At 42.4% G+C, this 60,948-nt stretch overlaps 2 pseudogenes; one reads left to right on the top strand and one right to left on the bottom strand.

The window, feature by feature from the left end:
• Nucleotides 1-8,347: 8,347 nt before the first annotated feature.
• Nucleotides 8,348-8,963, bottom strand: LOC133390986 (putative nuclease HARBI1; annotated as a pseudogene).
• Nucleotides 8,964-20,158: 11,195 nt separating this feature from the next.
• LOC133390985 (uncharacterized) lies at nt 20,159-28,691 on the top strand (annotated as a pseudogene).
• Nucleotides 28,692-60,948: the final 32,257 nt, after the last annotated feature.

Raw genomic sequence — 60,948 nt, 5'->3', positions numbered from 1 at the left:
TATAAACGCATTTTGACGCAATTGAACAAAAAAAATAATTTGAATTATCTAGCTAGCTCTCTTTAAAAAAATATATGTGGCAATTTTGTGGTTACGTACCTTGCTCTCGAAGGGTTAAGTGTGTGCAGCTTAGTATGATGTCTTCAGACCGCATGGTTTTGAGCAGCGCGATGGCGGGATATAGAAGTCTTCAGATCGCATAGTTTTGCTCAGCGCGATGGCGGGATATAGGTGTCTTCAGACCGCGTGGTTTTGCTCAGCGCGATGGCGGGATATAGATGTCTTCAGATAGACACTACGATGGCGGCTTGGATTGTCTTCACGTGGCGGCTTACGGTGTCTTTTTGCGGCGTTTTTTTTTGTAACTGCAGCTTTCCTCTCGGTCAGTTTTTTCGGCCTGTCGTCTCACGATGCGTGCGATAGAACGGTCACACGTCGTCTCACGATGCGTGCGATAGAACGGTCACACGTCGTCTCACGATGCGTGTGGTAGAACGGTGCACGAGTCGGCTCACGATGCGTGCGATGGAACGGTGTACGCGTCGGCTCACGATGTGTGCGATGGACGGTACGCTCGTGTAGCGCGTTCTGCAGTTAGGTGGCGTGTGCGCGTGGTTGTATGAGGGTTATTCGTCTCTCTTCGTCCTCGTTTTTGTTGGCTGTTGCGTCGATCCTCTTTTGTTAACACTGTCCAATACTTTGCGGCACTTACACTTTCACTTCACCACGTTGCACTGATTATTGTGTTATACGTAAACGGCTACCGGCACACAGTACTTTATTAACCATCCAAGCGAACAGCTCCTGGCAGGATCGCCATGTTTTGTGGGTTTACAGGGGTTACAAGTACTTTTTATTATCACCACTTAAGATAACAGGATGGGTGTGTGTGTCGAACCGATCGCTTCGGTGTCGAGCAAAAGAGAGAGCCTCGTTACCACATTGCCACTACTTATAAAGCCTAACTGAGTGCCTCTCGCAGGCACTCCCTAGCTTCGGGTTTGCTATAAACTAAAGCATGCGTTACACTGCGCTAACCTTAGCATGCAGATCCCATAACACTGCGGTACCGACATTACGATTTTCCACCACTTGACAGAATGCCACGGTTACACTCAACTTAGAAATACTTGCCATCTGGAGTTCAATATAAATTCAATATTATCAGCCAATCCACAGAAACAGGAAAATATTCTAAAATTTCTAAAGCTTTCAAATCTTTACCATCAAATGTAATAGTGTAATTATTTATCACAAAGTGGCGAAAGAACTCCGCAGGAGCCAAAGCCTCTCTAAACTGTTCAAATAAAGAAACTCTCTACCGTACGTTAGGCGTACTAAGGGTGACGCGTTACCATTACGCTTGCCGTAACATACCGAATACACCCCAAGTCACATTCTGCTGGATTCCTGGTCACACAGGCATTCAGGGAAACGAAATAGCAGACCGACTAGCCAACGCTGGACGTAATAACCTGGCCTGTTACCATAATACTCTTCCACGCCGTGACTTCATTGGCCTTTGCAAAAACATCATCGCCAATAGCTGGAATGCTTATTCGGTTAGCCGCGGTCGCTCTTTCCTGAGAACCATCAAGACCACAACACTACCATGGAAAGATCATCCATCATTCCAATACCAGAGAATCCTATCATGACCACGGATAGGACACACCCGGCTCACCCACACCTTTTTATTGCAAAAATCCAGTCCACAACTATGCACTTTCTGTGGCGTCGAAATCACCGTCCGTTACATCTTAACCGAATGCCATGGGTATATAGAGGAACACATCACCTGCGAATTGGACCACAGCATCGACACCATCCTCTCACCAGACAGCGATTGCCAGCAAAAAAATTGTTCAAATTCCTTCGTATAACTAGCCTTTATAAAGAACTCTAACCAAAACCACATTTGTAACAGACACTTTTTTTTAAATAAAATCAACATATAATAGCTTTAATTAAACCGAGACTACCCTGTATAAGGTAATTTGCAAGCCACACATAATGGCTTGCAAAGAAGAATGTTCGATTTTAAGTATAGAAAACAGGGCGTGGGCATTGTCTCCCCATAAAAAATCTACTTTTCTTGTACTATCTCAAGTACTGCTTAAATTACTATCTAACCGTGTTTATATACTTATCTAGCATCTCTCTCTTTCTTGTTGGCCTGCTCACGATAGAGTACGTCGATGTGACATGGCCAGGTCAACAATTATTCTCCAGGATGCTCGGTCCCTGGCTGCATTCTCCCATCCATGCAGACACCCGATCTCCGTCAGGTCTCGTTACACCTGGTCTAGCCATCGAGTTCGCTGTGCTCCCCTGCGTCTTATGCCGAACTGGGGATCGCTGTCGAACACCTTCTTGGAGGGGCATGAGTCCGGCATCCTCATGACATACCCCAGCCATCGTATCCTGCCAGCCTTTGCCACCGTCAGGATGCTCAGTTTGCACTACAGCGCAGCTTGCTCGTAGTTCATCCTTCTCCTCCACGCTCCATGCTCGAACACACCGCCAAAGAGTGTCAGGAGTGTCCGAAATCGCTCACGGTCTCGCGCCTTCGTCTGCCAGTCTGTTATCCCGGCCTTAATGGCGGACGCCTCCACGCCATCTTGCCACCTCAATTTGGGCCTACCACGCCTCCTCTGTCCTTGCGGGCGGCCTAAAAACACTTTACGAGCTGGGTCGTACGTTTCCATGCGTACAACATGTCCAACCCACCGGAGCCTGGCGAGATTAATACGCTGTACGACAGTGAGGTCGCCGTACATCTCGTATAGCTCGTCATTATATCGGCTCCTCCATTGTCCTTCCACACATACGGGGCCAAGTATCCTTCTGAGCATCTTCCTCTCGAACGCGGCTAAGAGGGTTTCGTCAGATTTGGACAGTGTCCATGTCTCAGAGGCGTATGTGAGTACTGGTACTATACAGGTACTATATAGTCCCAGCTTCGTCCGTCGCGACAGGTTCTTTGAGGTGAACTGCTTTTTCAGGCTGTAGAATGACCAGTTGGCAGCCAGCATCCTTGCACGCAACTCAGCTTCCATACTGTTGTCGTTGCTGACCTTTGATCCCAGATAGGTGAATTGTGGGACGACTTCAAAAGTGCGTTCACCTATCTGCACGTCACGCCTACGTAGATTCGGATTATTTATTGGTAGGCCCGCTGATGTTGCCACCATCAGTTTGGTCTTTGCAATCGTCGTTTATCTGCAATCCGAGGTTCTCTGCCGCCTGCTCGATTCCTTGGTAGGCTTCTGCTACATAGGAGAGCCGCAGACCAATGATGTCTATATCATCAGCGTATGCCAGGATCTGGGTTGACTTATAGAAGATGGTTCCCGTAGTCTCCACCCTCGAGTCGCGGATGGCCCTCTCTAGCGCCAGGTTGAATAAGAGACAAGCAAGCCCGTCTCCCTGGCGCAGACCTTTGGTGGTAGCAAAAGGTCCTGAGAGTTTTCCATCCACCTTCACCTGGCATGTGACGTTGGTCATAGTCATTCTAACTAGGCTTATCAGTTTGACCGAGATTCCAAATGAGATCATAGGGTCGTACAGTTTTACCCTGGCTATGCTATCATATGCGGCTTTAAAGTCTATAAAGAGATGGCTGAATACAGAAACGACACATACCATCTTCTCCATGATCTGCCGCATGGTGAAGATTTGATCAGTGATAGATTTTCCGTTTCGGAATCCTCTATGATAGTTTCCGACTATCTCTTCGACGTGCGGGACAAGGCGATCCTGAAGGATCAGGGAGAATATTTTATAGGCGGTATTCAACACCGTAATACCCCTGTAGTTGTTGCAGTCCAACCTGTCTCCCTTCTTGTATACGGGATAGATGATGCCGAGATTCCAATCACAAGGCATCGATTCGCTATCCCACACCTCAGTAACTATTTGATGAATATCGTTTTCTAGACGTGCACCTCCATTCTTGACCAGTTCAGCTGCAATTCCGTCGGTTCCGGGTGCCTTGTTATTTTTCAGCCGACGAATAGCCTTTCGTGTTTCTTCTATGCTAGGTGGCAGTAGCATGACACTATCTGCTAGTGGCGCTTCTAGCTGTTCGCTAAACTGGTCATTGAGTAATTCATCAAAGTACTGAGCCCACCGCCAAAGGACCTCTGGCTGGTTACTAACCAGATCTCCATCCTTGTTGCGACAGCAGGTTACCTTAGGTACAACGTTGTTTCGGTGACCTGCTATCGCATGGTAAAACTTTCGTGTCGGTCCGTACGCCTCTCTGGTTTGCTCGAGTTCCCGCATGTTTTGCTCTTCTAAAGCATGCTTCTAGGAGCGGTGAACTCGTTTCTCTTCGCGTCTGAGCCGTGAGTATTCCTCTGCGCATGCCCGCGTTCTATGCCGTTGCTGCATTGCTCGGTATGCAGTATTCTTACGTTCGGTCACTTGTCTGCATTCATCGTCGAACCAGCCAGATTTGGTGTTGCCACGACGTGGTAAGAGTATATTTCTTGCACAGTTTATTATTTTTGTTTTTAGAGCGTTCCACCTCTCGCTCGTAGTTTCATATCTGTTTTCTGGCAGTAGAGACTTTTCTAAAGCGGCTTTGAATTCCATTTGGACAGTAATGTCCCTTAGAGAGTTCGTGTTGAGCCGAGGCTGCGTGTTTTCTCCGCCCCCATTGTCGCGGGGGCGGGCGATTCTACAACGTATCACTAAGCCACCCAAGTAGTGATCGGAATCGATATTGGCTCCTCGATATGTTCTGACATTTAACAGACTCGACTGTCGTCGGCGGCTTATTAACACGAGGTCGATCTGGTTGAAGGATTCGCCATCAGGGTGCGCCCATGTGACCTTATGGATTTTCTTGCGCGCAAATTTGGTACTTCCTACAACCAGATTGTTCGCTGCGGCGAACTGGACCAATCTACTACCATTATCGTTACTGTGCTCATGCAGACTGTGACAACCAGTGTATTGGCGGTACATTGGTTCCCTAACGACTTTTGCGTTGAAGTCCCCCAGGATGATTTTGAGGTCATGCCTGGGGCACGCATCTATAGTTCTAGCGAGGCGACCGTAAAAAAGGTCCTTCTCCTCTTCCTCTTTATCTTCGGTAGGGGCGTGAACGTTTATGAGGCTTATATTAAAAAATTTGCCTCGCATGCGCAGGGTGCATAGCCTATCGTTTATAGCCTTGAAATCTATGATTACGGATTTCAGCCGGGGACCTACGGCGAAACCCGTTCCGAGCACGTGGTGGCGGTCGTGGCAGCTGTAGTAAATGTCGTAGCATTGCTTACCACGCCTGTTGTGCACACCGTTCCCTAGCCACCGAATCTCTTGTAGAGCTACGAGGTCCATGCTCAGTGTGGCTAGGGCGTCATCAAGTTGTTTCAAAGATCCGGCTTTGCTAGCAGTGCGTACGTTCCATGAGCCCATTTTGATCGTTGTCCGGGGGCATTGCGTTGGGTCGGTATCGTTAGGTCCGTTTCGTAACTTCCTGTTGCTTTCCGTTGTCGATTGTTCCGTGAGACTGGGTGACTGGCCCTGCGCCCACGTGGCCGTTTTATTTAACGTCGGGTTGACCCCCCCCCCCCCCCCCCGACGTTCAGGCACCTGGTTTCCCGGGATACCCACCCCCCTCCTGGTTCGCCATATGCCACCATCCGCCCAAGGGGTTGGATCTAGCCCGTGTACCCAAGCTAGGATATATGGAGGCACATGATACCACTCTGCACGACGAGGACGTGTCGGAATAGGAGTTGGATGGGAGAGCCTATATTATCCCTCGGAGGGCTTCGGATCCCATCCCATTACAGAGCATTACTTTGGATAGTTTAGCGTATATGATGAGAGCAACACTTACCTTAATATTTTAAAACTGGAAAACAATTTCATTCCGTCACCCACTTTGAAGATTGTTGATGATGCCAACATGTAGGCGTTGATGTATGGCGCATGCACCTGTAACTTTGAAGACGATAAGCATTAGTTGAATTAGTACATTGACGCACATATGAGATCAAGAAACTTACCTCAACAAGTTAGCTAGGATAAATCATTCAACAATGGAAGAAGAAGCAACACTGCGCAAAACGTAAACAAGGAAAGTAGGGGACACAAGAAATCGCATATCACTCCCGCACATCCTTCCACAACGAAAGTTATGGACAGACTGAGGATGCCTAACAACCGGATGAGTGCGATAGCAGAAAAAAATCATGGTAGATCGAGAAAGATGGGTAGACACGGTGTAGCGTAATCCGCTGGTAGATGCATGTGTGTGTGACCAACGAAAGACTTCAGATCCCGCTCCTCGCGTTTTTCATCCATCATTTTTCGTCACACGCACACACCCCTACACGCGCGGCGGTTTGCTGTCCAAAATCTTGAGAGAGAAGACAGGGCATCTCGCTTTGGCACACAGAAAAATCTCTGAACAACTTCGGCTCTGCTACTTGGGCTGACAGTTGTCGCACGGTCACGACAACCCAGAACACCAATGTCGTGCGGCGCTGCTAGCGCTCGCAACAATTATTTTGTGCTATTTTTTATTTGCTTTATTTGTTTAGTTACGATTCAACAATATTCTGAAAGGCATCAGTATTCCAGTCAGACGTTAAATGTTTACTTATAGTTGAACAATCTTCAAAAGCAACTTGACATAATTTATTTGGGCTTGAAAACGGTGTAATACAGAGATCGATGCATAACTCGATTATGGTCCTCCATTTTCATATGTGTTTTTTGATAATTAGCTGAAAAAATGTTTACAAACATTTCCAAGCCTTATTATGAAACGCAAACATATTTCCAAACGTCGGACAAAGTTGCCTTTGGTATTATGATATTCCGTTTGTCTTTCCGCTTGGCTCAGAAAGACGTTTAAAAATCGATGTAGGCTTGTCGTGAAACGGAATGTCCAAAATTTGCATTACCTGAGCCAAACGGAAGCAAAAATAACTCAAGCGACTTTCCGTCATTTGATTGCAACGGAAATTACTAGCACCAGTAGAAAATCGCATAAAATGTAAGTATAGAACGAAACAAATAAATAGGAGTGTGTTCATAACAGACAAAACACCTTTTTAAGCAATATTTAATATTCGATTTTCAGGGAAAATGCTGAACGACGTACTACTAGAGTACAATATGAAAAAATGGTTGATATGATGGAAACTGCTCCAGACATCGCCAGAGCATTGTTTACAGGCGATAAAATCCGATTCTGGACTGACTTGTCGGAAAATCTAAATGCACTAGGGCCGCCAATCAGACCCTCAGCCACATGGAAACGTGTTTGGTTTGATTACAGGTGCGCTGTAAAGAAAAAAAATGCGACTTAACAACAATTCCATTCATGCTGTTGGTGGGCCGTGCCACCTTAAGCCTCTGAATGAGTTGGAAGAAAGAGTTTTAAACCTCACCAACTTAAATTTAACAATAGTGGGCAATACGGGCAAATCACATGGCTACCATCCACTGCCAGCAGAGATAAATAATAACCAGAGCACCGCCAATCATAACAATAACACAACAAGCAACAAGGAGCAAACAAATAACGATGGGGAGAATCAAGAGCCGATTCCCTCACGGATCGGTGAAAGTGCTACTCTTCCAAAAACATTCAGAAGAGGTCGGAAGCGAAAGAATACCGAAGAAGTCCTCAAAACAAGCAAAGAAAAGCTTCAGATGATGGAAAGAAGCATTCAAGTTCAAGAAATGGCTACAAAAGCTCAAGAAGAGTCTAACGAGCAATTGAAAAATGTGTCTATCGTACTAACAGAAATAGCTAAGTCGCTAGCAAATAAAAATTAATTTGATGTAAAGAAATGAATTCATATAGTAGATTTAAGTAGTTGTAGACCATTTAATAAGAACTGAAATAAAGAGCGCTGTGAATTTTTACTAAATTAATTTTCAAATTTATTTTCCATGGATCTAACCGTTTCCCGTGCATAACCGTTTCGCATTTTCACACCCATACATAAGTTCTAATGTTTTAAATAGGAAATAAATTAGAAAAATAACAAGACGGTTAAGCAGGTACCATTGATTCATATCAATTCACTTAAATTAACTGCAATAACATAGATAATTAATACCAATTTGGCATGGCTCATAAATTGGCAAATAGTGCACTCGATGTGTGTATTCTCTTACCGCAGCAAAAGATGGTAGGCTATTTTCATATACTTCTATAAATTTACGGTCTAGGCAAAAATGGTCATTGAACTAGACACATCCCACAAGCTTTCATTCATCTCACAATGAATGCTCAGGTACCATGTGTGTGTGAATGGTGTCAGAAAGTGTATGTAATTTGTAGTGTTAGAATGTTTGTAATTCATTTTAGTGGTTATCTTACCATTAATGCATTTATGCTGTTGAAGCCCTTTCTGTTGTAGTGTTGATCCCTATCATGGGTTGATGAAATTATTTTTATGTGCGTACCATCCACACACATCACTACTCCGGGAATACCACTTCTGGATATTTCCGCGCCTCCTGCTGCTTCTCATTACTCATTTCTACGCTTATCCATTTAGGGCACAAAGTGTCTTCTAATATTTTTAAAGTTTTTGTAAAAACGACTGAAAATGTCGGTTGGGCAGTTACCACGTAGAAGCTCTGTCCTGCGCCATTTTGGTAGCTTCCTACGGCTAAGAACCGCAACGTTGCCGCAAACATTTCCCTATGATTTAAGCCTTTTCCTTTTATTGGAGGAAACTTGGGAGCAATCTCAGCAAGAATGTCCTTAAACATCTCCTTACAAAATCTATCGTAAAACTAGAATGAAAAGAAAATAGTAAGGGTTATCTTATACCATTCCAATAAATTTCTAGTACTTACGCATGGTTCGGAAGTTCCAAGGGATCGGCCATGCTGCGTAGGAATCGTCGCTGCGGGACAAGATTATCCACTCTTTCGCTATCACTGCTATCACTATCACTAACTTAATATGTTGAAATCATGAGTATGCGTCTAAATAATTTATTTTGATCAATCCAAATTTGTGACCAAAACTACGCGAACACCAGTGTTTAGTTTTCAACGGTATGTTTTTTTTCATCAGTATGCTTTGATACGTCAAAATAAAATCGATGAAACTTTCGTCGACTCCAACGAGTAACCGTAATGCGAATTTGCTTTCCGTTTGAATTTTGACTTTCCACTTGTGAATATTTCGTTTGTGTTTCATAATAAGGCTTAATATCGACCAAAATCAGGAGACTAGCCTCTTAGCTTTGGTTCTCTTGAACTGCTTAGATTTCGTCCTAATTTTGAGCACTGATCTTGTTATAATCGATATTTGCCCCCTTTTGTATCGTTTCTTGTCGTCAACTATTTTAAGTACAATAATTGGACAAACGTTGTAAAAATTACCAAAAATGCATCCAGAACACTATAAACCTACTTGATATATACACTCACTTTGAATCAAATGTTCTGGATGAATTGCAGCGATTCCATCCTTAGTTCATAAAAATCCTCACACTATTCCTGAACATGAACATCAACGCATCAACGAACTTTATGAGAGTAATTATAGCAAAAGTGCTTCAAATTTTGACGATCATGAAGCAAGTGTATTAAGAAGTGATCAAGATAAAATTCAAAATCTTAAAGATGTGATAGCCAAATTGACAAAAAAGATTGGATTCTTTAGAAAACTAGCAAAGTTAAATTCATTCTTATAAAACAGAAAATAATAGTACTACAATAGAACAAAAAACTGAAACTTCTAATTACCGTTTTGAAAAAGAGGTTGAGATTATCTGAACAAAGTACAATCAAACGTTATGAAATAGTGCCGTTCATGAAATAAATCAAGTAAGGTGAGCAAAAAAATAGTTAGAAGCTGCTGAAAATTTACGGTATTTAGGAAAAAGGCCTTCGGCGAAAGATGGAGGGTATACAACAGACGACATGCGTTAGGGTTTAGGGGGTTAGATGTAATATGCACTGCATAAATTGTTCGGAACACTGTATATGTTTGTATGATTGTTAGTTAACGAGATTAATTTTCAGCTTGGGACAGATGGGTCAGGATGCGACTTTCTGGGTCAAAGTTAAACTCGCGCTTATCGCTATGGGTATCGGAATGCTACTGATCGGGTCAGAGTTCAGAAAGCGTCTTTTCGATAAGCTGAAAATAATCTAAGCTCTTAAACTCTTAAGCTCTTAACAAGATAAGCTCTTGCGTTCTCGTTTGAGCAGCGCACGGCGACAACGGTAAAGTTCTCTCTCTTTCTCTCTCTCTCTCTCTCTCTCGCTCCTTCTCTCTCTCTCTCTCGCTCTTTCTCTCTCTCTCTCTCTCTTGCTCCTTCTCTCTCTCTCTCTTGCTCCTTCTCTCTCTCTCTCTTTTTTCCTTTTCTCTCTTACTCGCGCGCACACATGTGCTAAACTGAGTTCAGTTTCCTCAACAGCATACATTTCAGCATGCAAGCAAGGAATTCTTGAAGATATTTTGAATTTGATGAAATCTCACGAATCCTTAAACATTCATTCAAAGAGATCGTGAATGCGTAATTATTATGCGTTTTAGAATACGATGTTGGTGCCGATGATGTATTGAGTCCTCATTATTATCTTCAGGTTGTAATGCCCCAAGGTACATTTAACAAACGGAAACAACCTGTTTTTATTGGGTTTGACTAAAAAATGACGAAAGACATTATTTTATCCTTAATTAAATAAATTAAGTGAACGCATGATAAACGTGGTTGCAAATGTTAGACAATTGTCGATTAAAAACATTTCATGCTGGAGAGATTTGGGAGCTCACGATATAACCAACCCATACTTTAATCATCCGGTAACCAATAGAAATGTGCGCGTATTTTCCGATGCACCGCATTTGGTAAAATTACTCCGAAATTGGTTAATTGATTCAGGATTTGATTATAAAGGAAGCATAATAACGGCAGATCCATTACGAAAGCTAATAGAAAAACGCAATGATGCTGAAATAGAACCTTTATTTAAATTAAATGAAAATCATTAAGCCATGTCACCACAAGAACGGCAAAACGTGCGATGAGCGGTCCAATAGATTATGACACTCGATGTCGCATTTTAGGCCTTATTTCTCTGGAAAATTGGCGGAATGCAGAACATGCTCGCCTTATTTCCAAAATTCTTGATGGCAGCAGTACTTTGATGCGTAATACTTTGATCGTGGTTTATCGTCATACTGTGTTCAGATTGAACAACTCCTTCCTTACTTTTATTAGTGCATTTAATCAAGCCTCTTACCCTTCCATCTCGTAAAATTCCTACTCTCCCATCAATTATAGCCACTCTCATCAATTATCAACTACCTCTCAATGCTAGTTATTTTCTATTTAGAATTCTTTACTCACTAATTTACACCTAGTATAAGATTAAGTAATAATAGGTATAGGTATTATTTATCCTCTCTAGGCTGACAGTCAAATAAATTGAAATTGAAATTGAAAATTCTTATTCTCCTTGGGCTTAAGTGAGTTTAATGCACTGGGCCCTCCCAGATAAGAAAAAACCGCATGGAAAAAAGTATGTTTTGTTATAAAAAGCAGTAGCGATTTATTGTTTTTGGCTAGTATTTTGAATTCTTTTTTTTATATGCATAGATTGAAAAAAGACGTTTGGGAAGAAAAAAGAGTCTCAAAGTTTTGAACCCCAGTAACCACAAGGATAATGGAAAACGTAAATGCAATGATAACACATAGCAACCATACGGTATAAAAGCAGCTCGACAGCTCATCACTCACACACTCTTTAGTTGACTTCCAAATACATATCTTAAAACTAGAACCTGTGTGCAATAGTCCGAGTAGTTCAGACATATCACAAAATAATTAGGAAATTAACAGAACTGGTATTGGAGTAGCAAAATTATGGAATTTAACAGATATGGAGGTAAAAATTGTACAAACCACAAACATGAGAAGAAGTGCTGCTAGAATCGTAGAGAGCAACTGGATAGGTATTAGAAAATCCGCCGGAAAAAAATATAGAAGTAACGAAACAAGTAGAATCGCTCATCCTTGAACATCCCGAAGTGCCGCCGTATACATCACAAGTTGCACACCAGCTTATATCTGCTGATTTTTTGATTCGACCGAACAAATGTCCTCGAATATACCTTAGGCTGGAAATAGACGAACCGAGATCGTCGCGGTACAACGAAATTCGCGCTTTGTTTATAACAGTTGTAGAACAGTAGAGTTGTCAAATCTTCCGCGCCTCCAATCGCGCCTGCTATTTCGCAGAGATACCCAACTTCGGTATTGCTGAGATTTTCGCGGTAGCGCGAACCGATTATTTTTACTTTTTCTGGCGGATTTGTGTGAAAACTCGTGTCGAGAAATGAGTTTTGTATTTAATTTTGCACAAACTATGTGAAATAAATAATTTGATTCGCAAATTGATAGAAAAATATTTCTTCTTGGCACATTCAATCGTCACCAGACCTCGGATGGTTCCATACATGAACCGCGATTATCTCGCCTATCTGTCAGATTTTATAACACAATTGACAGCTCAAGTCATACGCGATTTTCGCGGTACCGCGATGATCTCGGTTCGTCTATTTCCAGCCTTAGATGAAAGTATTAGTGTTATGGCCCAGCCTGCCCGCCAACAATGACACTCAAATTTTCTCATTTTCTCATGGTCTCTCTGTCACATTGGTAGCTCGATCTCCCTCTTCTGGGACTTAGCGTTCCGAATGTGCGGTTTTGCAACGTTCATTTCATACCATTCCGATTTCTTTCCCCTCCGGCCCCCTTTTGATCCCCGTTGCGGATCTTGCAAATTTTGACGTGTCAAGTGTGAATGTGATAGTGATATGTAAACAATTGTCAAATCGTGAAGCGTCGTGTAGTGATATTGTGAGCAGTAATTTTTTTTTCTTCACATTTTTAGAATTGTCTTTAACGCTCCATGTAAAATTTTAGCAATTTATATAACAACCATAGCTTTTATCTTGTCATCGAGCCAGGATACCAATATTTCGCCAAAACGCAAGTGTTATTCGGAGTAGTACGAGCGCCAAACGGCAGAATGGAAACAACCTAAACCTTCAACATTGTCCGAAATTAGCAGTATTCTATTTCCATCTACTTCATATGGTAAGTTAATTCAACAAATATAGTGTTTGTTATGTATTTTAGGTTATGCTTAATGCTACGCTACATATTGAAGGAATCCACACACGACCATGTTTTATTTGGCGTTAGAAAAAACAGTTTGTTAGTATACAAGCTTCTAGCGCAAGCATGTCATTGGTGGACTTGTGATTTGAAATATTCGTATTTGGAGCATGGGAAGAATATTTTTGAGGAAACATGGAGCGAAATTGTGTGAGGAAATCAGTCCGCGATGTCGCGTGCTATTTGTTTTAGTGACATCGATTTCCCTTAGTGACAATATTGTGGAAGATAAGCTTTTCGTGAAGGAGCACTACCTGACGCATAGTCATACACTAAGGAGTACCGCTTTCTCGCAAACGAAACAACAACACACTTCTCGACGCACAGTTCAAGACTATTCTAAAAGTATCAGGAATGGCAAGCGCTTAGAGTGGCCTGCGGACGGAGTTGATCTGACCGGTCGCGGATCGGAAGGAATAGCTTATTATCGTCCGCGTATAGAGGAGCATCTCATTTTAACGCGATCTTATGATAGGATCTCATTTTAACGCAATCACAAAATAGGAATGGGACCAAGTCAGCAGCCGCCCGGATAGTCGGAGCACCTAAAGCTCGGTAAGCAGCAAGACTTGCGTACCGATTTTATAGGCTGCTTTGATACACCGCGTCGATCTGGTCATGTGGCAGCGGCTGACAAACTCAAAAAGATTGGCGGTGGTTGAACGTTTCGATAAGTGGCTCGTAAACCTTAGCGCAGGCGCAGCATGCCTCAGTAATTACGAGCACTAAATCAGGCCTATAATTTTACTCGAATGACATTCGATTCCATCGGAAGCACTCGAGTCGAACGGGAGAAAAATTGGTATCGTTTTCGCCAATCGAATCGATGAAGGTTTCGTCGACATTTTAGTTCTAGCATCTGCGTGTTTGACAGTTGGTCGAAGCAAATGGCGGTCGGAGGGAGTGTAAACAAACGGATTTTCAGCACTTTTTTAAAATCATTTTTTTCCATAATTTTGTTGGAAATGAGGTAAATATGAGTAATTAGAGTGTTGATAAACTTATGTTAAACTTAATTACACACGTAGACAGTGGCTTAAATTCGTTGTAAGGTGAAATTAGCGCGTTTCCGACAGCTTGAGCTGTCGGCAGAAAATCTCTCGAATGCACCTTCCTGTTCGAGCAATACGGTACCGATTTTTACTTTGTCGACTCGAATCTGCCGATGAGTTACTCGAAGCGGAACGTCGCTAGCAAAACGATACGAAAATGAACATAATGAACGTGCGAGTGAATCTTCTCGAATGCCGAACGCAATATAATAGGCCTGAATGTGTCCCCCTTTTTGTGCACATCTAGCTACGAGGCATTCCAGCAGACATATCTCCAAACTTAGCGAGTCGCGAAAAATCTAATCCAGTATATGCGCGATCGAGGCAGCGCAGCACTTCAGCGTAGCAGTAGGCGGAATTCCAGCCGCTCCTGGGGCAACGATGGCTTAAGTTGGTCAATTGGATTCGAAAAGATGACTCTTTAATTATTGGCGAAGCGTGAGGAAAAAATTCACAAACTGTGGACGGAGTGTTACCGCTATGTCCATTGTAGCTGATAGAGCTGGGAAATCTGATGACTTTCGCCTAGCACCAGCAAAGAGTTTTGTTGGGTTTTTGGTCGTACACCAACTTTATTACTGCGCACTATAATCACGCACAGATAAACGGAACGGAAGAACCTCACGAGTGTACAGTTTGGCGGACGGAATGATAAGAGGAAGACGATCGCTCGGTGCGATCGTTTATCCCTGCTCTCCTATCGGTGCGATCGTTTATTCCTGCTCTCCTATCGGTGCGATCGTTTATTCCTGCTCTCCTATCGGTGCGATCGTTTATCCCTGCTCTCCTATGGTTCGTGGATGTTCGGTCCCTTCGTCTTACTACTCCCTATCATTTCTGGTGCCATCTAGCGAATGCTAGTACACCGTCGTGATTGCACTGCCGGCGCTGACAGTGCTGAACACAAAAACGTAGCGCTTTACGGGTCCGCGGTACGTGGTAGGATCACCACAGTTTCGGTGCGAAGCTTTGCGGCGTTCATATGCCCGGTAGCAGGATTTATTGCAGAGCAGATATTTTAAATGTTTCTAGAAGCGTGATCTGATATTTGTGATAAGCAGCAGATTAAGTGATGTTTGTATTGTGCCTTTGTGTTTTCCTTTCAACTCAAGGAGGGTCTCGTTTAGGGCGCCTGAACGGTTTGCAAGCATTCAATGTTTGCGACATGAACCGCGCAAAGTAGTGAACGGTGAAGTCAAGGCAGGTGTATCTTAGTTTAACAAACAGTTTGTTTGCTACTGCAAATTTTAATTTTTTCCAAATAGGAAAAGGCAGTACCATGGGAACAAATACAGTGGAGCGCCATTTATCCGGGCTTCTTGGGACTTGACCTCGACCGGATAAGCGAATAACACGGATAATGAGTCAAATGATATATTTGATCACCAATTTCTGATTAGTTCTTTAAAAAATTACTATTTTTTATAAAAATAACCCAGTTTTTATTAACTTCATGTTTCTTCCATGATAATATTTGTAATTTGCCATGAATTATAGTATTTTTTTGTTATTATAATGTGCTCTTATAACCGCTTTTTTAAATATCCTCCTCATAACGCAATGTCACCTTTGTATTGAACTGTCATTTCTCAACAGCACGGATAAACGGAAAGCCGGATAAAAGGAACCCGGATAAACGGCGCTCCACTGTAGTTCAACCTGGACGTTTAAACTTGAACTGACAGCGAGGGAAATGACAGTAGAGAACAATTAGGTGCCAGTTGTCTAAAGGAGGAAACGGTCTGCACGCGCTAAAGGAAAGAGGCAAGTAAAGCTAGCAGCAGGTGACACCGTTTAAAATTTACATTGAAGCTCGGTATTACGGAATTGAATTATGTGTACGTTTATTCGTGAAGGCCACCGCTCCAAGAAGCATGCTTTGGAAGAGCAAAACATGCGGAAACTCGAGCAAACTCGAGGCGTACGGACCGACACGAAAGTTTTACCAAGCGATAGCAGGTCACCGAAACAACGTTGTACCTAAGGTAACCTGCTGTCGCAACAAGGATGGAGATCTGGTTAGTAACCAGCCAGAGGTCCTTTGGCGGTGGGCTCAGTACTTTGATGAATTACTCAACGACCAGTTAAACGAACAGCTAGAAGCGCCACTAGCAGATAGTGTCATGCTACTGCCACCTAGCATAGAAGAAACACGAAAGGCTATCCGTCGGCTGCAAAATAACAAGGTACCCGGAACCGACGGAATTGCAGCTGAACTGGTCAAGAATGGAGGTGCACGTCTAGAAAACGAGATTCATCAAATAGTTACTGAGGTGTGGGATAGCGAATCGATGCCTTGTGATTGGAATCTCGGCATCATCTACCCCGTATACAAGAAGGGAGACAGGTTGGACTGCAACAACTACAGGGGTATTACGGTGTTGAATACCGCCTATAAAATATTCTCCCTGATCCTTCAGGATCGCCTTGTCCCGCACGTCGAAGAGATAGTCGGAAACTATCATAGAGGATTCCGAAACGGAAAATCAACCACTGATCAGATCTTTACCATGCGGCAGATCTTGGAGAAGATGGCTGAATACAGAAACGACACATACCATCTCTTTATAGACTTCAAAGCTGCATGTGATAGCATAGCCAGGGTAAAACTGTACGACGCCATGAGCTCATTTGGAATCCCGGCCAAACTGATAAGGCTAGTTAGAATGACTATGACCAACGTCACATGCTAGGTGAGGGTGGATGGAAAACTCTCAGGACCTTTTGCTTCCACCAAGGTGTAGAATCCTCCTCTTTTAAATAATAAACACGGTATCGTTGATGTTTCCTCGTCACCGTTTATTAACCATCTCCTCGATTCTCACCAACGTTCTCTTTATATATCTTCCAACAGTGACCAATGTTCTCTCCCACAATTCCCTCTCTTTTAGTCAACGTTCTCACACTTCCCCTCATTCTATGTTTGTTCTCTCTCTCTTGTATACAACACTGCTTGTACGCAACTCTACACAAGGGTCTGCGCCAGGGGGACGGGCTTGCCTGTCTCCTATTCAACTTGGCGCTAGAGAGGGCCATCCGCGACTCGAGGGTGGAGACTACGGGAACCATCTTCTATAAGTCAACCCAGATCCTGGCATACGCTGATGATATAGACATCATTGGTCTGCGGCTCTCCTATGTAGCAGAAGCCTACCAAGGGATCGAGCAGGCGGCAGAGAACCTCGGATTGCAGATAAACGAGGCAAAGACCAAACTGATGGTGGCAACATCAGCGGACCTACCAATAAATAATCCGAATCTACGTAGACGTTATGTACAGATAGGTGAACGCACTTTTGAAGTCGTCCCAGAATTCACCTATCTTGGGTCAAAGGTCAGCAACGACAACAGTATGGAAGTTGAGTTGCGCGCAAGGATGCTGGCTGCCAACCGGTCATTCTATAGCCTGAAAAAGCAGTTCACCTCAAAGAACCTGTCGCGACGGACGAAGCTGGGACCATATAGTACCTATATAGTACCAGTACTCACATACGCCTCTGAGACATGGACACTGTCCAAATCTGACGAAACCCTCTTAGCCGCGTTCGAGAGGAAGATGCTCAGAAGGATACTTGGCCCCGTATGTGTGGAAGGACAATGGAGGAGCCGCTATAATGACGAGCTATACGAGATGTACGGCGACCTCACTGTCATACAGCGTATTAAGCTCGCCAGGCTCCGGTGGGTTGGACATGTTGTACGCATGGAAACGTACGACCCAGCCCGTAAAGTCTTTTTAGGCCGTCCACAAGGACAGAGGAGGCGTGGTAGGCCCAAATTGAGGTGGCAAGATGGCGCGGAGGCGTCCGCCATTAAGGCCGGGATAACGGACTGGCAGACGAAGGCGCGAGACCGTGAGCGTTTTCGGACACTCCTGAGGCAGGCCAAGACCGCAAAGCGGTTGTAGCGCCGGATAAGTAAGTAAGTAAGTAAGTTATTCGTGAAGGCATGCATAAATAGCAGTACTAAAACTTACACCTTATTGCTGTTTTCGTGCTACTTAAACTGTGTTAACACTGTCCTTTTTCCTGTATTCTTCGAGGTTTCTAGAGAGAAAAACTGTTAGTGCTCGTTAGAGCGTATCCTTTTGAGTCTTTGTTCAATTGACATGCGGGAGGCCGCCTATTGAACATAACTTTTGTATTCAATAGGAACGGTTGAAAAGGCTGTATTGCCCGTAATTCCAAAATAACTTTAATTGCTTTTCGTGTTAATCTTCAAGTTCGTTTAAGGTGTTAATAAAGGATATTATTGGAATTATAGTAAGCCGCATTTGGGTTAGGAGTAATTTAATCATAGTAACCTATGAATTTGTGTAGTTATAAGTTTTTGTATGAAATACAATTCATTCTGTTTCTAACCGTACACCAAGCTGGTTGACTTCACTACTTCCAATAGATATAACCTATAGATAAATCACCTAAAGGTTCAATGGAGTCACCTTTTTTGTTAAATATGGTGTTGGTGTTTTCTATTATTTCTGAAAACGGGGCAATTATTAATTCATTTTATAAAAAGCATAGACCTAAAAATAGTTGTTCTTAAATATTTCCTAATTCCACAAAACTAATTATTTTGTGTTTTTGTCTCGCCTTTTCATGTGAAAACAATGTATAAAGTAGCAGTACTTCTGGTGATGGTTTTAACTTGCCTAGCATCTATCCAATTAACAACGATTTATTTGAAGATGACGGTGAGTTAGATAATACTAACCCTTTATCAGGTATTTTTCAGACACGGATAGTGATCACGAGGATACCGATCGCTGCAGTGATTATGAAGAAATAACAGCGTGTTGGGAGGATGCCTGAGCCTTCATGGATAAATTATCACCCATCGAAGGCATGAGAACATGGGTTATTGTGATAAACGTGCCGCGAACGACGCTCAATTTACTTTTAGCGGCCTGGTCGGTTTGAAAGTACAAACAATCTCATGTGGTGAATTTTGGTACCAGGGGATAGATAGAGACGGTCCTAAGCAACTATTTTCGGTAAGTGGTTATGGCTGTGGTAAGTGGCTTATAGCAATAAACTCTAAATTTGTATTTATTGGATTGTACAGTTTTATTCTTCTTCTTCTTCTTCTTCTTCTTCTTTGGCTCAATAACCGTTGTCGGTCAAGGCCTGCCTGTACCACTTGTGAGCTTGGCTTTCAGTGACTAATTGATTTCCCCCCATAGCAGGATAGTCAGTCCTACGTATGGCGGCACGGTCCATTTGGGGATTGAACCCATGACAGGCATGTTGTTAAGTCGTACGAGTTGACGACTGTACTACGAGACCGGCTCAAACAGTTGTCACAGTTTATTAGTTTATTTTAATTTATCTCTCTTACAGAAATGCCATTCCTGAGCACGATACTTTAGAAATACAAATGTCGATCGACGAGTTTTCCCCTATTTAAGAGCTCAACTAAGCAATTATGGCTAATTCTTATATGGGTGGAAAGTTTGCCCTAGGCTCTGGTAACGCTTGTCACGTTTTTTTTGCGGACAAACTAAACCGGGGCTGGAGGAAGAGTTCTTAGGGACACTAGTGGAGTAGTTTAATAGACTCCAAGAAACAGGCGGTTCGCCGACAAAGTGATACGCTTATTACCGAGCGTATTTGCAGCCGATTCTCCAGCGCGGGCATTTGCTAAAAGTAAGCAAAGCACTATCATTTATGAAATTCTGAATATCTATATGTTTTATGTAGTGTTTATTTCCAGGTACAGTATACTTCAATTCAGCACATGGGTGCTTCAAGTGTACCTGTACACCTCAACTCGGAGCACAAAAATATTTTTGAATTCGTTGACGCCGATTCGTGAATTCGTGGATCGCAACTGCGTACGGACGCCGGCTTTAAAGGACGAGTAGACAAAGAGCACCACAAACCATGGCGAACATCCTTAGAAAAATTGAATAGTTTTAATATGATCGACGGTGTTCCCTACGAAGGTCCGAATCAATTTGATCGCGGGGTGACCCTAAAGCTTGTTCTAGGGTTATATGAGGGAATTTTCGAAAATTTTGAAAAGTGGTCTTCCCGACAAAAGAAAGTCGTGAATAATGTTTTGATAAAGACACGGCTTCCTTCGGAAGTGAATCGCCTTGTGCGATCCTTCCGCTGTCGCCATTTTTGGAAGGCCACCGAATTTCGGTCCTTTCTTCTTCAAATTAGTATTGCGGTCTTGAAGGATTTTATGTCTTCTGATGCATTCAATCACTTCTTGTGCTACTTTTGCAGTGTGACGATTTTTAATTCAACGGAACATAAGCATCTTTGGCCTCTTACGGAAAAGTTCTTATACAACTTTGTAAATAACTTTCCGCAGTATTATGGTCGAGCCCATATGACCAGCAACGTCCACAATCTCCTGCACGTGGCAGGAGACGTTAACATGTTTGGAGCGGTTCCTGAATATTCCGCATATCGGTATGAGAATTATCTTCAAATTGTACGCCGATATTGTGAGATCGGGCACGCATGTAGTAACACAGGTAATCGGCCGTATGCAAGAAATTGCATCAGTGCAAGTGGCTACCAATCGTGTTACTCAAACATACCCCCGGTTGAAAGGTAATGGTGCCGGTATACACATAACCGCCGATTTTGTCCTACTGTCAAACTTTAAGGATTAATGGTTTTTAACCACCGAAAATGGCATTATAAAATTTTTAGAAGCGAAGAAGATTTCTCCGCTGCTGTACACCGCAATTGTAATCCAGTATGAAACCGGGACGAAACCGTTTAGAGTAATGATGGGAAAAGTTGGCAAAAATCCGGAGTCGACTCAGATCCGACTCCGATAAATTCGGAATCGACTCCGGAAGGTAGGTCCGCGCTGCAATATCCGGAGTCGTTCGGAATCGTCCGGAGCCGTACGGAGTCGCCCGGAGTCGAAGTCGTTCGGAGTTGTCGGAGTCGTTCGGAGTCGTCGCTGACCTTCACCACCGAGCATTGCCCTCCGATAATTCCGCCTACCATGTCCTCCTATCCCCCCTTCCAACCATCCCTCAGTAATTCTTGCCACGATTCCTCCCTGTGGGAATTTTCTTCATCTCATCCTATTACCTCTCCGAGAAATTTCCCCGCCTGCTCCTACCAATCCTCTGAGAACTCCTTCCTATCCCCGAGGAATTTTCCCTACCCCGTCTGACTCCCCTCTCCAGAAAGATTTCCCTATCTCCTTAGACCCCCTCCCCCTTCACTCGTATATTTTCCATCTAGTTTTTCCGTTGCTTCTTATGAGATATTCAACGAGTCCTAAGTGCTAGCCACTTCAAGTGCTTCAATAGACGCCCCTTTTAGTATGATATATTTCTCGTTTTCAATTAAAACTTTTTATTTCGTCTCCAACAGCTCCTCCATCTCTCTTTATCTCTCCGCTTTGGTAGCCGGTAGAGATTTCCGTTGCATGTACTGTGGGAAGGTCGAGGTCGCTACACTGTTTTATATTACACGAGCTGAGCAGTTCAGCGTGAGCCGTCGATATGAACTCCATCCGGCTGCGTTCGTTCGCGTCTATACTGTAAGGTGAACGTTTTCGCGTAACCGTGAACGAGGCTCGGGAATTAGTGGAAAAGCGGATTCATGTGGGTTTGGTGGACGTTTTTATCACGTAGGTACTGCAGCCTTCATCAGACCAAGTGCGGTGCTACCGCTGAATAGACAGAGGCCACACATCGGGAGACTGTTGGGGAATAGAACTCTCCCGATGTTGTTTCCAGTGCGGTGGCCAAGGGTCGCTTTGTGGAGACACGCAGTGATAACGCCGTCTTAACACTAGAACCGCCGATGGGACTTTTTTGTCCCATCGCATTCGAGAAAGGTGTGTTATTCCGCTTGCCATCGTAACAACTCATTGAAATTTTCTGACTTTTATTTATTTTTAACGATCTTTTGAATGCACATATAAACAAAATTGTATCTCATATGGTACAGTAGAGCGCCGTTTATCTGGGTACCTTTTATCCGGTTGTCCGTTTATCCGTGCTGTTGAAAAATGACAGTTCAATACATATATGACATTGCGTGCAGAGGAGGATATTTGAAATAACGGTTAAAAGAGCATTTTCTCATAACAAAATAAGTTATAATTCATGGCACATTTCAAATATTCTCATTGAAAAACATGAACCTTATAAAACTGGCTAGGTTTTACTGAAACATACTATTAATTTCTAAACCAAACCAGGATTTTGTGATAAAATAAATACTTTGACTCATTATCCGTGTTATTCGACTATCCGTGCGAGGTCGAGCCCCGAAGAGCCCGGATAATCGGCGCTCCACTGTAATTAAAAAAACTCATTTTCAACCTAAAACCGCCATATGGGACATTTTTGTCCCATAGGCAAAATTGATTGTGATGGCTGGCATCCCTGCTGTCAACGAGTGACGGGTGTGCTTCTGCAAGTCTGGCAGCACTGGCGTGTACGCGTTTTCGTGAGAAGGCATGTCAATACGAAAAGAACAATAAAAGTGCGCGAAAGTATTCAACTACATACGTGCTTTTACTCTTGCTTACTACGTGCTTATGTTTTCGCTTTATTCAATTGGCTAGTCTATAAAAGCATTCTACCGTACACTCTAGCGCAATTTTATTAGTAGCACTGGTTCGTCCGAAGCGTCCCTTATAAACATTTATTATACCTAATTATGAAGTTTATTAATTATTTTGCCGCATGAAACCCTTAGGAAATAATAAACATGTCTAAATATGTACACATACCGAATTGGACAAAATTGTCCCATATGGCAGTTTTAGTAAGGTTGAAAAGTCCGGCGGTTCTAGTGTTAAGAGGCTGGATCTGGGCTTTGCTGAGGTGTTGTGGTCTGTCGAAGTACCAGCAAGTACGTGAGTTTTATCGAAAAGCTGCCAGAGGGTGTCAGCACGCGGATATTCCCTCAGTGGAATATCCTGTGTCGGTTCGACCCTTCCGGTTAGAATGACAAAGAATGACCCCTGGACTCACCATGATAGTTGGGCTACCATCGGTCGATGTTCAGGGGTTGTTAGTGTCCTGGTGGAAGGTATGCGACGGCAGATTGGTGTCAAACCAGTTAGTTGGCTGGATGGCCTACTGTGAGAAAACCTCACGAATGTTCGTCTACGTGGTACAACTCGTTTTCTTTCCCGAAAATTAGAAAATTTTTGCTGGTTCAGGAAATAAATGCGACTCGTTCAAATGTGCGTTTGCTACTGTATATTCAATACGATGATCGCCGTCTTCACCGCTACGTTCGGGATTCCATCTAACTCTGGCGCCTTGCAGTTTGCCATCTGGCTTGCTTGGCATGACGACACGATATCCTGCCTCGAACGCATTCTATTCTGCAATGTCGATCGGCACCAGGAACATGTTTCGCTTGTCACCTGCTGCTGCTTGTTCCTGAGGCAAAGCAGGAGGGGAGACCACCAGAAGGTGTTGCGGGTCTTGATGCAAGTAGGTGACCCATTGCATCGTCTCGTCGCAGGCTTTGAGCATAGTCGCGATCATACCCGCCTGACTCGTAGCGCGTTGAACGAAGTTCACGGCGAACAAGCGTCTCCAGGAATGCACGGCGCAGAAAACTGCTGCTGGTGTTGTCTCCCGAACGTCGCTGCTGCTACTCCCACGGTGTATATGAATTAACTATGTAGCGCATTAATCTCGTGCAGTCCTAGCGGCTTCACCATTCCACAATGGGCATTTGCCGGGATGAAATTCAAAAAATCAACTTTCTAATAGCGCAATTCCAAATAAAAGGTTTTAATACTAAGGGTTAAACTAAGAAAAATACCAAATATGAGCTCTTTATCTTTTCTGGTTCTGTAGAAAAGTCCTCTCAAAGTCGAGACTTGTTAAAAAAACGCAGAAAAATTTTCACTTTTTTGGAAAACTTTGAACCTTTGTAACTTTTTCAAATATGAACTGATTTTGATAAATTTACGCTTTTAAAAAAGGATATTTAGTCAGCTTTATAAATACATAAAAAATTTTGAGTTAAATTAATTTTATGTAAAAATATACGATAATAACTGAAAAAACTTCCCGAAAATTTTCATCATTTTAATTTTTGACTTGATGCCATTATGGAAGTGGCGTAGAGTGGCGTTGTCTCATATATGTCACATAATAGTGTAATATATATACTATCAATCTTTGAAGAAATATTCTGCGAAAGTTTGCAAACGCGAATTTTATTGACGTTTTTTCACATCAACTTTTTCTAAAAACAGACACATGCGTAACTAGGCGGCTCCATAGGTGCCTAGTGTAGCGTATTTAGTGTATTCTACAATAATATATTCTACGTGCTTTTGATTACCTTTTATTTCCATTACGAAGCTGTGTATCTTAGTTTCAGCTCTTGTACTTATCTAATATGTAAATTTCTATTCTAACCTAACTTTATTATTAAATATAATGAAGCAAATAAGAACCGAATACCTTTTGGTCCTGCTCCAGATTATAGACGGATGTAAGGAAAATAATTCTAAAATTATACGCATAACGGGAAAATTTTATGAATGCAACAGCATCTATTGGCGTTTTGGGAGAAGAAACTCCCAAAAGTCATGACAAACTAAATATATAGGATAGAGCAGTAGCGGGTTTACAGTCTCGGGGGCCCTAAGCAGTAAGAGTTGTTGAGGCCCCTTTGTACATGATTACCGGGGGTACTCGACATCCGTCTTTGATTATGTAACATTTTAACTTAAATTTTGTTGCTTCCGGGGGGGGGGGGGGGTGCTTATGGTTCGTCTAGCGCGGGGCCCCAACGTCCATAACCCACGGGGCCCTCCTTGCTAATACAGTGCCATATTCTATCAACTGTTATGGAATATGTACTAAAGATTCCGGGGCCCCTCATTGACGGGGCCCCCCGCAATTGCTTACTTTGCTTACCGTTAAATACGCCACTGGGATAGAGGGGAGTATGCTAAAAAGAATATTTTGCAAGAAAGAAAATGCATCCAGAAGGACATTTTGTATAATGAGCTGTATTCCTCTGATTCGTTAACCAGTTCAATATCAGTAGCTACACGCACCAAAACAAAGAAAGAGTTTAACTTTACAAATGAAGTAAATACTTTGTTTATAGCTATCGTTGAATTTTGGAAAGTTGTAAAACCAAGAACATCGGATTTTTAGTTTTATTACCCCTTCTGAAGGCAGTACAGGACTTGGAAAAGTATTGGATGAATATTCATAGACAAACAATATGGGCTGCTTTTCATTACGAATTTAGTACCTGCTCTATCTAATTATTTAAATGCATTTATTCGTGTCTTTAGAAATGTGAAATATACATCAGAAGCTTGTAATAGCATCCACCTAAGTTGTGTATGTAAAATTTTAATATTCGCACTACCTGTGAGTAAAAGTGATGAGCATTAGCTACAAATGTCCTATACAAAGTAGAAAATATTATCTTATTCAAAATTATTATGTTTTGCTCATATATTATGGAACATTACAGTATATTTTAAAATGGTTTATACTATAAGAAACAACAATTACAAGAAAAAAAACACACAAAATTAAAATACAAAAGCAAAGATCCCTTAAAACACTATTTTATGAAGCGCCACCTGGTGGTATGGATGCGAACTACATATAAAATGTTATTTACTATCATCAACACTTTACTACAAACGATAAAAACTAACAATTTCTGCAAAAATAATTTTATCCCGAAATTTGTTCTAAACTGCCCATTGTGCATTCCGTGTATCTCGTTCCCACGGTTGCAAGTCCAGTAACTTCCCCACTTACCAAACCAAACCACTCACATCGCTGCACCACACACGCTGAAACGGCAACTCACCGGTAGCTACTACCGCTACCGTTTTGCAGCTGCTCCTTCACCGACGGGGACGGCCACCCCAGCTCTATAGTACCAACAGGGGCGCCGACTAGCACCATCACGGAGTAACGCTGATATCGGGCAAGACGGGTCGGAGCAATAATGCAATACTCCAGCAGCCGAGTATCCACCACCAAATCCATTGACCAGAAGCAGCAGCAGCAGTGTCAACGAACCGTGATCAGCAAAACATGACGGATGATCGGCAATCACCGAGCGCGGGTAGATAAGGGTAGCGATCACGCCTTCTCGCCAAAGGAAGTACAGGGCTTACGTGGATCGGATCTTCTTTGACCATCAGCTTCTTCGACCGGAGAGTGTCACCACACCGACATATTCCCCCCAGTGGAATATCCCGAGTCGTTTCGACCTCTCCGGAAATATAAAGGGACCCGGGACCCCTGAACTGTCCAAAGTTGGTGTCGCTCAGGCTTATCAGATGCGAGTACAAGCGAGCGAACGCGCTGTGTATGTGATGGTGGTAGTAGCGCGTACGATAGGCAGATAAGTAAATTAGAATAGAGCATTCTCTATGGTTCTAAGCGCCTAGTATCCGAGCGTACTAGGTAGTGCATGCAGCAGGAATGCGGTACACTATTAAAAAGGATCGCGTTCGATCCTCGAATAAATATTTTTCCCTTCGTCCTCATCAGGACATTTTTCGACTAAGGGTAGGAATTTCCTAATAAAAACCTAGTATGCACTACACAGAATTAGAAACATAATTTAGCGTTAGAGATAGGTGTCCAGGGCGCGGTAGTAGAGGATCGCGTTCGATCCTAATATATTTTTCGCCTCGCCTAAGGAAGAATATTTTTCCTAGAAAAGGATGTTATCCATCGCTAGAAAGACACGCTGTAAAATCATCCCTTTCCTAACTGAAAATAAACAAAATGAGCTAAGCAAGAGAAACGAAACGCAATATATTATTTCACTCCCGAAACGATATAATCTTCGAAAGCTTATTGATCCGCTATTGGACCCCTCCAGTGGTAATCCTCGGCGGACACCAGTAGGCAGAAAGGCGAAGTCGAATCCGATCTCTACTCGCTCACTCTCTACTCCTTGAGCTTCTCCTCTTGAGTGTTTCTGCGGTAAAGGTTCCCCTTCCATCTGCATAGCCCCCCGAAAGCCTGGGGAAACTAGCTGGAAGGCAGCCGCTGTGAGGCGCGAACTTTTGCCAAAGGGATGTCGAAGGCGGAGTTCCTGGCGATGTTAGTGAAGCGGGGCTTAGTTCGAATTGCTGTTCGTCTCCACGGCGGACCCAGGCACCAGCTACTTTCGCGGCTGGTCGGTGTGGCGGAGAGGTCGGGCAACAGTTGGGTTACCATCGGTTGGGTATTTGCAGCCCGAGTGGGGCACTTCGTTTGTTGTTGGTGCCACGGTACACTTGTGCTCATAGCCTATGTCCGTGGTGCGTGCGTTGTTATGTTGCATTTGCAGGGAGATAAAAGCTGGAAGGTGCCAAGCTGATGCTTTGTGAATTACCCTTTCCCCTCTTCCTAGTTCTCGTTTTCAGTCCTCCGACTATCCTATCCCGATTTTTCCTACCACCCCTCTGAGAATTCCCACCTATCCGCGAAGAAATTTTCCCATCCCGTCTGCCTCTCTTTCCTAGGGAATTTTCCCCATCTCCTCCTCACACCCCCCCCCCCTCTCCCAACCAGTTTTTCCGTTGCTTCTTCTGAGCTATTCAACAAGACCTTAGCGCTAGCCACTTCAAGTGCTTCAATAGACGCACCCCTGTAGTGCGATTTCTTTCTCGTTTTTAATTTAAAAAAATTATTTCGTCTTCAACAATTTTGGGTGAGTCGAATTTTTTAACGTTTATCGCGTCATTTATAACCTCAACCACTTAACGCTGTATTAATAGTGCAGCTCCTTCATCTCTGCTGTGGTAGCCGGTCGAGATTTCCATTCCATGTACCGGGGGGACGGTCGAGGTCGCTACACCGTTTTGGACGAGCTGACCTCCACCACCGAGCTTTGACCTCCGATAATTCCGCCTACGATCTCCTCTTATCCCCCCTTCCAACCATCCCTCAGTAATTCCTGCCACGATTCCTCCCTGTGGCAATTTTCTTCATCTCATCCTATTACCTCTCCGAGAAATTTCCCCGCCTGCTCCTACCAATCCTCTGAGAACTCCTTCCTATCCCCGAGGAATTTTCCCTACCCCGTCTGACTCCCCTCTCCAGAAAGATTTCCCTATCTCCTCAGACCACCTACCCCTTCACTCGTATATTTTCCATCTAGTCTTTTTTCGTTGCTTCTTATGAGCTATGCAACAAGTCCTTAGTGCTAGCGGAGTCTCCGGACTCCGGACGACTCCGGTCGACTCCGGACGACTCCGAACGACTCCGACTCCGGGCGGATCTAGTGGTTCCATTTTGCCGGAGTCGGCGCTCCATACAGCATATCACTAGTTTAGAGTGTCGGTAGACGACAAACTTTTATCGTCTACCGACCTACACATCTATGAAATAGAAGAAAATGGTCCGTTCAGGTCGGTGAAAATACCACATTATGCGATCAAGTGCAAATTTGTTGCACTTCGCCTACCCTTCAAACATCCCGATCAGCAAATATCCTCCAGTATAATCTCCTGAACCATACTTTTCAATAAAATAACTATATCATATTTCATGTAACCCTGAACTGTAACATATTTCATGTAACCCGTCGCTAACTGTCCCGTTTTCTGATTATATTTTTTATTAATTCATTGTTGCTTATATTTTAAGTTCTATTCCTTTTCTTTTTTAAATTATTTGATCGCATACGATGTTGTTAAGCGAAATAAGCGAAATGATACCAAATCTAACGCGGCACTGTTCGGTAGGTTTTTACTAAGTTTTATTTACGATTAAATTCCTTGCGTGTGCTCTGTTCTCGATCTCCCAGCGAACACACTCTCACACACCGTTTCGGCTTGTGGTTTTACAGTTAAAAACCGCGGTAATCTATCAGAGCGCAGATTGCGTCACTCGGTGGTTGTCAGCTGCCATGATGTTGTTGTTGTTGGAATAGTTTAGAGAGGCTTTGGCTCCAACGGAGTTCTTTTGCCTCTTTGTGAGAAAAAAAACTAGACTATTACATTTGATGGTAAAGATTTGGAAGCTTTAGAAATTTTAGAAGATGTTCCTGTTTCTGTGGATTGGCTGATAATATTGAGTCTATGTTAAAGTCAAGATTGCAAGTATTTCGAAGTTGTGTGTAGCCGTGGCATTCTGTTAAAAGGTGGAATATTGTTATGATGGTCCCGCAGAATTGGCAGAGAGGAGGGCTGGATCGTTCAATGAGATGGCTGTGGATCAGTCTAGTATGGCCTATTCTTACTCGAGTAAGGATCTTCTGGTCTCGATGTTTTACTACTGATGGCCATGGTGAAGTTGTTGTTTTCACTAGACAAAGGAAGTTGTTCTTGGTTTTAAACCATTCCTTTTCCCATGCTGCTCTTATTATTATGTTAATAAAAAATATTGCGTCTCTCTTAGGCAGTGAGGTGTTGAAGGTAGATGTTTTTCTTCTGCCTTTGATGGCGAGGCGGTCGGCGATCTCGTAGCCTTTGAGTTCGGTGTGGCCAAGTATCCAGCAGATTGTAAGTTGCTGGTCTTGATTGATGTGCGGACTAGTGAGCTGGTAGAGCTTTTGGATGTTTGGGTCTCTACAAGACCCATGCTCTAGTGCTGAGAGGACACTCACGCTGTCGGTGAAGATGACATTCTCCAGATCAGAGCGCAGGGAATCTTCTACTGCTTGGATAAGTGCAATTGTTTCAGCAGTACAGATGGAAGTGTGATCCGGTAGTTTTGATGCAATTTTGTCAATCGGTGAATAAATCCCGAAACCTGCCGCTGCTCCATCGACGGATCCATTGGTGTAAATGTGGTTGTGTTGAGAGTATTTGTTGTTGATATGTTTTTGGGCTATTGTGCTATTGCAACCTTCTTTTAGGATGTGCTTGAAATGCCAGTCTATGTTACGGGGGTTCATGGTACCACGGCCGCGTGCCGAGGTGTAAAAGTTTGGTGATATCCGGGATATTGCTTGGATGTTCTTTTCCTTTATTCGTGTTGCTGTTGCGGCTAATTTAGCTGTGATGATGTGGTGGCTAAGAGGAAGAAGTCCGCTCTCACTTAGCATAGAGACGATCGGACTGGTTCGGAAGGCGCCTATGGCATATCTGAGTACGGTATGGTAGATGGGGCTTATTTCTTTTTCAAACTGTTTCTTTTTCATTGATACTATTTCTACTCCGTGCAGTAGTTTTGGAAGCAATCAGTGATTTATTAGGAAAATAAGTGTATCTTTTGAAACTTTGTGAGTTCTGTGGTGAATATATAAAGGTACAAACGCTCAAAGGACATAATCCGGGCTCTGAGCTGACCACACAATCTCCCCACGATTATACGAATAAACGCTCTCTTCTATTTCACCAACCTTAGAGAACAGCCGGTCTCGTAGTACGGTCGTCAACTCGTACGACTTAACAACATGCCCGTCATGGGTTCAATCCCCAAATAGACCGCGTCACCATACGTAGGACTGACTATCCTGCTATGGGGGGAAATCAATTAGTCACTGAAAGCCAAGCCCACATGTGGTACAGGCAGGCCTTGACCGACAACGGTTGTTGAGCCAAAGAAGAAGAAGAAGAAGACAACAGATGTGATTAAAACCGCTACAAACTCATCATCCGAAACCCTACTTGGAAAACCCCCAAAGTTCCTATACTGAGCATTTTGAAGAGGTTTATTTTCTTAATGGCTGATTTTTTTACCTGTTTAATGTTGACTTGAAATTTGAGTTTTTGGTCTATTGTAATACCGAGTATCCTTGCTTTTTTGCAGTCTGGAATTTGTTTCTAATTCAAGCAAGGTGATGCGGTTTGTTGCAGATATGCAGTATGTTGCTTTTTTCAGCAGCGATGTCATAACCAATGTTCTTTGGCCATTCCCATAGGATGTGAGTCCCTGTTGCACATTGTATCGCTCAACTCCATTATCTGCATTGCTAGAGATCAGAACGATATCATCAGTAATAAATTCGACACAAGCCGGAATTTTGGTAGTTCTTGTTTAGTTCTATTTCGTCTCAAGCGTTGAACCCCAATCATCGTTCAGTGGCCAAACGTCACATGAATCGCGCCCCGCATTGGGGTGCCATAAGCCCCCTATACACTGTTGTGCATATCTGTCATAACCCTTGTGACAAGATGATGGAATGTGACATCTCCCTGGTTTAAGACAGCACGTAGGGCTGGAACCGCGCTGGTAGGCGAATTGTGCGACCATGTGATGACCGTTGTCGTACTGGAATCTGACTCGGTGCCGGTTGAGCTGCCGTAACCCCTGTTGCCGGTCGTTGGGAAGTAGCCTCCGAATCAGCTTGAGTGTCAGGGCCTCGATCCAGTTTGGGAAGGTTGAACTCATCGAGTAGTACATCCAGTGATAGTTGATCTTGACGTCCTTCATCGATATCACCTTCGTCTGATGTAGATTCGTGTCGAGCTCGAAGTTGGTTTAGGTGCGATCTGATGAGTATTCCTTTTTGATCTAAAAATACATTGTAATTAACTGTACCAACCCGTTCAATTACTCGATCCGATTCCCAATGCCAAGAGTTCCCCTTGTATACTTTTGCGTATACATTGTCGTTGGGACAAAATTGTCGCTTCTGCTTGTTGTGCTGCGGTTTGTCTGTTTCAGGACTCTTGTAAGGACGCAGTAGGTCGAGTGTAGTCCGCATGTTCCAAGAAAACATCATTTCTCTTGCTGTTCTTTGTCCTATTGTAGCGTTTGGTGTCGACCGATACGATGCCAAGAATGTGTCCAATGTTTCCTGCATAGGCTCTCCCTTGTTAATTTTCTTTAGGGCTCTCTTCATGGTGTCTACAAACCGTTCCACTTGTCCATTCGATTGTGGATGATAGGGAGCGGTTCGTATGTGAAGGATGCCGTTGGACTTGCAGAAATTATTGAATTCATCTCCCGTGAATGCCCTCGCATTGTCGGAGACAATCACATTCGGTAATCCAAACCGCGCAAAGCAACCTCTAAGGAATTGTATTGTGACCGTCGCTGTTGTGGTTGATGTTGTGTAGATTTCTGGCCAACGAGAATAAGCATCAACTACGAGGAAAAAGTATTGACCTTGAAATGGTCCAGCATAGTCTATATGGACCCTTTGCCACGGACCAGTTGGTGTTGGCCAAGACTCTGGTGGAGCGTGTGGTGGAGATTTAGATGCTGATGCACAACTCTTACACTGTTTTACTTCATCCTCAATCTGCTTGTCAATGTTGGGCCAGTAAACAATACTTCTTGCGAGACTTTTCATTCTGACAATGCCTGGATGCCCTTGATGTAGCATTTTCAGAACACGCTTTTGGAAGACTGATGGTATAACCACGCGTTCTCCAAACAGAATGCATCCTTGAGTTAGAGTCAGCCCTTCTTTGCGTTGATAGAAAGCTGAATCTCCTGGATGTTCGCATTCTTTTGCGCTAGTTGGCCAAGTTGAGCTAGTTGAGTATGTATTCAATGATACGGTTTAACATTTCATCGTGTTGTGTGGCTTTAGCGATCATATTTGATGTGATTGGCATTTTGTCGGCCGAATCTTGCAGAACAGCTGTCATCTCCTCTTCCAATTGCACTGATGCAATTATGTACTCCTCTTCTACCTTGTTTGCTGTATTGATGAGTCTGGAGAGGAAATCAGCATAGCCAAATTTTGTTGTTGAAATGTATCGCAGTTCGAAATCATAACACATTAGTGTTAATCCAAACCGCTGCTATCTGTTCGATGTGTGTGTTGGGATGCCTTTATGCGAGCCGAAAATGCGAAGTAGCGGTTGGTGATCTGTTTCCAACCCAAACCGTCTGCCAAGAATCATGCGGTGAAATTTAGTCACTGCATAAACCAGAGCCAATGCTTCTTTGTCAATTTGACCATATTTTTGTTCCGCTGGTGTTAATGATCGTGATGCGTGCTGAATTATCTTTTCACTGTTGTCAGGGAACCTGTGTCTAATTGTAGCACCGATACCACTGTTGGATGCGTCTGCGGCTACAATTATTTCTAGCTCTGGATTGAAGTGTGTAAGCATAAGGTCTGACTGTAGAAGCTCTTTGAATCGATCAAACGATTTTTGGCAGTTGTCGTTCCAGTTCCATGATACATTTTGTTTCAGCAGTTCATCTAGTGGTTTGCGCAATGTATGCATTTCCCGAATGAATCTTGCATAGTAATTCACTGCTCCTAGAAATGATCGTAGCTCTGATATGTTCTTCGGAACTGGCATCTTTGCTATGGCTGCTACTTTCTCCGGATCTGTAGACACACCTTTCCCGCTGATAATATGGCCTAGGTATTTGACTTGTGTCATTCGAAATTTGCATTTCTCTGCCTTCAATTTGAACCCGTACTCTTGGATTTTTGTTAGTGTTTGTTCCAAGTTTCTGTCATGCTCTATACGTGTTCGTCCAAATACCAAAATATCATCAAGGAAGGATTGGGCACCTTCTAAGTCGCTGAGCATGTTGTCAACTACCTTTTGGAAGGCCCCTGGAGCTGATTTTACGCCTGGTGGGAGACGCTTGTACTTGAACAGTCCTTTGTGTGTGTTTATTGTGAGGACTTTTTGTGATTGTTCTTCCACCTCGATCTGCAAATAGGCGTCGGATAAGTCAATTGTACTGAAATATTGACTTCCTGCTAGTTTAGCAATGATCTCATCTGGTGTGGGTAGCGGATATTTGTTTGCTTCTAGCCTTTCATTCAACCCTGTCGAATAGTCTGCACATATGCGTACTACAGGATCGCCGTCAGCATCTGTTTGCGCCTTTCGCACAACCACGATTGGTGCAGCCCAGTCTGAATATTCGATTGGCTCGATTACATTCAAACGTTGAAGTCTTAGCAACTCCTTCTCTACCAGTCTTTGTGAGTGATACGGAACTGGTCGCTTGGGTTTGAAAACAGGAGTCGCTCCGTCTACCAAAAACAGTTTTACCTTTGTTTTGATGCATCGTCCCAATCCATCTTCAAATAAAGTTGGAAATTTTCCTACCAGGTTGTTAATGGTGGTAGTTTCTGATGGTCCGGTAACTTGTTTACAATATTCATTGATTGGAATATCAAATAGACCGAACGCTTCCATTAGTTCGCTACCTAATACATTGAATCCAAGCACCGGCGTTACGTAACATGTACCGGTTACCGTTATGTCTCGAAAAGAGATATCGCAGGAAAATTCGGACACTAAGGGGAGAGGTTTACCTGAGGCGGTTTTGACTTGCAATGCCGTTGCATGTGTTTCGGGGTTGCCAAGAAGGGTTAGTGTGTCCTTTGATACAATTGTGTAATTTGAACCACAATCTAGCTGCAGTTCGATACTATTGTTGTTGATGTGAACTTCCACGTATTTGCGTCTAGCAACAACGCCTTCTTTGTTTACCACAAAAACTCCTCTCTGCTGTCCCTCTTTTTAGCTTTGTTTTTGTTGAAAGGTTTCTTACCGTTTTGTGTAGCTGACTGTGATGATGACGGTGTTGAATTTGTGTTGTCACCTGCGTTGGATTGTTTTGAAAAACAGGCACAATAGCCCTCCTTGTGGCCTACACGATTGCATTGTTGACACTGATGTTTTGAAAATGGACAATCGCGAACGTAGTGCATCTGACCGCATTGTCAGCAAGGAGTACGGGGTGTTTTCTGATCCGGCTTCGGAAAGTGTTGTTGACGATTGTTTACCTTAGCAGTAACTGCGTACACCGATGGTTTCGAGTTTGACTGGTGCTCGATTATGGAAGTGTCTGTTTTCAGATTAATGAGTCGCTGGTACTCATCAATCGGATTCTGCAAGGTGATGGGTGCGTCTGCTGATTCGTTCTCGATCCGGGAGAGCAGCCTAGCTCGAACATCCGCGTAGCTATGACCCTTGAGACCGCAAATAAAAACTAAGCATTTGAATTGGTCGATTTTCATGTTTTTAAAATCAAAATCTTCGCAAGCACGGTTTACTTTCCCTCCGTATGTGATGATATCCTCTGCGTCTGATTTGATAAGCTGCAAGCATTGGTATCTTTTGTTAAAGATGGAAGTCTGCTTTTTTTTTTATAAAAATATTTATTACATGTGTTTATTTACTTAACATTATTTACAATAGACAACAGGAAAGGACATCTAAATCAATCACAGGATCATTGTTTCCAATGATGTGGATAATATAGTTTGAAAATATGCGAAGTATTTCACTACAAGTTGCTGCACTTAAACCACTTAACTCAGGGACGTGTAGATCTTCGTAAGATAGTTGTCTGTTGGGACTGATATCGTTAAGACGTCTTTGTAAAACTGCCCATGCTGGTTTTGATCGGTGACACACCGAGAACTTATGTTTGATTGTTTCATCCATTGGGCAGTGTGGGCATGTTGGTGATGTAATGCGGTGATGACGAAAAAGATCGGCACAATTTTTTATTTTATTGTTCACCAGTAGATAAAGGTATGATCTTTGTTCGGAATTTAGCTTTCGACTGCTTATGTTATGCCAGACCCTGCGCCAATTTCTTGTTGGTGTCTCCGAACATACTTTGGGATTTGGTAGAGACTTTGTTATCTTTTTTGTCAGACTTTTTGTCGTTATTATGGTATCCAATCCAATTGGTATACCCACCATATGTTTTTTTACAGTTTTTAGGCATGGATAGCTGCTTGGGACATTTGCTTCATTTACGTTATTAATTATCTCGGAGCTTACGCAAAGGCTGTCTCTGTGTGTTATATATCGGTTACATAGCAGTGCTGGAACTTTTATGGCTGGAATGTGAAGGTTTAGTCCTCCACGCAGTTTTGGAAGAGCAAGTTGTTGTAGAGGAACTCTAGTACATCCACTTCCACTCCAGAGTAATAAGCCTATAAGTGACGTTATTTTTGCTATGTCCATTTCTCGAGCACCACACACCGAGGCTGTAAACCAAACCTTGGGCAATATGAATGTATTAAACAGCGTGATTTTTTGGCATAGATTAAGGTTTCTTCTTCTGTGGTACCACACCATCCACCTGAATTTTTCTATGACTATGTCCCAATTGTTGCTCATTGCTTCACGGATGTTATTGGTGAATAGAATGCCGAGAAGTCGTAGTCGTTCTACCGTACGAAGCCATGGTGTTTCTATTGTGTTATTGGTGGTGATGTGTCCTATGTCTAGTGCTGTTGTTTTTTCCATACTTAGCATTGCACCAGAATAGTACCCGAATGTTTCTATTGTTTGTCGCACTAGCTCGATTTTGTTAAGGGAGGTGGAAATTACCGATATATCGTCAGCATAAGCATTGATCAGGTCATTCTGATTGTTACAAAGGCCTTCGAGTGTGGTGAGGAGCGGGTGAAGATACAAAACAAACAACATCATTGACAAGGGATCACCCTGCCTTACGGATCGTTGGATAGGAAACGATGGGGAGAGGTGTCCATTTACTAGTAACCGTGATGAGGATTGATTTCCAATATACGTTAAAAGTTCTATTAATCTTGCGTTGAATCCCAAGGAGGCCATCGTTGTCCAAAGGAACCTCCTATCTACACGATCAAATGCTTGAGTGAGATCGAAAGAGACGAGTTTGCCCCTGATTCTCTTTCTCTTGAAGTCTATTATTTTCTCTTTGATAGCAAGAACAGCTTCGAAAATATTATGCGGTTTGTTACTACATTTTTGTGATGGTGAAATGATGTGCCATGTTTCAATTATTCCCTGCATACGTATTTTAAGCATTCTTGAGAGAAGTTTGTAGTCAAAATTTAATAAAGAAATTGGACGAAAATTTGAGAGGCCCGCTGTGCTTCCTTTCTTTTGCACCAACACAATAATTCCATCCACGAAGCAGCTAGGTATATTGCCTTCAAGAGCATCATTCAGCACGTATGTTAGTTCTCGAGATATTATATCGAAAGTGCGAATATAAAACTCCTTTGGAATCCCATCGGGACCAGGAGATTTACGTGAAGCAGATTTTTTTATTGCAAAGAGGACTTCTTGCCTGTTAAAATCATTCATGCAACTCCTGTTTTCAACACAATCGTCTGGTATTACTTGACTGCTGGAGAAATTGTTACTTGGTGTTTCCGTGTGTTGTACTGATTGGTTATTTTGAGTGTCAGGTGTCCTCTCAGCGTATAATTCAGAATATTTTCTGTACATGTAGATATTAATCTCCTCCACTGATTCTAAGCTTATGCCTTCGCCTGTTTGGAAACTGGTTATAATATTTTGTCTCTTCCTCCGCTCCTGCAGATGAAATGTGGAGACACTTTCTCCATCAATAAATGTTTCATTTATACGTGTAAAATGATGCGAAAAACGTCTTTGTAGAGCAAGCATTTTTCCTTTCAATAAATTTATATTCTTTAGTTCAGCTGGTTGTTGTAAATATTTTTCGTAGGATGAACTTAGCTGTTTTTGAAGAACATTTTGATGCAAGCGAAAGTCATTGTATTTTTCATTAGTTTTCCATCGAAAAAAAGATTTTATTTTGGGTTTGGCACATTCTACCCACCATTTTATCCATGTGTTGTAAAATCTCTTTTGCCTTGTCCATCTTTCCCATTGAATTTTAAATTCTTTTAGGACTTCGTTAGAAAGTATGTGAGCACGAAGTTGCCAATATCCGTTTCTGCGCAGAGCTGGAGGAATCGGGAGGGTGAGACGGATTGTTAGTGCCTTGTGATCTGAGAAGGAGACTACTTGCATATTTGTCGTTCTAAGTTTTGTGCTAAGAGTTTTGGTTACATAGCAACGATCGATGCGCGATCCCGATCCACGAGCTATAAAAGAGAACTCTACAGAGTTTCCTCTCAGCACCTCCCAGCTATCGCATAATCCTAGACTGTTAATGACGTTCCGGAGCGCAAGACTTACATCCCCTCCACTCGTAGCGTCCTTTGATTTTAATACGCAATTAAAATCACCCGCGAGAATTACAGGCTCTTGTGCGTTTCGCAGGTAGAACGGCAATGTGTGGCTGAAAAATGTTTCTCGCTCTGCTCTCCGTTGACTGCCTGACGGAGCGTAGATATTGCAGAGCGTACCAGTGTTCTCGAGTCGGATGGAGATTAGACGAGAATCTAAGCTGCGCTCTACGTGAGAGTATTTAAGCTGTTCGCGTAACGCAATTGCAGTGCCTCTCGTGGTATCGTTTACATTTGTCACGACATTATAGCCAGGGATTGTTAAGTTTGTTTGATATACTTCTTGCATGAATATAATGTCTAATTCATTGGTTCGTATAAATGTCTGCAAGGCGTCTATTTTTGTTTTGTTGGATATGGTATTCAAGTTTACTGAACCAATGTTATAACTACATTCATTAGCCATTTATAATTGAGTTTTTTTTAAACATATATATATATATTGTAAAACCTCGAATTGTACTAATTTGAACTAAACGTTGAACTTATAAAAGGCACAAAATAGCAAGGCAGAAGAATTAACAGAAGGCTGAAGGTGTTGTCAGTACAACGATCCGTAAACGAATGATCTTTATTTTGACATTCAGATTATCGCACAGTTGTCACGGAGATGGTCATATTCTGATCCGGCATATTGGGCACTATGGTCTTATCAGGGGTCAAATCTCCAGGATATTACAGCTCGGCTATCCTGACAAACAAATTGACCTCAATTTGAGCGGCTTACTGTAGAAATCTTCAATACTTATTGAACAGAGCTGGCATGAGAATAACTCACATACTTTCAATCACAACTGCTTTTCTGACCAACATCTCCTCCGGAAGTCTTGCTGAAGTTTACGGAAGTTACAGCCAAGCATAAGGACGATGATGATATCGAAAGGTGTTGATCCGGAATGATGTCGTCATATGATGCGTAAAGTTGGGTCAATTTCAAGGTGGGTGTCAATTTCAATCACAACTGCTTTTCTGACCAACATCTCCTCCGGAAGTCTTACTGAAGTTTACGGAAGTTACAGCCAAGCATGAGGACGATGCTGATATCGAAAAGAACTGATCCTGAATGATGTCGTCATGTGATGCGTGCGGTTGAATCAATCTCATAGTGGGTGTAAGTACTGCTGCCGCTGATCGGCATCTCCTCCAGAAGTCTTGCTGACGTTTACAGAAGTTACAGCCAAGTATAAGGACAATGACGATCAGAATGAACCTGAATACTGAACGACACCACGATGATTGTTGTTCAACAGCTCAGCATGCTACAACTGATGCCACAGCACTCGAACATGACGCGGCGGTAGAGGGTGGTAGCGGGGTCAATCCATAAAGTGGCGGAAGGCAATACACACGATAAATCGGAGGCGATGACAACACGGCATGCGGTGCACATGCAATAACAGAAGTGATGCGCGAAGTTTTTCCAGTATTCCAAGTATGAGCGATGATGAAAGAATAGCCAGCGGCCGTATTCATACTAAATGGCGGCGCCGCCATTGTCGTGCAACATGAACAAGATGGCGGCCACACAAAATGCAAATGCTGGATGGCTGGTGTTTATGCGGTTGCAGGGATCGAGATCGTTGCGGCTGGTGAATCTGGCGTAATCTGGTCTAGCCATGAGGCAAAGTTGCCTAAACATCGAATTTGCTGCCTATACCGGCAAGCACACACAGAAGCTTCTCGTTTTTGCGCATTGCAATGGCAGATGGTAGCGTCATCTCACACACAAACAAACAAACTCTTCGATACACAATCTTGTGCCGTGCTGGATTGGATAGAAAAACAGGTGCAGGCGATAAGACGTATCCCACTTCTGAGATGTAAAACCTCGAATTGTACTAATTTGAACTAAACGTTGAACTTATAAAAGGCACAAAATAGCAAGGCAGAAGAATTAACAGAAGGCTGAAGGTGTTGTCAGTACAACGATCCGTAAACGAATGATCTTTATTTTGACATTCAGATTATCGCACAGTTGTCACGGTGATGGTCATATTCTGATCCGGCATATTGAGCACTATGGTCTTATCAGGGGTCAAATCTCCAGGATATTACAATATATATATATATATCAGTGGATTTACATATGCAACTCCTGTTTTCAACACAATCGTCTGGTATTACTTGACTGCTGGAGAAATTGTTACTTGGTGTTTCCGTGTGTTGTACTGATTGGTTATTTTGAGTGTCAGGTGTCCTCTCAGCGTATAATTCAGAATATTTTCTGTACATGTAGATATTAATCTCCTCCACTGATTCTAAGCTTATGCCTTCGCCTGTTTGGAAACTGGTTATAATATTTTGTCTCTTCCTCCGCTCCTGCAGATGAAATGTGGAGACACTTTCTCCATCAATAAATGTTTCATTTATACGTGTAAAATGATGCGAAAAACGTCTTTGTAGAGCAAGCATTTTTCCTTTCAATAAATTTATATTCTTTAGTTCAGCTGGTTGTTGTAAATATTTTTCGTAGGATGAACTTAGCTGTTTTTGAAGAACATTTTGATGCAAGCGAAAGTCATTGTATTTTTCATTAGTTTTCCATCGAAAAAAAGATTTTATTTTGGGTTTGGCACATTCTACCCACCATTTTATCCATGTGTTGTAAAATCTCTTTTGCCTTGTCCATCTTTCCCATTGAATTTTAAATTCTTTTAGGACTTCGTTAGAAAGTATGTGAGCACGAAGTTGCCAATATCCGTTTCTGCGCAGAGCTGGAGGAATCGGGAGGGTGAGACGGATTGTTAGTGCCTTGTGATCTGAGAAGGAGACTACTTGCATATTTGTCGTTCTAAGTTTTGTGCTAAGAGTTTTGGTTACATAGCAACGATCGATGCGCGATCCCGATCCACGAGCTATAAAAGAGAACTCTACAGAGTTTCCTCTCAGCACCTCCCAGCTATCGCATAATCCTAGACTGTTAATGACGTTCTGGAGCGCAAGACTTACATCCCCTCCACTCGTAGCGTCCTTTGATTTTAATACGCAATTAAAATCACCCGCGAGAATTACAGGCTCTTGTGCGTTTCGCAGGTAGAACGGCAATGTGTGGCTGAAAAATGTTTCTCGCTCTGCTCTCCGTTGACTGCCTGACGGAGCGTAGATATTGCAGAGCGTACCAGTGTTCTCGAGTCGGATGGAGATTAGACGAGAATCTAAGCTGCGCTCTACGTGAGAGTATTTAAGCTGTTCGCGTAACGCAATTGCAGTGCCTCTCGTGGTATCGTTTACATTTGTCACGACATTATAGCCAGGGATTGTTAAGTTTGTTTGATATACTTCTTGCATGAATATAATGTCTAATTCATTGGTTCGTATAAATGTCTGCAAGGCGTCTATTTTTGTTTTGTTGGATATGGTATTCAAGTTTACTGAACCAATGTTATAACTACATTCATTAGCCATTTATAATTGAGTTTTTTTTAAACATATATATATATATATATAATTACAAGTCGTGGGTGTTGTGTTTGTGTCCTTTCTCTTTAACGATCGGAATAATAATGACTTTATTGAGGAGCCTGCGTTTATCATCAAACTGACAGCGCAACACGTCAGTTGAATAAGGTTTTTATATGATGGTGAGGTGTGATTGAACGTTTTATATGTAAACATATAATAATAAACACACTATCTATTACTTCTCCGGGGGGTAAAGCTCGGGCGTCCTCGTCCGATTAGGATAGGCAGTACAAAGATAATAGGACAGTATAAAAACGTTATAATAAAGTCAACTTAGTATTACCTAACCTTACGCAGCCTTACAACAGAATTTCATTCGCTTTTTATTAGTTTCAAGTGATTAAGTACCTTTAAATTACGTTCACTAGAAAAGTATGGTATGTTTATCAATATTCAAATTTTGTTCAAAAGAATTCGCTAATTGTACTTCTTCAACCTCTTGATTTTTTGCTTATGTCTTTTAACTCCTCTAGCATTTTCAAATGTTTTGTCCAGTACGTTTCTTACAATGAGTTTTGTTGCTCTTGGTTGCATCTTTGTTCTTATATTAGGCATGATGAACACTGCTTCCCTTTCCTCCAATGTTGGAGGAGCACATTTTGAATCATTATTATTGGTTTGGCGCTTGGCAGCTTTTGTCATATTCTTATATGCCGTAGCAAATAATATTTGTGCTTTTCCAGATATTTCTGGTGGATTCACACTATTAGAATTGTTAAACAACAATTCGTTGGGTGTAAATTTCGTTGCCGTATGCACGCTATTGTTGTAAAGGGTAACAGCAATCTTTGTTAAAGATCTTGTATCTGCTCCTTCATACTTATACTTATTTGTATTAATGATTTCTGTTATTGTGCAGTGTGTTTTTTCAATTTGCCCATTCGATTCTGAACAAGATGCATATTGTAACAAGACTCCTAACGACGACAAAAAACTTTTTAGTTGGACAGACATAAACGTGGTCTCATGGTCTGTTATGATTTCTTTAGGCAATCCTATGATTGAAAAATAAGTAGCTAACTTCTTTTGAACTTGTACTATGTTCTTGTTTTTAAGGTACATCATTTGTAGATGTTTTGTAAATGAATCAATTATTGATAAGAAACTACACTTATTAATGATATAAATATCCATATGAACGCGATCTAATGGTTTATGGGTAATCGGTCTGGGTGAAATTTTTATATTGTAAGGCTTGCGTTCGTACTTATGACTACTACAAATTTCACAGCTGTTAACATAACTTCTAATCATTTTTAGCATGCAGGGAAAGAAATATGATCGCCGTAACTGATATTCTACTTCACATATACCTCTATGGGCTCTGTCATGCTCCGATGTAACGAGAAAATTTTGTCTCTCAATGCTTGTTACATCTTCTACCATATTTGGTGTAACTACAAAATGACCTTTTGTGAAATTATGGCTACTAAATGTTTCCTGAATCGTTTGCATAAGATTTTCTGCAGCAAAAATAGCGGTCTGCTTTCCGTTGTGGTACATGCTTAAAAACCAACTGACATTACTTGAATCGAAATTGTTCTGAGTGATAACAGTTCTTTGAAAATTTACAAATGGTGTTTCTTTAACAATCGCATTTGTGTCTCCTAATTTGAATATAAGCTGATTGCGATACAAATTTACAGGTCTTGTTGTGTAGTGAACAAAGTAATCGCCGGATATATCCCCAGAATGAATCGTTTCGCTACTTCGGTTTGTTCCACTTCTTGGCGAGTCTGAAATGGAGGAAGCATTAATATCTCGTATAGATTTGTCAGGGTCAGTCCTCCTGCTCAACGCATCTGCTACCACATTAGTTTTTCCTTCTTTGTATTTAACTTCATAGTCGAAGTTTTCTAGCTCTAAACGCCAATTCAGTATTTTCGAATTTTTGAAAGATGTTTTTATAAACGTAAGAGGTTTATGGTCCGTGATTAACGTAAACTTTTTCCCGTAAAGGTAGGGCTTAAACTTTTTAACCGCCCAAATTATAGCTAGGGCCTCTTTCTCTGTTGCTGGATAGTTGGATTCTGTACTATTCAGTGTTCTACTAGAAAATGCTATAGGCCGTTCGCAATTATCTTGAACTTGAGACAAAACCGCTCCCAATGCAAAGTTGCTTGCGTCTGTAGTGAGAATGAAGGGCAGTTCAAAGTCCGGATAAGCAAGGACTTGATCAGAAGCAATAATATGTTTTAGCTCTTCAAATGCCTTTTTATAATCTTCCTCGTCATACGCTACTTTAGCACCTTGCTTTAAACATTTTGAAAGGGGTCTTGTTAATCTAGCATAGTCTTTCACAAACTTACGGTAATAACCAGTAAGCCCTAGGAATTGTTTGATTTCCTTTTGATTCATAGGTAGACTCCAATCGAGGATTTTTTTAATTTTATCGGGATTAGGTCTTATTCCATCTTGAGTTATTAAATGACCTAGGAACTCTGTTTCTCTTTTCAGAAATTCACATTTGTTTACTTGAATTTTTAAATTACAAGCTGCTAATCTTTTCAACACTTTATCCAGGTTTTCTAAATGTGATGTTAAATTATTACCAATTATAATAATATCGTCTAAGTAGACAAAACAAATCGATCCTATGTATCCTCTTAGTACATGGTTCATTGCACGTTGAAACGTCGCTGGGGCATTTTTTAACCCGAACGGCATCCTCGTGAACTCGAAGTGTCCCTGAGATGTCGAGAAGGCCGTTTTTTCGCGATGTGCAGGGTCCATTTCTATCTGGTGGAAGCCAGATTTCAGATCTAATGTCGAGAAGTATGTAGATTTTCCCAAACTGTCCAAGATTTCCTCTATCTGGGGAATAGGGTATTTATCATTAATAGTTTTTTCATTCAGTTTGCGAAAATCTATTACGACTCTTATTTTCCTTTTTTGTGAAGCATCCGGTTTTTTGGGAACTACCCAAATGGGAGACGAATATGGACTATTCGAGGGAATAATTACTCCATCTTCAAGCATTTCTAAGATTTGCTCTTCTACGTCTTTTTTAAAATGATTTGGAAATCTATAAGTTTTGCTGTACGTTGGCTCATCGTCTTTAGTTATAATTTTATGTTTAACTACGGTTGTTGAAGAAAGTTTTTCATTTCTCTTAAGGAGTACTTGTTGGTTATTCAATATTACATCAAAAAGATTATCTTTTTCATAAGGTGTCAAATGGTCCGACCTTATCAAAATTTCTACTGCTTTTTTATTGAGTGGCTCATCGACCTTTAATGGAATGGGGTTAATTGTTTCAAAATTATTTACATTTAGATGAAAACTGGTTGTAATTGTTGGTGCAATATGGGATTGGCTTATAATATTTACGATGGACTTATTATTTTCTGATTTGTAGAGCCCAGGTTCTATTATAAGATTATTACAGAGTAATTGATGACATGGAACAAACCAATCACCATTTTCTAAAGTGTCGATTGAAACTATGTGATGGAAAAATTTGTTGGTTGGAAAATATTTAACAAATGGAATAATTTTACCAGCGATAGTAACTGTTTCGTTGCTATAGTTAATTATAGAATTGCATCTAGCTAAATATTGCGATCCAATAATTCCATCAAAAAATTTATGGAAATCATATTCATAGTACATTTGATTTGGCAATTCTGGTCCAAGCAAATTTATTGACCCTTTTTGTGAAACATTATGGCAACCTGATGCATTTTTTATTACGGTATTAACAGGTTGTAATGACTGAATTATTCCCGGTTTCAAAATATTCTTATTTGCACCGCTATCCAAAAGTAATTTAAACCGTTGAGAAGTTTTAGGATGTGTCCCTGTTATGTATGGAAGAAAATCTAAATCGGTAAAGTTGTTTCTACAGCTTCCCAAAAATTTACCAAAATATCATCCTCCTCATTTTCAAAATTTCGTGGACAATTTGAATTGAATGTTTCGGTTGTATTCAAATTTTTTTGATTCAAGGTTAATCTTGTTCTACTAGACTCAGTTTCCATTGGAACTGGAGAATCCCTATTAGAAGAGTGCACGTTTCTCGTGTTACGGTTCATGAAACTCGATGTCGAAGCTTGATTTGTCATCCTTGGTCTATTTGCGTTGCAATCAAATCGCTTCTGCAAACCTTCATTGTGTGAAGTGTAATGCTTTGTTTCGGTCACTTTTCTAACATTTGAATTTTGTGCTGTGGACTCGTTGGATTTCAGCTTGCATAAAAACGCATATGCCCCTTCCAAATCCTCAGGTCGTGCTGCTTGTACATAACCAAAATATGGTTCATGTAACCCTGCAATAAATGCAGCTAGGCTTGTTTCGTCAATGAAGTGGTTTATAGCTGACCAGCTCTCATTATATTTTTCGTTTTGCCTTGCTATTTGCTTAATTTTTTGTATTAATTCTTTTGTCTGCATGTAATAGCCTTTTAAATTGGTACTATTGTTCATTTTATTATGCCATAATTGGCACATGTGCGTTGATAGATCATATCTATCGCTGAAAGTTTTTGTCAAAATCCCTTTGATATCTTGAAAATCAGTAGGGTTACCTTCTAAGCACAATGCATCTTTTGCACGCCCCTGTATTTTGTTGCTTATAGCATCCTCATACATTTGGTAAACGGCATAATGCACGTTTCCCTTAAAAATGTTCAGTGCGTTCTCTGCTGTTTTAAGCCATGCAAAAAGCTGTTTTTTGTTTCCATCGTACACAGGGACTGCCTTTATCGGGTCAGGGATTTTATAAAAGGCATCCAAATTAACGCTAAGGTTAGCGCCCTGCGCTACGCTACTCGCTACACTACTACTAGCCTGCTGAGTATTACTCTCAAGTGTGAGTATTTTTTGAGACTGTTGCTCGTGAGAGACAGCGAGAGTCTGTACGAGATGCGTAAGCTGCTCAAGTTGCGCCTGTATTTGTTCCATGTTATCGGTTAAAGATAAGCGCTCGAGAGGAATATCAACGTTGGTGGGCACGTATGAGAGGCTGCCGGAATCGTTCGATATTGAATCTGTATCCGAACAGAAAGCCTCAATGGTTGAATTTCTCCACATAAAATGCTTCGGTTATAAACGTCTCTCTAAGAACACGTTTTTAATTTTTCAAATTTAAGAAATCGAATAGTTCTATTTTATAGTGACTATCCGAAACACAGTAGCAAAAGTTTTTCTATCTCTGTCACTCAGACAAACAAGAGAAATTAAAAACCAAAAGTTTGCTTACCTGTGTGTTGGTGTTGAAGAACACGTGAGGATCCTAACCTCAATCCGACGTTTGGTGATGAAAAAGGGAGAAGAGGATGGTCCTGTCGATGAACAGAAAACGGCGTTGCCACAAATCGTCCGCACTTTTAAAATTGCACGGAGATGAATACGTAACCCTATCTTGTAGTAGCTACAAATCCGGACAAACTACGTAAGCGTATTACGGCTCACTAGCACTGTTTTTTTTTCTAATCAACGACTACCGGCTGCGCCAATTACAAGTCGTGGGTGTTGTGTTTGTGTCCTTTCTCTTTAACGATCGGAATAATAATGACTTTATTGAGGAGCCTGCGTTTATCATCAAACTGACAGCGCAACACGTCAGTTGAATAAGGTTTTTATATGATGGTGAGGTGTGATTGAACGTTTTATATGTAAACATATAATAATAAACACACTATCTATTACTATATATCAGTGGATTTACATATAAATGGTACTTACATCGTTTTAGGATGTTTGAGTGGGCGTCCGGGTTTACGTTTGGTTTGCGAGCCCTGGGAAGAAGAGGATGCATCACTCTCCGGAATATCATCTGTGGGTCGCTTTGTACCAGTGTTATTCTCTTCTGTCGGTTCTGAGAGAGGATCGGAAGGAATATCGAGCGGCGTTTTGAAGATTATTACATCCTCACTGTTCGCTGCTTGAACTATTTCCATGCCTTCGCCTGCGTTTTTTTGTATTGTTTTTGTTAGAAGAACTATCGGTTCGTGTGTGTGTTGTGCTGAAGCCGCGGTTTGTGTAGCGGCCTGTGGCACGTTTGTTGGTTTTATACTCCCTTGTGTGTTTGCTTGAGTAACCTTTTCAAGCCTTTGTTGAAGGTTAACATGAGGCACCGATGGGTTGTGTTGTTGGTGTGTGTGTTTTTTGGTTGTGTGTTTGGATTTAAGCGCATCCGCATACGAATTCTGTGCTGCTCTTTCCATCCTATTCACTGCACAACCCACACCATGATGTGCTGGCAGCTGACAATGCGCACAGGTGCGGATTTGCCCGCGATAAGTTACACCTGTCACCTCTCCTTCGATCGTGATGTATGAAACTATCGGTAGTTTGCGTATCATGCGCACTGCTCGTGTTCCCATTAGGATACCAGCAAGCCGGCTTCCTTCCGGATGCCGTAGTTCGCGTATGCTAAGTATCTCCCCGTACTTAGCCATCTCTGCTCGAACTTCATCGTCGGTTATGTAGTAGGGCAGGTCCTGAAGGAAAACATCGATCGCACCATCCTCCATCTCGATGTCAAATGGCTTGAACACGTTTCCGCACTTCCTCCCGTGTTTCCCTTTATTCCTCTCCACTACCGCTTGCGCTTGCTCTAGTGTACCCATTTGTAGATACACCGTGCTCCGAATGAAATGTAGGTGAGTTCGGATTAGCTTGTCCGTCGGGAGAACCATCTTGACGATTAGATCATAGATCTCTTCTTTCGATGGTTTTACTTCAATATCAGCAAAGCTAATACGAAGCGTATTCTCCCATCTTCTTTCTGCACTGTTCATCCTAGTTGTACTTGAACTTAGTTGTCTTTAAATTGTTTTGGTTTGTTTTCTCGCGTGAATACGTCTGCTCTTTACAAATGACACGAGAGAACTGGTGAAAACAGGCACAATAGCCCTCCTTGTGGCCTACACGATTGCATTGTTGACACTGATGTTTTGAAAATGGACAATCGCGAACGTAGTGCATCTGACCGCATTGTCAGCAAGGAGTACGGGGTGTTTTCTGATCCGGCTTCGGAAAGTGTTGTTGACGATTGTTTACCTTAGCAGTAACTGCGTACACCGATGGTTTCGAGTTTGACTGGTGCTCGATTATGGAAGTGTCTGTTTTCAGATTAATGAGTCGCTGGTACTCATCAATCAGATTCTGCAAGGTGATGGGTGCGTCTGCTGATTCGTTCTCGATCCGGGAGAGCAGCCTAGCTCGAACATCCGCGTAGCTATGACCCTTGAGACCGCAAATAAAAACTAAGCATTTGAATTGGTCGATTTTCATGTTTTTAAAATCAAAATCTTCGCAAGCACGGTTTACTTTCCCTCCGTATGTGATGATATCCTCTGCGTCTGATTTGATAAGCTGCAAGCATTGGTATCTTTTGTTGAAGATGGAAGTCTGCTCACCGAAGATTTTACCAAGTGTTGCGATGGTGTCCGTGAAGTTGATGTCCTTAGGAAGTTTTGGTAAAATGTAATTTGCATACCGGGTGTGCGATGATGTGTCCAGCTTCCTCATGAGCAAGCGCACTTTGGTCGCATCGTCCAAGCTTCCTACGTCTGACTCGAAAAGGTCTGTGTATCTGGAAAACCACTTTTCGAATGTAATGCCTTTATCCGGGTCGAACGAAAACTCGCTTATGTTAGTTGCCAAAGCTTCAAGAGTCTTCTCCGGGTTGGAAGGTGCTGGAGTTGGTTGCGCAAGCTTCTGCAAAATTTGCGTCATTTGAAGAATCGCTTGCTGGATACTTTCTTGTGCCATTTTCCTTCCTTTAGTTTAATCCTCGTCGCCACTAATAAATTCGACACAAGCGGGAATTTTGGTAGTTCTTGTTTAGTTCTATTTCGTCTCAAGCGTTGTACCCCAATCATCGTTCAGTGGCCAAACGTCACATGAATCGCGCCCCGCATTGGGGTGCCATAAGCCCCCTATACACTGTTGTGCATATCTGTCATAACCCTTGTGACAAGATGATGGAATGTGACAATCAGCGTACACCAATGGAGTAATGGATGGTGGTAGTGAGTGGAGAAGACTTTCAAAACTGATCAAAAATAATGTTGGAGAAAAGATAGCTCCCTGAGGTACTCCGTTTGCGAGTATTTTAGTGCTGGATTTGTTCGTTAAAATCAGAACATCGAAGGAACGGTCTGAGAGGAAATCATCGAGGAATGCGATCATGTTACCTCCGAAATTTCATCTGGCTAGCTGGCGCATGATTGCATACTTCCATGTCCGATTGAATGCTTTAGCCAAGACGATGATAGCACAGCCGCATCTAAATGCATGTTGATTAATGCTGAGGAGCTTCCTGCCTTCCAGTTCTTGGGTAGGACGTCGGTTTACCATTCTCTAGAACACTTTTCCGATGCAGTTCAGCAAGCTAATTTGTCGGTAGCTATTGGGGCTGTGTTTCGGTTTGTCAGGCTTTAAAATGGCGAATGTAAGGCTATTTTTCCAGTGAAGAGGAATTTTGCCACTCTGCCAGATGTGGTTGTATAGCTTTAAGAGTAGGTATTTTCCGTACGACTTAACAACATGCCCGTCATGGGTTTAATCCCCAAATAGACCGCGCCGCCATACGTAGGACTGACTATCCTGCTATGGGGGGAAATCAATTAGTCACTGAAAGCCAAGCCCACATGTGGTACAGGCAGGCCTTGACCGACAACGGTTGTTGAGCCAAAGAAGAAGAAGAAGATTTTCCTTCAGAAGGAAGGTTTTTTAACAGTGGATAGCCAATGTCGTCTGGTCCGGCTGAGTTGCCTTTACACTCGGCAAGAGCCCAACTCAGTTCTGCTATGGAAAAGGATCTATTGTAATGTATCTTGAGTCTGCTGTTGAAATCTAATTGTATGGATTCGATTATTGCTTTGATAGTCTTAAATTCTGGTGAATAACTTTTTGTGGCGGATATGGTGACAAAATGAGTGGCAAGTACCTCAGGTGTTGACTCAACTGCCACTATTGTGTCGTCATTGGTTTTGATGATGATATGGGCGATGTCTTGCTTGCGTTTTGTTAGGCATTTCACATTTCTCCACATGTCTTTTCCTTACATTTCGGGATTAAGGCCGTCTTTGAATCTATTCCATGATTCTTGTTTTGCCTTTTTAATTTCTTCTCTTGCAATGCGATGGGCAATTGGAAATTCCTCGGAGAGGGTAGGGATGTGAGTGTGGTCTTGGTTTTTTCGAGCATTCTGTAGCTTTCGAAGTGCTTTTCGTGGCTCTTTTTGCCTGGTTTGCCCATGGATTTGGGGATCGATTTCGCTGCCGGATCGTTCATGTTTTTGATGACGTTTTTTCTGTAGGCTGGGGGACTGAATGTAAATGTTTTAATATATTTATTTGGAATGAAATGTTATGGATTTTAGATATGATATTTATGATATTTGCTATTGCATATGATATGATATTTGCTATTACAGATGTGATACAGATATGATGTTTGGATTGTGAATTTGTGTAACCTGTTCAACGTGATCATTTCTAAACTATATTGACTTCTCATTGTAAAGTTGTGCGTGATTCGGTTATATTGTTGGATGCTGAGACAAGAACTATATCATCAGCATACATGAAACATTTAATGTTACTGGACATAGGACGGACCAGGGATTCTACACTAATCAGGTTAAGAGTGGGAGAGAGAATGGCACCCTGGGGAACACCATTATCTTGGACGTGCAGGTCAGACGATTGAGTTCCAATTAAAACTTTAAATGTGCGATTTGAAAGGGAGCTTTGAAGATACACTGTAATGCGTCTTCAAAAACCCCACATATTGAGCTGTTCAAGAATTGTAAGCTTATGATAAATCTAATATTGCACAGTCAATGTGATGGCCTTTAGGGTAGTGGGTTTCTAAAAGATCATTATGTTCGGCAAAATATGTCTCAGTACCTTTCCCACCTCTAAAGGCGTGTTGATTGGTACTAAGGAGGTTCCGCTCTTCTAATTCTTGCGTCAGTATTCTATTTACCATTCTCTCCATGGTTTTGGCAATGGAATTCATGAGAGAAATGGGACGAGAGCTATCTATTGCATGTGGAGGTTTATTGGGTTATGGAATGGGAATTGTGAAGCAGGTGTTTCAGTCTTCCGGTATGTTCCCGGATTGTATGACCAAATATTATTGTAGATCTGTAGGAGGACTGTTTTGGACCGGTAAGAGAAGTTTTGAAGCATTGGATAACCAATGTTGTCCGGCCTGAAGACATGCCACGGCATTTATTAAGAGTCCAAACAAGCTCATCAAGAGAAAAAAGACTCTTGCAATTTTGGTCGGCGGCGTCAATGGATGGAAGGGGTCTCAGAGATGAATTTATGGTTTAAAAAATAAGAAGGCAAATTGTGTGCTGCAGATGTATAATAAAAGTATCTAACTAAAGCCTCAGGTATTTCTGTTGGTGGAATGATGGTGTTTTCTGTTTTTAGAATGGTTGGTGCAGATTTGTGATTTGTACCGGATAAAATTGCAACATTCTGGAATATTACTTTGGTGGTTGTCTTAGGGTTAATTTGAAAAACAAATTTGCAACCAAGATAGATTTTTTGCAAATTTGACGGCTTCTCTTGATTCCCGATTGGCTTCTCGGTATTGATCGGCCAAGAGCGGAGTAAAAATATTGTTTCTCTTTTTTATCGTTGGAGCCTATTGAGTGCTTTTCACCGAGTCTTAATGGCAAGGGCAACTGTTTTATTCCATCAGGAGACGGACTTTCTGCACGACTTTCGGACTTTTTTGTAAGAGGGATACTAGTTAAGGCTGCATTTGTTATTGTCTCTGTAAAACGTGTAAAGGAGGGAGGATCATCTAAAGGTAGTGCGTATGTCATTTCTATTTTGTATTTTTCCCAGTCTTCATATTTTCACCTGGGCCGTTTTTGAGGGCTGTGGGTTAGTTGATGGCTATGGACAAAAAGTGAGTGGTGATCACTGCCATGGGTATCGTTATGAATGGAAACAGAAAAACTAGAAGCTTTAGAAGAGGATAGAGCACAAATATCTAAAATGTGCTGCACCTTGTGCACTAGTGGGACTGGTACGTGTTGCCGTGGTGTTATGAATCAGGTATCAAAATAGTCCTGTAGCATATGGCCACGGGTATTAGAGCCGGGATTTCCCCAGGTAGAATGTTGGGCACTGAAATCGTCAAGATTTGTTTACATAGTTTAAAATATAGTTTACATAGGTAACATAGTTTCCATGTCCTGAGCAACAATAGAAGGAGATAGAGAAGGGTAAAGGCACAGCCTAACAATTGTGGATTCTATTGTTGAAGATATTTTAACGGCTATTACGGGTATGTTGGTAGAAAAATAAATAGGGTTTGAGGGTATGTGTTTTTGTATGCTTATGCCAACAAGCATATGAAATGGATAATGAAAGTGAACTCCGTAGTACCATCAGTTCCGCCATTCCAGATCTACCAGAACAAGATAGTGATGGATTTGAATACATTATGGAGTATTTCTGAAAAAATACAAAAAAACAACCGCACACTAATAACGGCATCCGCACTATTACTACAGCAAACCACCATCATTTCTGAAACATTTATCAACAAGAGGATTGTTTGTCCCATCTCATTCTTTTCTGAAGTTGGGAATTTTCCAAATAGGAAAACAAACTTCCAAAAGCTGCATCCCGATAATACTCTGGCCAAAAAAGACAGGAATAGTGATAAAACGGGTGTAAAGACAGTTAAAAAAATATCGAGTTTACCCATAGAAATGATTAAATGCTTTACGATGCTACGAAAGAAATTAAAAATGAAACAAACCAATCCCAAAGCCGAGATTAAAAAGCTGCTATAATCTAATCGAAATCGGGTAAACAATGAAAAAAAAATTATGAAAAAATAAATACGATTATTAACAAAACGAAATGTATTGTTGTTATATTGTGATAAAATTATACAAATATCAAACGCAGCAAAGAGCTGATTGATGGTTCAACCTTAGACGCACGCTTTCGATCGTAGCGAGGTGCGATTCGCGATTCGATGCAAACGGTACAAAATTCAAAATTGGAAACAGGTGTAATATTTGCAGCTGTGTAGTTGTATACAAAAGACAAAAAAAAATGTTTTTCACGGGTGGAAAAGACGAATGATACAGGTAGATGGTGCTAATGGGTTCTACTCGCATTTTCGCACCCGCTCTCGTTCGTTGCCTCGCACTCCCGATGGTATTTATAGTGCGCGCCGGCCTCGTCTGTCTCAATCCGTTTCAAGACTTGAACGAGTGAACACGTGCTATCCTCTCACACACCAACGATCAAAGAACTGTTTGTGTTTGTTCTTTTTCCTAGAAAACAATGGATTCTGAAAAGAGCGTCAGAGGAACCGTGCAACGGTCCAGCGAGGAAAATTACCCCACACCAACCACCACCACCACCACCACTACCTCCATCATCACCACGAGCATCGCCACCTCCACCAGTATCACGAAGAAGCGGTCAATGCGTAACCAGGGTCTCAATGAGCAACCGGGTCCTAGCAAGCAGCTGAAGGTCTCCGTTTCTGGACTTCCCACCGCTTCACGGGCTGCCGCTCGGGTTACTGCTCCAACCATCGTTCCAGCCACCGTCCCCGTAAGCGTTCCAACTGACACGCCTTCCATAGCTAATGCTCCGACCGATTTGCTGCAGCTGATAACCGAAACGTCAGCCAACATAAATCGCCGCTTGGACGGGCTAATCGCACAAAATGAAGCGCTTTACGAAGAGATCACCGTTGTTCGGAAAACCTTAACGGTTACGGAGGCTATGCTTAATCGGATTCAAACGGCGATATGTCCCGATTTGGATGAAAGCAGTGAGTCCGCCGAAGAGTAATACATGAGGGATTATGTGCATTGACTGTGACTTAGTAAGCTAGCCCACAAGCGCCTGAAGGAAGTGATGCTGCTCGAAAGGATAAAATTGCGTTGGCCAATTTCCTCAACGTGTGTGAGCTGTTCCGGAGAGCTGCCTCAACATTAAAAGCCTCCATAACAGCGACATATACCAACGGCCGGACCCCTGGCATCACGCGATTGCCATCCGTACAGCACAGTCGTCATCCAGCCGTCGCGTCAGCATTCCATCCCGGTCACTACCCTCAGTACACAATCGACAGTTTCAATAATAGGTTATCGATGCATTCTTAGTCAGACCACTCGCGCTTTGTATTAGACCAACCGGTCGACTCTTATTATTATATGTTGGTATTTTTTAAACGCGTATTGCGTTATGTTAAATATACCGGTTATTTTGAGCATTTTAGTGTTAAGCAAAGTTTGGTAAAGCGCGTGAATTAAAGTTGTTAGTATGTTTTCGTTTTTTAAGAACTACACAAATATCGTATTTTAATAATGTAAATATATTATGACATTGACTATAAAAAACATTCCAAGTCTATCAACAAACATATAATTTCTAATTATTTATCTTCCTGATTCGAAACACAAAACACAAAGTTGGATTATGGGGAGAGGCATATTTTATACTTTTATTATTAAACAATACACGTGTGTACCAGCAATATTTCTCATTATGTACCTAATATTGAGCCAGTGATCCGTACCTGTAGTTCCTCTCGTACTGCACAGGAATTCCGTTAAGATAGCGACTATAAGCACACATCAGTAGGGTAAAACTAACCTGTCTCACGACGGTCTAAACCCAGCTCACCTTCCCTTGAAAGGGTGAACAATCCAACACTTGGTGAATTTTGCTTGACAATGATAGGAAGAGTCGACATCGAAGGATCAAAAAGCCACGTCGCTATGAACGCTTGGAGGCCACAAGCCAATTATCCCGGCGTTGTTGAGGCCGGCCAGCGTGCGATGTCGTTCGGTCGCACGAACCGACGCGACAAACGGTCCCTACTACTAGCTGCACTAGACGTTAGGAACGCGTTCAACACGGCCAGCTGGCAGGCCATCGCCACTGCGCTGCAGGCGAAAGGTGTTCCTGCCGGCCTCCAACGCATCATACATAACTACTTCCAGCACTAAGGCCCTGACGCAGATCACCGTCCGAGTAGACGACGTGGCCTTGACCCGCTCGATCCGCTATTTCGGCGTGACTTTCCAAGACAAGCTGTATTGGCTGACGTACGTCAAAGAGGTTACCGAGAGGGCTGGGAAGATCGCCGATCGCCAGGTTGCTGCGAAATCATAGCGGACCAAGGGTGTCGAAAGCGAAGCTGCTAGCTTCGGTGTCCGAGTCCGTTATGCGCTATGCAGCACCAGTTTGGAGTAACGAGCTGCGGAAACGTGAGCCTGGTCGTTTGCTGGAGTGTGTCCAGCGAAAGATGGCACTGAGGGTGGCACGAGCATTCCGCACCGTGTGGTACGAGACTGCCACCCTCCTGGCTGGTTTGACCTCTATCTGCCTGCTGGTGGAAGAGGACGCCCGGGTCTATCAGCGACTGAGTGCCGCCAACGAGGGCGAACATCCGCAAGCAGGAGCGACAGGCCACCATCGAGAAATGGCAGCAGCAGTGGGATGCGGAAGCCAACACCAGCCGACACACGCGTTGGGCGCACCGTGTGCTGCCCAACATCAGCGACTGACAGTCAAGGAAGCATGGAGATGTCTCGTTCCATTTGTGCCAGGTCCTCTCGGGACACGACTTCGTCCGAGACTACCTGTGTCGCAATGGCTTCACATCGTCCCCTGACTGCCAGTGGTGTAGCGGCGTTCCAAAAACCGCGGAGCATGCAGTGTTCGAGTGCCCGAGGTTTGCTGAAATTCGTCAGCAGCTACTCGGCGAGGGAAGTACGGACCCGGTCCGTCCGGAAAACCTTTAGCAGCATTTATTGCGCGACGCCGAGAGCTGGAGCCGCATCAGCGAAGCTGCTAAGCGGATAACGGCTCAGCTTCAGCAAGCCTGGGACGACGAGTGGGCAGCCCTAGCATCCCAGGGCAACGAGCAGCACGTGGAGGATGTTGCCGACTTGGAGGCACGACGAGCGGAGATCCGTCGAGCGCGGAATGATGGTCGGAACGCGAGCCGCCGAGCAGCCATGGCACGACACCGAGAACAGAAGAGAGCTGGACGTCCCCCATCTCCACCACCATCACCCAGAACTGCGGCCCGCCGCGTAGATCTTCGGCTACGGCAGGCGTGGTTTAGGGAGAGAAGGCGGCAAGCGATGCAAGACGTGAGACGTCTGTATGGGGAGCGCGGTCCAGCTTCAGCATCCTCCAGCAGCAGCGATGACGACGACTCAGACGGCCGAGAACGCGCGGATAACGCAGCCGAACACTCTGAAAGGCGCAACCGCGCAAATCAACGTTATGACGAAGCCACGGACCGTGGCCTGAGTGCTGCGGAAGAAGCCGCAGCGGTCGAGGCGGAAGTTGCCTCCCGCTAGGCCCTCTGGCTTAAACACCATATCAGTGCATACGAGCAAAAACAAGCGTCCCAATTAAGGGAAATGAGAGGTTTTCACTTCAACAGAAAAAATAAAGATGAAAGGTGCTCGGTTTACTTAAAACTATCTGTTGATTTTATTGTCTTTCACAAATATGATTTTGGTTAAAGTTGTATAAAGATTAGTGATACGGAGGAATTTTAAAAGTTTACGCTGGCAATCGCTGGCTGGTGAGAGGATGGTATCGATGTTGTGGTGCAATTTGCAGGTGATGCGTTCCGCAGAATATCCATAGCATTCGGTTAAGATGTGACGGACGGTGATGTCGACACCACAGAAACTGCATAGCGGTGGGCTTGATTTTTGTAATAAAAAGGTGTGGATGAGCCGGGTGTGTCCTATCCGGAGTCGTGATAGGATTATCTGGTCTTGGTGTGATGGATGGTCTTTCCATGGTGGTGTTGTGGTCTTGATGGTTCTCAGGATAGAGAGGCCGCTGCTAACCCAATAACCATTCCAGCTATCGGCGATGATGGTTTTGCTAAGGTGAATAAAATCACAGCGTGGAAGAGTATTATGGCAGCAGGCCGGGTTATTACGTCCCGCGTTGGCCAGTCGGTCTGCTATTTCGTTTCCCTGGATACCTGTGTGACCAGCAATCCAGCAGAATGTTACTTGGGGTGAATTTGGTATATTGAAGAGTTGTTGGATGTTCGGGTCCCGGGTGGTTCCAGATTCAAGTGCTTGAAGAACATTTGCACTGTCGGTAAAAATTACGTTGGGTTTGTCACTGTGTAGACCTTCATTAGCAGCAATAACCAGGGGTATTGCTTCTGCGGTGAAGATTGAGGTATGGTGTCTGGTATTCGGATGGCGCTATTGTCGCTACTGGAGTAAATTCCACAGCCAGAGGAACCGTTTTGTACTGATCCGTCTGTGAATATGAGATGGTGGTTATGGTATTTTTGCTGAATGAGTTCGGCAAAATGACGGTTAGCAATGACATTATTGCTACTAGCCCGAAGCTAAAATCAGCTCCAGTCCAAGCTAAAATAGATGGTCCAGTCTATTTGTGGTAGGCAGCAGTACCAGGGGCGACTACCGATTTCGATGGGGGGAGTGTTTGATCTGTGAGAGTGGTGAATTCGGCGTTTGCCCTTTGAATAAGGTCCAAGGGTTGACGTCCGCTTTCACACAGAAGCGATGCTATGGGGCTCGTGACAAAAGCCCCAGTAGCACAGCAGATGTCGTTATGGTAGAGTGGTGCAAATTGTGTTTGGAAATTTTCCCGTTGCCAGGAGACTATTTCGATGCCATAGAGTAGTTTAGGTAGAAGCCAGCTATTTATGATTTGAAGTAGTGTTTGGCGGGAGGCGCGATGTTGACCGGTTCCAAGCATTCTAAAAAGATTAATACGGTTCCTCGCTTCTCTTTTGACCCGCGTAGTGTGTGCTTTAAATGTTAAGTGACGATCAAAAGCCTCTCCTAAGATATCGGCTATGCGTGTGTTTGGTATTACAGAGTTATTGTATGTTATGGGTTTTAGAGTATGATAGTTGCTATTGCAGATGTGAAGTATTTTGGATTTGGAGTGTAAAATTGTGTAACCTGTCCAACGTGACCATTTCTGAACTGTATTGACTTCTTCTTGTAAAGTTGTGCGTGATTCGGTTATATTGTTGGATGCTGAGACAAGAACTATATCATCAGCATACATGAAACATTTAATGTTACAGAGCATGGGGCGGAAGAGGGATTCTACACTAATCAGGTTAAGAGTGGGAGAGAGAATGGTACCCTGGGGAACACCATTCTCTTGGACGTGCAGGTCAGACGATTGAGTTCCAATTAAAACTTTAAATGTGCGATTTGAAAGGGAGCTTTGAAGATACACTGTAATGCGTCTTCAAAAACCCCACATATTGAGCTGTTCAAGAATTGTAAGCTTATGATAAATCTAATATTGCACAGTCAATGTGGTGGCCTTTGGGGTAGTGGGTTTCTATAAGTTCATTAAGTTCGGCAAAATATGTCTCAGTACCTTTCCCACCTCTAAAGGCGTGTTGATTGGTACTAAGGAGGTTCCGCTCTTCTAATTCTTGCGTCAGTCTTCTATTTACCATTCTCTCCATGATTTTGCCAATGCAATTCATGAGAGAAATGGGGCGGTAGCTATCTATTGCATGTGGCGATTTATTGGGTTTTGGAATGGGAATTGTGAAGCAGGTGTTTCAGTCTTCCGGTATGTTCCCGGATTGTATGACCAAATATTATTGTAGATCTGTAGGAGGACTGTTTTGGACCGGTAAGGGAGGTTTTGAAGCATTAGATATCCAATGTTGTCCGGCATTTATTAAGAGTCCAAACAAGCTCATCAAGAGAAAAAAGACTCTTGCAATTTTGGTCGGCGGCGTCAATGGATGGAAGGGGTCTCAGAGATGAATTTATGGTTTAAAAAATAAGAAGGCAAATTGTGTGCTGCAGATGTATAATAAAAGTATCTAACTAAAGCCTCAGGTATTTCTGTTGGTGGAATGATGGTGTTTTCTGTTTTTAGAATGGTTGGTGCAGATTTGTGATTTGTACCGGATAAAATTGCAACATTCTGGAATATTACTTTGGTGGTTGTCTTAGGGTTAATTTGAAAAACAAATTTGCAACCAAGATAGATTTTTTGCAAATTTGACGGCTTCTCTTGATTCCCGATTGGCTTCTCGGTATTGATCGGCCAAGAGCGGAGTAAAAATATTGTTTCTCTTTTTTATCGTTGGAGCCTATTGAGTGCTTTTCACCGAGTCTTAATGGCAAGGGCAACTGTTTTATTCCATCAGGAGACGGACTTTCTGCACGACTTTCGGACTTTTTTGTAAGAGGGATACTAGTTAAGGCTGCATTTGTTATTGTCTCTGTAAAACGTGTAAAGGAGGGAGGATCATCTAAAGGTAGTGCGTATGTCATTTCTATTTTGTATTTTTCCCAGTCTTCATATTTTCACCTGGGCCGTTTTTGAGGGCTGTGGGTTAGTTGATGGCTATGGACAAAAAGTGAGTGGTGATCATTGCCACAGGTATCGTTATGAATGGAAACAGAAAAACTAGAAGCTCTAGAAGAGGAGAGAACACAAATATCTAAAATAGTACCTTGTGCACGAGTGGGACTGGTACGTGTTGCCGTGGTGTTATGAATCAGGTATCAAAATAGTCCTGTAGCATATGGCCACGAGATTAGAGCCGGGATTTCCCCAGGTAGAATGTTGTGCATTGAAATCGTCAAGATTTGTTTACATAGTTTAAAACGTAGTTTACATAAGTAACATAGTTTCCATTTCCTGAGCAACAATAGAAGGAGATAGAGAAGGGAAAAGGTACAGCCTAACAATTGTGGATTCTATTGTTGAAGATATTTTAACGGCTATTGCGGGTATAAAGGTAAAGGCTGATAAAGGCATTCGCAATATTACTACAGCAAACCACCATCATTTCTGAAACATTTATCAACAAGAGGATTGTTTGTCCCATCTCATTCTTTTCTGAAGTTGGGAATTTTCCAAATAGGAAAACAAACTTCCAAAAGCTGCATCCCGATAATACTCTGGCCAAAAAAGACAGGAATAGTGATAAAACGGGTGTAAAGACAGTTAAAAAAATATCGAGTTTACCCATAGAAATGATTAAATGCTTTACGATGCTACGAAAGAAATTAAAAATGAAACAAACCAATCCCAAAGCCGAGATTAAAAAGCTGCTATAATCTAATCGAAATCGGGTAAACAATGAAAAAAAAATTATGAAAAAATAAATACGATTATTAACAAAACGAAATGTATTGTTGTTATATTGTGATAAAATTATACAAATATCAAACGCAGCAAAGAGCTGATTGATGGTTCAACCTTAGACGCACGCTTTCGATCGTAGCGAGGTGCGATTCGCGATTCGATGCAAACGGTACAAAATTCAAAATTGGAAACAGGTGTAATATTTGCAGCTGTGTAGTTGTATACAAAAGACAAAAAAAAAATGTTTTTCACGGGTGGAAAAGACGAATGATACAGGTAGATGGTGCTAATGGGTTCTACTCGCATTTTCGCACCCGCTC

This window comes from Anopheles gambiae, chromosome 2 (assembly GCF_943734735.2).
Source record: "Anopheles gambiae chromosome 2, idAnoGambNW_F1_1, whole genome shotgun sequence".
Classification (NCBI taxonomy): Eukaryota; Metazoa; Arthropoda; class Insecta; order Diptera; family Culicidae; genus Anopheles; species Anopheles gambiae.
This window is presented reverse-complemented; position numbering and strand designations above follow the sequence as displayed.